The sequence below is a fragment of the Balaenoptera ricei genome, chromosome 11 (assembly GCF_028023285.1).
Source record: "Balaenoptera ricei isolate mBalRic1 chromosome 11, mBalRic1.hap2, whole genome shotgun sequence".
NCBI classification, from domain to species: domain Eukaryota; kingdom Metazoa; phylum Chordata; class Mammalia; order Artiodactyla; family Balaenopteridae; genus Balaenoptera; species Balaenoptera ricei.
The window spans coordinates 55,088,514-55,160,602 of NC_082649.1; positions in this window are offsets into that span (position 1 = coordinate 55,088,514).

Consider the following 72,089-nt stretch of genomic DNA (forward strand, 5'->3'; position numbering starts at 1 on the left):
TAGAATGTCCGAGCACTGAGGATTCATGTTGTATGAAAAAAGACGAAAAGGGAATTTGAACCGTCTATGGAATACTCCTTCCCCTAAGAACAACAACAAAAACCAATAAAACAAAAGAACAGCAACAACAGAAAACTAAAAAAACACTGTCGCCAAAGTTCTGTGGGTACAGCCAAGAAGGTATGGGACTGGGGCATTGAGTTTTTCTGGATCTAGCTCATCAACTCCTGCAATCATGGTGAAGCAATTATGAAGTGAAGAAGATGTAATGACAGATTTTGAAAAATGGCAAAGATGCCGAAAACTTGAAGTGAATATCTATTGGAATAGATTTTAATTTCCTTGTAAAAGAATGGAGCAAATACCAGGAGAAAAGAAATCTGTAGTCATATGGAGGATAATGAAATCATCAGCAACAAGCAGTTGAGAGCTGTAAACAAAGAATCATGCCTGCAAAACCTGATAGCCTCTCACCGATGGAATTATAAAATTAGTGGGTAAAGGGAAAATGAATTTAATATATTTGAATTTTTGGTAATACATGAGAGAGAGAGGAAGAGAAAAGCCAGATTCATTGAATAGAACATTTCAGCAAAGTATCTGACACTAGGTTGGGATGGATTTTTCTTTTAAAAAGTTCCTAGAAAACAAACTTATGGGGACTTCCCTGGTGGTGCAGTGGTTAAGAATCCACCTGCCAATGCAGGGGACACGGGTTCGATCCCTGGTCTGGGAAGATCCCATGTGCCGCAGAGCAATTAAGCCCCTGCGCCACAACTACTGAGCCTGTGCTCTAGAGCCCGCGTGCCACAACTACTGAAGCCCACGCGCCTAGAGCCCATGCTCCACAACAAGAGAAGCCACTGCAATGAGAAGCCCATGCACCGCACTGAAGAGTAGCCCCTGCTTGCCTCAATTAGAGAAAGCCCGTACGCAGCAATGAAGACCCAATGCAGCCAAAAAACAAAAACCAAACCAACCAACCACCCAAACACACAAAAATTTATGGTTACCAGGGGATACGGGGTGAGGGGAGGGATAAATTGGGAGATTGGGATTGACATGTATACACTACTATATATAAAATAGATAACTAATAAAAACCTGCTGTATAGCACTGGGAGCTCTACTCAATACTCTGTAATGGCCTATATGGGAAAAGAAGCTAAAAAAGAGTGGATATGTGTATATTTATAACTGATTGACTTTTCTGTACAGCTGAAACTAACGACATTGTAAATCAACTACACTCCAATAAAAATTTAAAAAGTTACTTGAGTTCGACTAGATTTTGCTGGAATTGCTGTAAGTGTGCTTGCAGGTGGCTATTCCAACATATTTTGGATATCATAGAGCATCATGATATTAAAGAAGGACAAGCCAATCCCTCCCCCCTGCCCCTTGGGATTATTGCAAACTAAAAACAAAGTATTCCCTTTTTGGTTTGACCTCAAATGGATAGTTTCCTGCTTAAAAGATGTCGTATGTAAGACACCTTTATCTTTTAACTTTGCTCCTGTGATGATATGATAATGTATCCCTGTTCCCCTTTCCTGGGAAACACTCAAAGTTTCTATTAGTCTTACTAGGAAACCCACAGAAAGAGATGCATAGAGGTCTTTGATGGCACGTTTAGAACTTAGACTGCAGTTTTGAAACAAAATGGTGACTGATGAGTTTTCAAAAGCAGTTTTCATAGAATATCGCTGAATATTTATGTAAGTGGGGGTGACAGTCATAAATGAGTTAAATGTAAAACAATCTGTCCTGTTCTCTATCATAAATCAGAATGGAGAGTGTATCACATTGAGGGAGGAAAATAATCTTTGTTGAGTATTTAATATGTGATTGCTGCTTACAGAATCTTAGGGAAGCTTGTTAACCTTATGATGTTTGGCTATCATGGCAGAAGACTTGAGAGGCCTCAAACCCAATTCCAAGAAACACACTTTTTATTGTTATTATTTTATTGTGGTAAAGTATCCATAATGTAAAATTTACCATTTTAAACATTTTAAATGTACAATTCATTGGCATTAAGTACATTCACATCATTGTGCAACCATCCCCACTATCCATTTCCAGAACTTTTTCTTCATCCCAAACTGAAACTGTGTAACCATTTCCCTTTCCAGCCTCTGGTAACCACTATTGTACTTTATATCTATGACTATTCTATGTATCTCATAGTAGTGCAATTCTACAATGTTTGCCCTTTTGACTTATTTTACTTAGCATAATGTTTTCAGGGTTCATCCATGTTGTAGCATGTGCCAGAATTTCATTCCTTTTCTTTTTTAAAAAATTGTGGTAAAATATGCATAACACAAAATGTACTATCTTAAGTACTATTTTTAAGTGCACAGTTCAGCAGTGTTAAGTACATTTACATTGCTGTGCAGCCCATCTCCAGAACTTTTTTTTATTTGCAAAACTGAAACTCTATATCCATGAAACAGTAACTCCTCATACCGCCTGCCCCACCCCCTCCCCAACCCTGGCAACCACTATTTTATTTTCTGTCTCTATGGACTGACTTCTTTACATACCTCATATAAATGGAATCATACAGTATTTGTCTTTTTGTGACTGGTTTATTTCAGTTAGAAAAATGTTCTCAAGGTTCATCCATGTTGTAGAATGTGTCAGAATTTCCTTTTTTTAAGGCTAAATAATATCTTCCAGTGTATATATGCCCCACTTTGTTTATCTATTCATTCAGTGATGGACATTTAGGTTATTTCCATCTGTTGGCTATTGTGAATAATGCTGTTATGAACATTGGTGTACAAATATCTGTTTGAGTCCCGGCTTTCAAATCTTTTGGTGTATATTTATAAGTGGAATTTCTGGATCATATAGTAATTCTGTGTTTAATTTTTTGAGAGCTGCCATAGTGTTTTCTACAGTGGCTGTACCAGCAATGCACAAGGGTTTCAATTTCTCTACGTCTTCACCAACACTTATTATTTTTTGTTTTTTTTTAGTTTTAAAATTGTTATTATTTTTAATAATAGCCATCCTAATGGGTATAAGTAGTATCTCATTATGGTTTTGGTTTGCATTTCCCTCATGATTAGTGATATTGAACATCTTTTCCTGTGCTTATCGACCATTTGTATATCTTTTTTGAAAAAATGTCTATTCAAGTCCTTTATCCATTAAAAAACTTTGTTTGTTGTTGTTAGTTGTAGGAATTCTTTATATATTGTGAATAATAATCCCTTACTGGATATATAATTTGCAAATATTTTCTCCCTTTCTGTGAATTGCTTTTTCACTCTGTTGATAGTGCCTTTTAATGCAGTGGTCCCTAACCTTTTTGGCACCAGGGACCAGTTTTGTGGAAGACAATTTTTCCACGGACCAGGGATGGGGGGGATGGTTTGGGGATGATCAAGTGCATTACATTTATTGTGCACTTCTATTATTATTACATTGTAATATATAATGAAATAATTATAAAACTCGCCATAATGCAGAATCAGTGGGAGCCCTGAGCTTGTTTTACTTGCCACTCACTGATAGGGTTTTGATATAAGTCTGCAAGCAATTGATTTATTATGGTCTCTATGCAGTCAAACCTCTCTGCTAATGATAATCTGTATTTGCAGCCACTCCCCAGCGTTAGCATTGCTGCCTCGGCTCCACCTCCAATCATCAGGCATTAGATTCTCATAAGGAACGTGCAACCTAGATCCCTCAAATCCGCAGTTCACAGTAGGGTTCTCATCCCTTGCATGCACAGTTCACAGTAGGGTTCATGCTCCTATGAGAATCTAATGCCGCCACTGATCTGACAGGAGGCAGAGCTCAGGTGGTAATGTGAGTGATGGGGAGCGGCTGTAAATACAGATGAAACTTTGCTTGCTCGCCCTCCGCTCACCTCCTGCTGTGTGGCCCAGTTCCTAACAGACCACAGACCGGTACCAGTCCGTGGCCCAGGGGTTGGGGACCCCTGTTTAAATCCATAAAAGCTGAAAATTTTGATGAAGTCTAACTTATCTAATGTTTCTTTGTTGTCTGTGCTGTTTCCAGTGTCTTACCCAGGAAATAATTGCCAAGTCCAATGTCATGAAGATTTTCCCCTATGTTTTTTCCTAAGAATTTCATAGTTTTAGCTCTTACTTTTAAGTCTTTGATCCATTTTGAGTTAATTTTTATATATGGTGTAAGCTAAGAGTCCAATTTCATGCTTTTGCATGTGGGTATCCAGTTTTCCTCACACCATTTGTTGAAAAGACTGTCCTTTCTCCATTGAAATCTTGGCACCCTTGTCAAATATCATTTGAACATATATGTGAGTGTTTATTTCTGGCCTCTCTGTTCTATTCCATATGTCTTTCTTTATGCCAGGACCACACTGTTCTACAACGTTGTGGTAAGTTTTGAAATTAGGAAGTGCGAGACCTCCAACTTTGCTGTTGTTGTTTTTGTCATTCTCTTCCTTCTTTCTTATCGTGGAAAGAACATTTAACATGACATCTACCCTCTTAACAAAATTTTAACTGTTCAATATATTACCGTTGACTATAGGTATAATGTTGTACAGCAGATATTTAGAGTTTATTCATCTCATTGTTCTTCTTTTTCAAGATTGTTTTGGCTGTTGAGGTTCCCTTGAGATTCCATATGAATTTTACGATGGATTTTTCTGTTCCTGCAAAAAATGCCACTGGGATTTTGATAAGGATTGCATTGAACTTGTAGATCACTTTGGGTAGTATTGACATCTTAACAATGTTTAGTCTTCTAATTCATAAACATGGGGTATTTTTCCATTTATTTATGCATTTAATTTCTTTTGGCAGTTTTGTGTTTTCCAGTGTACAAGTCTTTTGCCTCCTTGGTTAAATTTATTATAAGTATTCATTATTTTTGATGCTATTATAAATGAAATTGTGTTTTAAATTTCCTGTTTTGGTTGCTTATTATGTGTATACAGAAACACAACTGATTTTTGTGTATTAGGGAACACACTTTGACCCAGGGCATCTCACCATCTTATTTCAGTTCATCCTCCACTCTCCTCATCCCCTATCAGCATAAAAATTCACCTCTCAATAGGAGCAGCAGGGATATTGTTAGGAATGATGGGAGGAATGAGCCTACAGAAGTATATTGAGAGATCTTTGTCCTTGTAGGTCTCATTAATGATCAAATCTTCATTGAACTCTTGGCACATTGCAGTTCATAACACTGAACACAGTGGTCAACTATGACCAGTGAGTTGCCATGACTTTGGCTGGTGAATTGCTTGTTATTGGGTATATTCAATTAGATACTGGTAACCACTTTTTAGAAGGACTGAAGAAAAGATTGTTTACCAGACAGAGGGCTGTGTTCAATGGAGTTTAGGGGTTTATCGTCCAAACTTCCAAATTTCAGGATCTTTAACTTTTCATATAATTTTGGAAAAAAACTGTCAGGTCTGGGAAGGCTGTATTTGGGTGATCAGACTTCATGAGACATTCAGAAAAAAGGGTCACCAAACCATTCCCTCAGTAACCATCGATGAACAATCAGTGTGGGCAAAGCACTGTGCTAGGCATGTGAGTTACACGGGATTGGATAACACACAGTCCAAGGAGCATTTTCCTATGTTGGACAAAGATGGGCTTAGTGTATTCCTTGTGTCTTACAAAGCTTCACACCTGCAGTGATACAACTTTTCTGCACCGGGGGCAAGTGACTCAAAAGTGTTTTCTTGGGTGATCTCTATGTCTGCAGGTGGAAAATGCAAAGGCAGGAACAGATGCTTTTGCACTGTCCAACCTTCCATCTTTTTGTGCCTCTCCTTGTGGTCGTGTAGAGCCAGCTTATTCCGGCTGGTGAGAGCTGATTGTGTGCATTTCTTCTCAACTTCTTGTTTGGTGACATCACATTGGTAGCTTCTAATTTGCCAAAATGAGAGTATTTACACCACGGAAGTCAGCAAATACTACAAATCAGAGCTTTCCCCGCCTCTCCTGACCTGGCTTACCAGCACCACACTAGATGAGAGTCACCCTAAGATTGAATGAAATTGAGGACCCAGTAGCTGGTTCCTCAATGAGAGGGGCTTTAGCTGATTTCTCAAGGCTGGTGCCGTGGCTTCCAGAACCCCTCAGGCAGCTTTCTAGATTTCTCAATGGAAGTTGTTCTCACTTCTCAGGGAAACCTTTTCACTATCTATGACCTCATTTGTCTCTTCTCTATTCCTTACAGCCACCCCAGCGGTCAGGGATCTGAGGCCCAAATAGCAATGATAAGCCTTTTCTTTACTCGAATTTGGACAACTCTTAGACTCTGGGATTTTCTTCATCGCATGTACATGAAAGCTGGTATCAAGATCATGTGGGAATCCATCAGAGCTATTTAAGGTATGGAGAATGACCCTTATAATGAAGTTTTTAGTTGACAAGGACAGTGCTTTTGCAGGAGGAATTTGGTGAGTATGTAAACAATAATAAAACTACTAAGCTAAACATTTCCTTCATCATTATTATCATCAACTTATATATGCATATGTAGTTTGGATAATATTTTTTTTTTCTCTGGAGGGCTATCTAGTAGAGGGCAGCCTGGTTAGGTAACTGTTTGTGTGGCCGCTTTTACATATGTGCGCGTATACACACACATACACACGCACACGCACACACAGGATGGGTGGTGGCAGAGACGCTGTATGGGTCCCAGAAGCAATATTACCTTAGTAATTTTCTGGGAAACACTCAGCTCACAGAAACCGAACTGCAGTTTACCAGAAGCTATCCATCTTCTTTAAAACAGTTCAGAAAAAGAATCCATTTTCTTGAATACAAATCCTCTTTGTCTTGTGATATATAAATCACCCCTTCGAAAGAAGCCTTTTGAGGTATCAATTCAAGGCATTCTCTCAAAATATCATCCCTCAGCACAGCCCTGCGATGGAAGCTAATCCTCTGTGACTGCCCAAAGGCAAATTCATCCCACTTTTCACCAAATTTCCCATAGAAAACCCTCTGCTGTCATCTTAGTGATTAGGATGGAATATCAGGGTCAGAATGACCTTAGCCAGCTGTGGTTATCTGGAGATGAAGAGAGCAGAGAGGAGAGTCAGTCTGACACAGTGATTTTGAATTAACGACTCTCTTTAATAAAGAACAAACTTACTGAGGATCTTTTTATAGGAGAGTGATGCTGTTGCACATAGCCTACGTCTGGGTCCCTTACTCATCCTCGTGTACTTCTTACTCATCCTCGTGTACTTCTTACTCATCCTCGTGTACTTGCCAATGGTCTCTCCTTAACCTCCATTCATTCTCCTAAGCCCAATTTAAATCCACTCACCAATACATCTTCCTTACTATATTCAACCCAAAGTGGTTTCTGAAGCCGCTAAACTCTTACCCAGTGAGGAGGTAAAGGAGGTGAAGGATAATGGTCAAGCCTCTCTATGTGTAGTCTGGTTTTTAGGACACAGCAGACAGTGATGCTGTCCTCTCCAGATTCCCTGGGTTCCATTTTTATCAGTTTGGTTTGCCCATCTCCAACTGCTAACCTGAGGATTGCTCTTGGATGAGTAGAGCCACCTCACCTGGAGATGCCTTGGAATTATACCCCCTCCCTTACTTTGGGGCAGCAAATAGTAAGGACTGACCATTGGGGTTGGGTGGGTGGGAGTTTACAAAACCCCTCTCTCTTGTCTCAATGTAGGGCAGACTCCAAGGTAGAATTTGTGTTCCAGAGCTCCCTGTGGGATGGAGTTAAGGATAGACTTCATCTGAAACCCTCATTTTTGCTTAGTTTCTGCCTCATCTTTATCCTCTTACTCCCTTGTATGTTTCTTCTGAGAGCACTTCCTCCATAAATCACTTGGACACAAATCCCTGTCTCGGTCTTTGCTTTTAGGAAACCCAACTTCACCAGGTCCATCTCAGGCTGATTCAATGACCTTGCAAGGAGTGATTTGTTCTCAGAGTGAAGGGGTTGTAGTTAATTCCACACTGTGCTAAAGTTCAGTTTAAATGTGTGCTTGAGGACAACTGCAACCTACCTCTCTGGTCTTGATGATTGTTAATTTAGTGCGTAATATACTTGAATGAAACTTTGGTCTAATAACTATGGTTGTCTGCATTAATTGTGAACTGGGTACTTCCAAGGAGTCTCTCATGGACATGCCTCTTTGACTCACTGTCTCTGTTCACTGGATGGCTGCCTTAAGCATAAGAAGGCATCTTGCCCTCAAGGAGCCTGCTGTCAAATTGGGCAATGGACATACACACCCAAATAAAGTAGTCTGCAGAAACAACCTGATGAAAACGTGCAGAGCATATACACTGAGTAAGAGTTTAGCGGCTTCAGAAACCACTTTGGGTTGAATATAGTAAGGAAGATGTATTGGTGAGTGGATTTAAATTGGGCTTAGGAGAATGAATGGAGGTTAAGGAGAGACCATTGGCTCAAGGCTGGAGAAGACTTTGACCCCTTCTGCCAGGAGCATTTACTACCACACTTGGGAGTAGTAAGGTGAAATTCAGCACCCCTTTCATTGTAGAGGACCCTCAAAGAAGGGCACATTGTACAACTGAACTTTCCCACTCCCTTTGAAGTTGACATAGCCATGTGACTTGTTTTGGCCAATGAAATGTAAGGGGACATGTGTCACTTCTGGGCACACATTTTCAGAGCCAGCGTATGGCTCTCCGTCTTCCTTTCTCTTGATGCTGTCATCTTGGAAACATATGACGGAGTCTCTGTTTGAAGCATGTCTCTCTTTTCAGAAAATAGTTTGCAAGCAAATATGTTATGTTCCTGAATAAGTTACTTGCCCTGTGACTTATGAAATGATATTATAATGTGATTACAAAATGATGGGAATTGGGCTGCAACTTTCAGATTCCTTCTAGCTTATCTGATTCTTTGAAGAAGGGCCCACATTAAAATTTAGTAAGACTTTTGTCTCTTCTTGGAAACCCAAAGAAATGGGGGCACAGAAACATCTTCTACAGAAAACACATAGTTCTTTGTAACATCAATGGACAAGAAATCTATCAGAAATAGGAAAAATAAAGTTAAATATCCTTTACTTCTGCTGTAAAACTCTGACATGTAGACCCTGACCACATAGAAATTTGTCCTCTCAAAAAACCGAAACCTTAATGGTCCCCAGGAACTGTGAAAAAGTTTAATTGATGAACATATTTGCAGCTCAGATGAATAGTTCAGGGAAGTCAAGGGTCTCGTTTATCCTAATGGGTGTAGTTGTGTGTTTGAGATTGTGTAAAGTTCAATTTCTTATTTTATTTTATTTTTTTGTGCAGAGGAACATCTGTTGTTGAGACTCATTTCTTTAGGGCTGTTGTGAACATACTTCGCCAAGCCTATTTTGCTTTCTGTCGTCCCAGATTCAGCCATCAATCTCTTTCTACTCTGTTTTGTGCATCATTATAAGTCACTTTGTGTGTAGAAGTGCTGCTTGTGTGTTGAGTTCTTGTTGCTTATGTGCCATACTTGTTGCCTCCTTCTCAGCCCAGCAGGAAATTACCTTCTGCTCAAATGATCTCCTTTCCTTCCCTTATCCCACCATCATTTTAGTATAATTTTCTCTTTCCAGATGATATGATGGGGTCCTTATGCTGACTGTTCATGGCAGGGTCTCATGTCTTCATAGAAACAGAATTCTCATCTTGAGTTAAAGAAAGGAATCTTAAGCCTTCTGAAATCATCTTCTATTTAATTATAGAGGACAGCCTTCTGTTACTCAGTTTATACCCAGGCTTTGTAGAATTTACACTTCTGTTAACAGGGTGTTAAAATAGGACTCTTTCTTTCTTAGTTTCAGTAGAGGCGGCAAAAATCTAATCATAAAAATAATAGACGCTACACCTACTTTCTAAAATGAGGTGCTAGACCACCTAGGTAGGGTTGTGAAGGAGGTAACTGGGAACCAGTGTTGTGATCCTTAATCAACCTCCAACTTGAGGATAAAATACAATTGAGCTTGAAAAGGCTAAGTGAGAGAATATCTTTGAAGAAAGGTGATGGAGTGCTCTGGCATTTCCCCACTATGTCTCCATGGGGGGAAGGGAGAAGATGCTTATGTGTAGTGAGAGGTAATTGAAGGAGACCTCTTGGAGCCTTGATATGTATTCTTTGGAGTTTAGGGGCCCCAGTAGACTGGTGGCTGACTCATGCCTGAAAGGGCAACAAAAGAGAGCTAGGTGGAACAGCCCGCTTGGCATTGGAGGAAGGAAAGGTGGTGGTATTGGGAAATAGCAACCTTTCCACAAATGGTAATTAAAGTCAATGGTAATTAAAGGTGCCTTGATATGGGAGTGGAACTTTGGATTTCACTCAAGAGGATGAATAGGTTCATGGATGGGCTGTGGAAGCTTGGGCAGGTTGTGGGCAGACTGCCTGATGCCCAGGGGTGGAGGAAGGAGTCACAAGCAACTAGGAGGAGAAGGGGTATTGCTTGCACTAAGGGAGGTGCAATCAAATGTCCTAGTGGGGAAACCTCCTTGAAACCCATAGAAGAACCCCACGTGAGAGTCATTTCTGAACATTAGTCAGCCACTCGGCACCCTTCCCTCCCCACTAGAGGAACAACTCACCTTTGAGTGACTTTAAAGGGAGGCAAGGAAGAAAGAAGAAAGTTGCTTTCTGCATGCACGTTGAATCTGGTTATATCTATGTAGCGCTATTGCTTCTATTGAGAGTTTTCCTGCATGTTGATAATACACTTATTATCATGAATTATTCATTACAGTCTTTTTGTCTTTTGGAGTATATACTTTTCCGTATGGAAACTCCACTTACTGAGCTCGACCCAATGGTCTGTATCCTCAGAGCTTCACCCGGTAGAAGCACGGAAAAACATAGGTGGGGCTTTGAAATTTATCTTTCCATTTTCATCCAGCCTTGGCTTTTGTAAGTGACATGGAATAGAACAAATGCTTAATTCCTTATTTTACAAAAAATGCAGCTCTCTTTCCTACTGGAAGGCAAAATTGGCTCCAGTCAGTTTAGACATCATAGAACAATTTCCTTACCCTTCTGTCAGCTGGAAGCAGTGTGATGAGGAGTTTGGGTAGGTGAGCTGGGACCAGACCATGAGGACCACGTGAAGGGGTTCAGATCCCTGTTTTCCACCTGAATAATTTATGATACGCCCTGACTTTATCTTTTTGGGTAAAAAATTCTCAGAATCTCTTAGTGTCGACTTAAATGATTTCACTATAATTTTACCTAAATACATACAACCCTAAAACCAGGCTTAGAGTCATATTTATACCTCTTACACAACTATGAAACCAAAGCAAATTTGTAAATTGTATTCAAATAAAACTGCAAACTAAACAGAAAGGGAAATGAAAAATGAATTCGGTGTGTCACATCAAGTTGTTTTGGGGAAGCAAAATTTCCACTCTTAATGTGACAATGATGCTGCCATCAGGTAGAGTGTTTTGAATTTGACCTACTTGTACTGTTTGTTAGAAATGACTCAAGTGCTCACCATCTTTCTCTACTTAGACACTGCAGAAGCTTAATTTGGGCAGGGATGTGAAGTACTTCAAACTTCATTTGGCCCCGAGGCATCATTTATTCACTGTTTGTTTCTGGACTTTCCCTCATTAGCCTGGGGAAATTAAAATCCTACTACCTGGAACCCATGTAGTTGTTAACAAATGCAAATGTGGGCACTAAAATTTCAAGGTAGTACTTGGTTTTAAAGTGGAAATCCAGATGATCCAGTATATAATTATATTAAAAATTTTAGATATCAGTGAAATGAAAAGAGGAAAACTATTCTTACAGAGATTTTGAAGTCCTTCCTTAATATGTCTGAAGACCTCCACAGTCTCCAGCTGGGAACTCAAACGTTCTTCCAAAGATGAGTTAGGTATTTAGGATGCTTCAAGTGACAAGACTGGAAGGTCACCAGGGGAGGGGCCCAGACAGAAGGCAGAGAAGAGCGAGGAGTCTGAGACAAGGCACCCTAAAGGCCAACAGGGACAGCGCTCAGGTTGGCATGGATGGATGGCGTTATTACAGGGGCTACTATGGTGCTCCACCTGGTCCCTCTTTAGGCCGACACAGATGCTAGGATTATCTGGTGTCCACGGCTACTGCTGTGTCCTCTGGGAATTACCCTCAGTGACAGAGAACTGCTTTGCCCAAGGTGACACCCCTTCCTAGGCATCCACTCACGGCTAGGCAGATGTGGGGATACAAAGTCTTCAATTTAGGACAACATTGAAGGACCATCCGAGCTCCAGAGCCCTGTGTAGAATCAGCTGAGGCCTCACTTCAACTTGATTGGGCGTCAGCCTCTCTCTCTCTGCCCAATCCTGTCATCTTCCCTCCTTTTAGGTGTATCTCCTGAGACTTCTCCCCAGTGGAATGTCTGCATGCAATTCCTTATCTAAGAATCTGATTCTACAGGGCCCAATCTAAGGCAGATATCAATGGGACCTGTGGACAGAACCAGTGGGCGTGTTCACTGCTGCACTCCCAGCGCCCAGCACAGTCCCTGGCACGTGATAGGTGACCCCTAAATACTTGAGTGAATGAATGAATGAATGAATGAATGATGGATTTGACAAAATCAAGGATGATGACCATGATTCTGGCTTTGAATATTGATCAGATGATGGATCACTGTGGGAAATAGGATGACTTTAGATATTACAGGTTCTCTGATTTGCATTTATTGCCTCATCCTATGCTTTCTTCTTGGGCCTGATTCAGTGCCCTGTTCCCTATCCCCCAAGTACATGTTGTATGGTTTTCTGGAGGTTAGCGTTTCAGGGCATTTCAAATGAATTATGAGGCGGTGTCAGTGAGGATGAGATCTGTTGACTACTCCCTGACATCCTCGTCTAATCACCTAGAGTTGAGATTCCAGGTTTTTTGTTTGCCTGCAGTTGTCCGCAAAGTGTTGCACACACTCAGGAGTGATGAGTCTGAATTTAATGGCCTTGTTGCACATCAATACATAAAATGACAGTAATGAGATTGGATGAGGGGAGGAAATGCTAGGTTCTTTGATTGTTCCAAATTTCATTTCTGGAGGTATCTAGGGAGCACTTTCATGGTGGAGACAGGAGCATTACCATTTTAACGAGCCCAGTCTCCCTGTAGTTTATGGCTTCCTTTCACCCACGGCAAATCTGATGGGCAATTGCTCTCCCTCTTAAGGTGGCCTTTCTGGGATCCAAGATTAGGTCAGACACTCCTTCCCACTGTCAAGCAGCCTCATAAAGCTCCTTCCTTTAATTGGAATTCCAGGCCATTAAGTAGTGGCCTAATTTGTTGTGTTGGACTGTTTCTCAAATTAACTTTGCCAAAGGTAAGAAGCAAACCAGATTTGGGTATGGGTCTTCTCCTATGTCATGTTTCTTAAAGGGTCAGATTTGCATTTCTAGAAGAGAGAGGAGTTGAATATACTTTGAGGGGGAGAAGCATAGGGAGTGCTCCATAATTCTGTTTTATTTATACTTCAATAAAACAATTACGGAAATGTGGAGGTGGCTGGGCCCTTGTAGAGAATCAGGTAGCCTCTGTTCTGCACTTTTTACATTACAATCCAGCGAGGGGGGTTTGCAAATCTAAAATTACAGAGGTGATTTAGGGCAGGGAATTGAGCAGAATCTGGGCCAACTGGGGTTACCAAATAGTAAGGTTTTGTAGGAGTTGTGAGGTTTCCCTTATCAGAACAGACTCGGTTTCCCTTGGCAGTAGAACAGTTGGGCAAGGGACCAAGGGAAAAAGTTAAGCTCTTGGTGCAGGTTCCCTATTTCTGATGTATGGATCACTTGACTAGGACTGTCACCTTTCCCATACTGAGAGATGTCAGTGAATTGCATCTGCCAAACAAAATCTTAATCAGGAAGTAAACTTCCAGGGTTATCAGGACTAGTTTGAGAAATGTCTTAGGCCAATGGAATTGGAGTTTCTGATCACATGCTGGATGAATGCTAAGCGTTTCAAACACGAGGAGCTCACAGAGGACCCAGCCTACTATAACCTATTATTGTAGTCGTTATTGATGTTCAGGCTTCCTGCTGTAGGCTTGTCCCTGGAGTCTGCTTTTAAGATAGCAAGAGCTCTAGATGGCATTTGGTACCAGCCACTGCCCGCGGACTGTCACTCTGCGTAAATCCCTTAGTCCTGCTGGATCCCTCGAACAAAGGTAATCTGCCATCTGACACCTGGGCTTGCCACCTTTAATTCCAGGCTTCTGAGCAGCTGTCTGCAAGGAAATAAAGGGAAGGATTTCTTTTCTGCTCTCACTGTTATTCCAATCGTGGGGTTCTGCCCCAAGGGGCACGCAGCTGCCCCCTACTCTTCTGTTTAACTGTGTAAAGCCATTCCTGAGTTTCTGTCCTGCCCATTTTGCAGTTTGAACTTTTGGGGTGAAAGAATCCTGTGGCAACAAAACAGCTCCTTTTTAGAAGCTGTTTCTGTTAGGAAGTTTATGAACAAAGAGAGACATTGAAAAAGCAGCTGTTTCTTCATGGTGGAATTTCAGGTATTGGCAAGGGTTGTAGGGGAAGTATTTTGAGGCAGAGGACCTGTTTCCAAGGTGCCCTCAACCTGTACCTTCACCCTCACATACTGAGCCTGGAGAGGGTTGGTTTGTTCTATCCTTCCCTCAGCCTTTCAGTGATTGGGCAGATGGGTTGGCTGCGTGATTGACCCAGTTTGTACAGGGAAAATAGTTATAGGATGGGGCCAGGGCAGAGTAGGTCTGTAAACTAGAGGATTCTTTGGGGGCCTTGGGGTACTTTGGTCCAGAGTTTAAGCAATAAACTAAGACATGTTACACAACAGAGAAAGGAAAAGATGTATGAATATAAATATATATATATACTCTTATATGTATACATATATGTATATTACATCTATATTACATGTAATATATATATGTTATATATATATAAGTATATATTTTGCAGTAGAGTAATCTCACCCACAACTGGTGCTGGAGGAGAGTAAGGGAACATGGAATAGGTGGTGTAGGAAATAAGTTGAAAGTCCCTCTCTGGCTTCATGACCAGTGGCAGAAACAAGGATTATAGTAGCTTCTCAAATTTTCTTTCTTGCTCTGTTTTGTATATATATTTATATGTGTTTACTTTTTAACCATTTTCTTTCCTTTACTATTTTAAGATGTCTTGTTGGTGGTGAACTGCACAATTTAATCCTTAGATTACAGTTTAATCCAAGGTGGGAATGTGACAGAACTAGAAGGATGGTTGAAGATCACTCAGTGACAGACAGGACTTTGGCTCCCTCCTTTTGGGGGGAGGTGAGATGCTTCTATTTGTATGAGAGGTAGTTGCTTGTATTGGACATTGTTGCTGTTGGAAGCTTACATATGTGTCGGGTGTATTTGGATGATGAGTGCTGAAGATATGGGCTATGGTCGGTAGGGTGGATTGGTTCTCTCAACCGCCGTTTTACTTTCTTTCCAGATGTAGAGGTTGGAAAGGTCATACCCCCCATTCCTAAGACTCTTCTGCAGTCCGTGTTCTGTGAACCAATTAGGTTCTGCTGATTAGATGCAGTCACGCAAAACTAGAAGGTGGAAGTGATTCAGAGTCCATTTTCCTACTGGTGTTGCTCCTGGCAAGTGAGGTCATAAATTGCGCATGTCTAGAGGCACTTGTGGCAGCTGAACTCAGTGGTCCGGTGTCTAGTCCTCAGCTTCCTGGATCCCTCAGGCTGTTGTGGCAGAAGCAGTGAGGGTAGCAGCTTCCTGACCCCTGGGTTGCACTTCAGTGATGTGTCACTGAACTCAGCAGGCTTGCATCTTCTGTTTCCCCAGCACTTCTGATATTTGGTAAGCACCCAATACTTAATATATTAAATGCCTTTTATTTTTATTTATTTATGTTTCAATATAGTTGATTTACAATGTTGTGTTAGTTTCAGGGGTACAGCACAGTGATTTGGTTATATATCTATATATATATATCTACACACACACACACATGGATATATATATATATCCTTTTTCAGATCCTTCTCCCTTATAGGTTATTACAAAATATTGAGTAGAGTTCCCTGTGCTATATACAGTAGGTCCTTGTTGGTTATCTGTTTTATATATAGTAGTAGTATATATTAATCACAAACTCCCAATTTATCCCTCCCCTTTGGTAACCATAAGTTGGTGTTCTATGTCTGTGGGTCTATTTCTGTTTTGTATATCAGTTCATTTGTATCATTTTTTAAAGATTCCACCTATAGGTGATATCATATGATATTTGTCTTTGTCTGACTTACTACGCTTAGTATGATAATCTCTAGGTCCATCCATGTTGCTGCAAATGGCATTATTTCATTCTTTTTTTATGGCTGAGTAGTATTCCATTGTATATATGTACCACATCTTCTTTATCCATTCATCTGAGTATGGAAATTTTGGTTGCTTCCATGTCTTGGCTATTGTAAATAGTGCTGCAATGAACACTGGGGTGCATGTATCTTTTTGCATTATGGTTTTCTTGGGATAAATGGCCAGGAGTGGGATTGCAGGATCATACGGTAGCTCTATTTTTAGTTTTTAAAGGAAATTTTATATTGTTCTCTAAATACCTTTTAGTTTTAGAAAACTAGAGTTGTTTCTGTTTCTTATATTGTACTCTGGCTTTTAGGTGTAGCTTGGAGAGTCCTTTCTATGGAGGAATGGAGAACAGGATAATTAACTAATCTCTGTCTTTACGAGCTGGGGTCTAGGATTCTGCTTCCTTCTCAAAATTTGCTTCACCAAGCCCAGGTCTACTCACTTTACACATTCCCAACATAGTCGTGATTTGTTTTCATGGGGTGCAATTCAAAGAACACTAACCTGGGAGTCAGAGAAACTCAGTTAGATCATTATATCTCTCTAACTAGCTGCATGGCCTTGGGCAAGTTGGATAACTTTCCTGGGCTTCAAATTCATTATCTGTAACATGATGACTGAAATCATCCCTCCTTGACTCATCACAGGGTTGCTCTAAGAAACCAGCATCAATAACAGTAACCATCATTTATTTAACAAATACTTACTAAGAAATGCCAAAGTTCTCAGCTCCGTGTCAAGCACTAGAAACCAACAGAGAGGCTGGTAAGCCAGCTTTCCAAAAAGAAAAGCCCTGATTTGTAGCATTAGCCAATTTCTGTGGTGTAAATACTCCCACCGTGGCTGATTTCAAGTGACCTCCCTGAATGCTCTACAGTGAGCTCTTGTGAGTTGACACCAGCACACAAGTGACATGCAGCCTTGCCAGCCCAGGGTGGGGGAGTGGGTGGGCGGGGCAGAGTCAGTCCTCAAACACATAGTCACCCGGTTACAGGCTTGAGCAAGTGCTATAAAGGCAAAGAACAGGACATCATGCAAAAGTGATGTTGGTGAGGTTAATTCAGCTGGCTGGTCAGGGAAGATGTGACAGTTAAGCTAAGACCCAAAAATTGAAGAGGAGTTACTCAGGTAATGAGGGGGTGGAAGAGGAAGCAGGAAGAGCATCCCAGGAGGAGGAAACAGCAGGTGTGAAGGCCCTGTGACCAGAAGGAGCTTGGCTGTTTAAAGGAGCGTAGTGAGTCCAGTGTGATTTGTGGGTGGATGAGATTGCAGACGGAAGTGGAGGCCAGATCATGGCAATCCCCGCAGGCAGGGGAGGGTCTTGGGTTTAAACCAAAGCGCACTGGGAAGTCTTTGAAAGCTTCAAGCCTGGAAGTGACCTGAAATCTCTAGTTGCAGCAGGGAGAATGGGCAATAGGAGCAAACATGGAAGGAGGGATACTATGTAGAAGTCCAGGAGAGAGATGCTGCTTGTAATGGAGACGGAGGGAAGTGGACCCGTTCAAGATAAAATTTGCAGGTAGAATGATCATTTATGGAACCTACCAAGTGTTATTTATCTTTTCCTTTTAATTAAAAAATTTTAAATTAGCATACAATAAAATTGACTTTTGTAGGGTGTCCAGGTCTAGGAATTTTAATACCTATAGATTCATGTAACTAGCCCCACACTCAGGATTCAGAACAGTTTCATCACCCCTCACAAAAATCTCCTTGTGCTGTTCTTTTGTAGTCACACCCTCCCCCTCCATGCCTGATGGAGCTGGAAGGGTGGGAAACTGAACCCAGACAGAACAGTTATCCACTTGGATCCCAGTTGTGTTACTGATAGTCCTTCTGTACTCAGGAGCATCTAACAAGGCCCAGCCTTTCCCAGCGGTTTATTTCAACCTCTTGGCCCTTCACAGGATTCCTACAGAATGCCCAGTCCCTGTCATAGGCACAGAAGATGCAGAGAAAGCCTTAGGAGCCACTTGAGCTCACCAAAAATTTCCACATCCTGAGATATATCCACAAAGTCAGTAATGGGGGAAGGCAATCTATTTTTAGGCACGTAAATAATTTAGGTCAGAATATTCCAGGTAGCATTGCATTATAGCTGAAAACAAACCTCAGTTTGGATGGTTATAAAATGATTTCAGTAAGCATCATTGCTAAAAGCATAAGCATTTTAATTATCTCATCTGTAACTCTGCAGGGCCTGCTGAGATATAAATATACATATATATTTGTTTTTTTTTTTTTTTTTTATTTATTTTATTTTATTTTTGGCTGTGTTGGGTCTTCGGTTCATGCGAGGGCTTTCTCTAGTTGAGGCAAGTGGGGGCCACTCTTCATCGCGGTGCAGGGACCGCTCTTCATCGCGGTGCGCGGGCCTTTTACTATCGCGGCCCCTCCCGTCGCGGGGCACAGGCTCCAGACGCGCAGGCTCAGTAGTTGTGGCTCACGGGCCCAGCTGCTCCGTGGCATGTGGGATCTTCCCAGGCCAGGGCTCGAACCCGTGTCCCCTGCATTAGCAGGCAGATTCTCAACCACTGCGCCACCAGGGAAGCCCCATATATATTTGTAATATAGATTGTTGTGAATATATCTGTTATTAGTTGCATCTCTCCCTCCTCCTTTCCCATTATTGTTATGTCACAAAATATCTTCTGTCTTTTGAGTGAAAGGAGAGTTCTGTTTACTAGTATTCTGGGGTCATGGAAAATGGACATGATTATTTTTTCTTGAAAGGGGAGAGGGTCCAGGATGGCTCACCTTTTCTCAATTCACAAATGAACTTCAAATATTGCTTGATCTGAAGTTGCAGTTTCCTTGTAAGGAAGCAGATGAGTTGATAGAGCCTTGTCCTGGTAGAGGCACTAGAGGGCAGGGAAACGTGGGCATGCACCTATCAGGCCTCCACAGGCATCATGCTTGCCCCATTGGACAAAGGTAGTCATGTGGCCAAATTCAGAGGTAATGTGGTAGGGGGCTACCCGAAGACATAAATACTGGGAGGTGTGGTTCTTTGGGGGCCACCAAAGTGGTAGCAACAGTAACAGTCTCCTGCCATCTCTAAGAACCTGCTCTGCAACCACTGTCCACAAAACACTGTCCACAGCTCAGCCCTGTCTGAAGCCTCAATCTCCACCACAACTTCCTTGCCAAAGTCTCTTGGAATGTTCCTTCTGATGCTGACTCATCATTGGCCTCCCAGTTTTACCTGTTGGTCTTGGTTCCCTTTGTGCAGGACACTGCCAGGTATTAATGAGCAATATAGAAGAAAAAGGAGCTCTGTTCCTGTCTTCAGAAGACAGCTGTCCAAATGGGGAGATAAAGGGAGGGATAGAAATTCAGAGAAGGAAGAGATAAGTGAAGGCTGGAGGAGATGGAGGGGGCTGCTTTTCTCCCTCTTACCCTCCTTCCCTCCCTCCTTTCCCTCTTTCCCTGTCCTCCATTATATTCTCATAGTCTATATCCAACCTCTTCTCATCCTCTACTCCTCTCAGGCGTAGGATCTTCCCAAGGTGAGAGTGAGTCAGGGTCACTACTGTATTAGTTAGCTAGTTCTGTGTAACAAATTATTCTCAAACATTGTGGCTTAAAACAATAAGAAATATTTCTTACCTTTCATGATTTCTATGGGTCAGGAATGGACGAGTGGCCAAGCTGGGCAGTTCTGGATCAGGATCTCTCACAAGAAAGCGTCAGGATGTCATCTGGGGTCACCTAAAGGCTTGACTAGGGCTGGAGGATCCCCTTCCAAGGCGGCTTGTCACAGGGCTGGCAAGTTGGTGCCGACTGTTGTGGGGGAGGCCACATCCTCCCCAGGAGGGCCTTGTACAGGGTCCTCATGGTATGGCAGCTGGTTTCTCCGAGAGCAAGAAAGCCAAGACAGTGAGAGCCAGTGGAAGTTATCTTTTTTACCCTCAGAAGTCACATAGCATCACTTCCTCCTCATGCTGTTCCTTAGAAGTGAACCTCCAGCTGTGACCTGCTTTCAAGTGGGGGAGAATTAGCTTTCACCTTCTTAAAGGAGTAGTGTCAAGGGATTAACAGACACGTTAGAACCACCATATCTCTAGTTCAAGGGTTCCTCCTGAGGTCACTCAGCAGTCTCTCCCCCTTCAGTAATTTCTGAGGCAGGAACAGTTCCCATCATGGATAAACAACTCCAGGGAATGCCGTGAAAAATGATTTCTCAGTAACCAAGTCCCTGTTCCCCTGTGTAAGAAAGTTCTCTTCTCACACAGGCTATAGCTGATGCTAACCCTAGAGAGGCTGAAGGATGGCTGGTGCAGCTCAGAGACCTTCTCTGGACCACACTTGACTTGTCCTTAGAATGAAGAGGAGATGACTGCTTTTCTAACTCTAGGTCCTCTGCTTCCAGATGTTTCTTCCATCAGCAGCAATCCTGAGCAAGAATCCTAAGGGATTACTTGGGCAGTGCCAAACTTTGGTGAGAGAACACACTTAGCATGGTCCTGGTGGTGCTGTGGACTCTTGTTTCCTGAAGGGGGCTGTCAAGATGGTGAGATAGAGCCTGATTTTCGGTCAGGAGATCTGTAGTTTGAGAATGAGCCAAATTTGGGCACTCAAGGGGGGGCCATTGAATTAAAAACATTTTTTAATTGAAGTATAGTTGATTTACAATGTTGTGTTTCTGGTGTACAGCAAAGTGATTCAGTTATATATATATAATATATATATTCTTTTTCATATTCTTTTCCGTTATGGTTTATTACAAGATATTGAATGTAGTTCCCTGTGCTATACACTAGAACCTTGTTGTTTATCTGTTTTATATATAGTAGCTTGTATCTGCTAATCCCAAACTCCTAATTTATCCCTCCCCAACTCCCTTTCCCCTTTGGTAATTGTAAGTTTGTTTTCTATGTCTGAGTCTCTCTCTGTTTTATAAGTAAATTTATTTGTATCATTTTTTTTAGATTCCACATATAAGTGATATCATATTTATCTTTCTCTGTCTGACTTACTTCACTTAGTATGAAAATCTCTAGGTCCATCCATGTTGCTGCAAATGGCATTATTTCATTCTTTTTTATGACCGAGTAATATTCCATTCTATATTTGTACCACATCTTCTTTATCCATTCATCTGCGTATGGACATTTTGGTTGCTTCCATGTCTTGGCTATTGTAAATAGTGCTGCAACGAACATTGGGGTGCATGTATCTTTTTTTTTTTTAATTTTTATTTATTTATTTATTTTATTTTTAGCTGTGTTGGGTCTTCGTTTCTGCGCGAGGGCTTTCTCTACTTGCGGCAAGCGGGGGCCACTCTTCATCGCGGTGCACGGGCCTCTCATTATCGCGGCCTCTCTTGCTGTGGAGCACAGGCTCCAGACGCGCAGGCTCAGTAATTGTGGCTCACGGGCCTGGTTGCTCCGCGGCATGTGGGATCTTCCCAGACCAGGGCTCGAACCCGTGTCCCCTGCATTGGCAGGCAGATTCTCAACCACTGCGCCACCAGGGAAGCCCCATGTATCTTTTTGAATTACGGTTTTCTCCAGATATATGCCCAGGAGTGGGTTTGCTGGATCATATGTTAGCTCTAATTTTATTTTTTTAAGGAACCTCCATACTATTTTCCATAGTGGTTGTATCAATTTACATTTCCACCAGCAGTGTAGGTGGGTTCCCTTTTCTCCGCACCCTCTCCAGCAATTACTATTTGTAGACTTTTTTTATGATGGCCATTCTGACGAGTGTGAGGTGATACTTCATTGTAGTTTTGATTTGCATTTCTCTAATAATTAGTGATGTTGAGCATCTTTTCATGTGTGTATTGGCCATCTGTATTTCTCCTTCGGAGAAATGTCTATCTAGGTCTTCTGAAGCTGCTATTGATTTTTGAGTCTTTTAGAATCAGAGGCAATGTTATAGATACTATAGATAGAAGGAGCACAACTCCTTCATTTTTCTCATGAGCTCTAGAGAGGTGAAATGAACAATAATTTAGCAAATTAATAGTTAAACTCAGACTGGCCACTTTTAATTGAGCGTTTTCTCCTGTAATAGGTCTATGCTTTCCAGGAAAAAAAAAAACAAACAACAAATCAAAGTTCTAGAGATTTCCAATGCTAATATTGAGTAGGAGGTTGTCAGAGGTGAGGCCTAGCATGGTGCCTATCACATAGCAGGTGCTCAGTAAAAACTAGTCAAAGAAATGAATGTGTGAAGTTCTATGAGATGTTACCAGCTCTTTCAGTAGTAAGGTCTAAGATTTGTCTTGTGGATACCAAGTTAGCAACAATTCTTCCACATCAAATTCCTCATCCCCTATGCCCTCTCTTTTGAACCTCTTTCTGTAAATATCTCAGAGATATTTTCCTTTTATTTATTTTGTGGACCATATTCTTATCTCGGTTCCATTATCTTATAATGACAAGACCTAGATACATGGATATTACAGCTCATGTGAAAAAACTGGGTCACTTTCAAACTGATTTATGGGACTGGTCCAAGTGCAGGTGTATGTAAAATCATGATTCAGGATTTAAAAAGAAATGTGCAAGTAAAAAAATTATACATCTTTATTGATTTAGGAAACTGCAGTGTCAAAAGTTATTTGTAAAAGTTTCACTCCCTTTATATTCCTAAAAACTAATTTTCACTGTTATTAATTCACTGCTTGTGTTCTAAATAAGGATATTACAAATTTAATTGATTTTGAACTCACTGATTTTGAAGTTAATGAAATTGTTTATTTCAGTAACTTCACTTTCGTTTCTTTTCTTCACCATTAAACTTGATGATATAAATCCCAAACTGATTTGCCTAACAGCAGAAGGGGCTAAAAAATAAGAGATCTCAGTTCTCTGGAAGTTTTCCAATTTTATATCCTGGGCAATATACGAGTTCAAGAAGTCATTCTGGGAGGGACCTTCAAGATGGAGGAGGAGTAAGACGTGGAGATCACCTTCCTCCCCACAGATACATCAAAAATACATCTACACGTGGAAGAACTCCTACAGAACACCTACTGAACGCTGGCAGAAGACCTCAGACCTCCCAAAATGCAAGAAACTCCCCACGTACCTGGGTAGGGCAAAAGAAAAAAGAAAAAACAGAGACAAAAGAATAGGGAGAGGACCTGTACCTCTGAGAGGGAGCTGTGAAGGAGGAAAAGTTTCCACACACTAGGAAGCCCTTTCAATGGCGGAGACGGGGGGTGGTGGTGAGGAACCTTCGGAGCCATGGAGGAGAGTGCAGCAACAGGGGTGCAGAGGGCAAAGTGGAGAGATTCCCGCACAGAGGATTGGTACCGACCAGCACTCAGCAGCCTGAGAGGCTTGTCTGCTCACCCGCCAGGGCAAGTGGGGGCTGGGAGCTGAGGCTCAGGCTTCGGAGGTCAGACCCCAGGGAGAGGACTGGGGTTGGCTGGGTGAACACAGCCTGAAGGGGGCTAGTGTGCCACAGCTAGCCGGGAAGGAGTCTGGGAAAAAGCCTGGAACTGCCTAAGAGTTAAGAGACCATTGTTTTGGGGTGTGCGAGGAGAGGGGATTCCTTCCCTGTCTGCCCACAGAAGGCAGAGCACTGCCTAAACAAGCTCCAGAGATGGGCACGAGCCGTGGCTATCAGCGTGGATGCCAGAGATGGGCAGGAAATGCTAATGCTGCTGCTGTAGCCACCAAGAATCCTGTGTGCAAGCACAGGTCACTATCCACACCTCCCCTCCCAGGAGTCTATGCAGCCCGCCACTGCCAGGGTCCCGTGATCCAGGGACAACTTCCCTGGGAGAACACATGGTGCCCCTCAGGCTGTTGCAACGTCATGTTGGCCTCTGCCGCTGCAGGCTCACCCTGCATTCCCCCTGGCCTGAGTGAGCCAGAGCCCCCTAATCAGCCTCTCCTTTAACCCCCTCTTCTCTGGGCGAAGAACAGATGCCACAGTGTGACCTACACGCAGAAGTGGGGCCAAATCCAAAGCTGAACCCCTGGAGCTGTGCAAACAAAGAAGAAAATGGGAAATTTCTCCATGCAGCCTCAGGAGCAGTGGATTAAATCTCCACAGTCAACTTGATATACCCTGCATCTGTGGAATACCTGAATAGACAACGAATCATCCCAAAATTGAGGCGGTGGACTTTGGGAGCAACTGTAGACTTGGGGTTTTCTGTATATGACTGACTAGTTTCAGATTTATATGTTTATCTTAGTATAGGTTTTAGCACTTGTTATCATTGGCGGATTTGTTTACTGGTTTGGTTGCTCTCTGTTTTTTAAAAATTACTTTTAAAATTTTTTATTTTAATAATATTAACATTCTTTTTCTTATTTTAATAACTTTATTTTATTTACCTTTTCTTTCTTTCATTTATTCCTCCCCTTTCTTCTGAGCTGTGTGGCTGACAGGGTCTTGCTGCTCTGGCCAGGTGTCAGGCCTGAGCCTCTGAGGTGGGAGAGCCAAATTCAGGACATTAGACCACCAGAGACCTCCTGGCCACATGTAATATCAATTGGCGAGAGCTCTCTCAGAGATCTCCGTCTCAACGCTAAGACCCAGCTCCACTCAACGACCAGCAAGCTCCAGTGCTGGACACTGCATGCCAAACAACTAGCAAGACAGGAACACAACCCCACCCATTAGCAGAGGGCTGCATAAAATCAATAAGTTCATAGACACCCCAAAACACACCACTGGATGCTTTCCTGCCCACCAGAAAGACAAGATCCAGCCTCATCCACCACCACACAGGCACCAGTCCTCTCCACCAGGAAGCCTACACAGCCCACTGAACCAACCTTACCCACTGGGGGCAGACACCAAAAACAACGGGAACTACAAACCTGCAGCCTGTGAAAAGGAGACCCCAAACACAGTAAGTTAGGCAAAATGAGAAGACAGAGAAATATGCAGCAGATGAAGGAGCAAAGTAAAAACCCACCAGACCAAACAAAGAGGAAATAGGCAGTCTACCTGAAAAGGAATTCAGAGTAATGATAGTAAAGATGGTCCAAAATGTTGGAAATAGAATGGAGAAAATGCAAGAAACGTTTAACAAGGACCTAGATGAATTGGAGAGCAAACAAACAGTGATAAACAACACAATAAATGAAATTAAAATTCTCAGGAAGGAATCAATGGCAGAATAACTGAGGCAGAAGAACGGATAAGTGACATGGAAGATAAAATAGTGGAAATAACTACCACAGATCAGAATAAAGAAAAAAGAATGGAAAGACTTGAGGACAATCTCAGAGACCTCTGGGACAACACTAAACACAGCAACATTCGAATTAATAGGGGTCGCAGAAGAAGAGGAGAAAAAGAAAGGGACTGAGAAAATATTTGGAGAGATTATAGTTGAAAACTTCCCTGATATGGGAAAGGAAATAGTCAACCAAGTCCAGGAAGTGCAGAGAGTCCCATACAGGATAAAACCAAGGAGAAACACTCCAAGACACATATTAATCAAACTATCAAAAATTAAATACAAAGAAAAAATATTAAAAGCAGCAAGGGAAAAGCAACAAATAACATACAACAGAATCCCCATAAGGTTAACAGCTGATCTTTCAGCAGAAACTCTTCAAGCCAGAAGGGAGTGCCAGGACATATTTAAGTGATGAAAGGGAAAAACCTACAACCAAGATTACTCTACCCAGCAAGGATCTCATTCAGATTTGATGCAGAAATTAAAACCTTTACAGACAAGCAAAAGCTAAGAGAATTCAGCACCACCAAACCAGCTTTAAAGCAAATGCTAAAGGAACTTCTCTAGGCAGGAAACACAAGAGAAGGAAAAGACCTACAATAACAAACCCAAAACAATTAAGAAAATGGTAATAGGAACATATATATCGATAATTACCTTAAATGTAAATGGATTAAATGCTGCCACCAAAAGACATAGATTGGCTGAATGGATACAAAAACAAGACCCAAATATATGCTGTCTACAAGAGACCCACTTCAGCCTAGGGACACATATAGACTGAAAGTGAGGGGATGGAAAAAGATATTCCATGCAAATGGAAATCAAAAGAAAGCTGGAGTAGCAATTCTCATATCAGACAAAATAGACGTTAAAATAAAGATTATTAGAAGAGACAAAGAAGGACACTATATAATAATCAAGGGATTGATCCAAAAAGAAGATATAACAATTGTAAATATTTATGGACCCAACATAGGAGCACCTCAATACATAACGCAAAGGCTAATAGCCATAAGGGGAAATCGACAGTAACACAATCAAAGGAGGGACGTTAACACCCCACTTTCACCAATGGACAGATCATCCAAAATGAATATAAATAAGGAAACAAAACCTTTAAATGATACATTAAACAAGATGGACTTAATTGATATTTATAGGACATTCCATCCAAAAACAACAGAATACATTTTCTTCTCAAGTGCTCATGGAACATTCTCCAGGATACATCATGTCTTGGATCACAAATCAAGCCTTGGTAAATTTAAGAATATTGAAATCGTATCAAGTATGTTTTCTGACCACAATGCCATGAGACTGGATATCAATTACAGGAAAATATCTGTAAAAAAAAAAAAACACATGGAAGCTAAACAATCACTATTAAATAACCAAGAGAACACTGAAGAAATCAAAGTGGAAATCAAATAATACCTAGAAACAAATGACAATGAAAGCACAGTGGCCCAGAATCAGTGGGATGCAGCAAAAGCAGTTCTAAGAGGAAAGTTTATAGCAATACAAGCCTACCTCAAGAAACAAGAAACATCTTAAATAAACAACCTAACCTTACACCTAAAGCAATTAGAGAAAGAAGAAGAAAAAAACCCCAAAGTTAGCAGAGGAAAGAAATCATAAAGATCAGATCAGAAATAAATGAAAAAGAAGTGAAGGAAATGATAACAAAGATCAATAAAACTAAAAGCTGGTTCTTTGAGAAGATAAACAAAATTGATAAACCAGTAACCAGACTCATTAAGAAAAAAAGGGAGAAGACTCAAATCAACAGTATTAGAAATGAAAAAGAGGAAGTAACAAGTGACACTGCAGAAATACAAAGGATCAAGAGAGATTACTGCAAGCAAGTATATGCCAATAAAATGGACAACCTGGAAGAAATGGACAAATTCTTAGAAAAGCACAACCTTCCCAGGCTGAACCAGGAAGAAATAGAAAAAGTAAACAGACCAGTCACAAGCACTGAAATTGAAACTGTGATTAGAAATCTTCCAACAAACAAAAGCCCAGGACCACATGGCTTCACAGGTGAATTCTGTCAAACATTTAGAGAAGAGCTAACACCTATCCTTCTCAAACTCTTCCAAAATATAACAGAGGGAGGAGCACTGCCAAACTCATTCTACGAGGCCACCATCACTCTGATACCAAAACCAGACAATGATGTCACACACAAAAAAACCTGCAGGCCAATGTCACTGATGAACATAGATGCAAAAATCCTCAACAAAATACTAGCAAACAGAATCCAGCAGCACATTAGAAGGATCATAAACCATGATCAAGTGGGGTTTATCCAAGGAATGAAGGATTCTTCAGTATAGGCAAATCAATCAATGTGATACACCATATTAACAAATTGAAGAATAAAAATCATATGATCATCTCAATATATGCAGAAAAAGCTTTTGACAAAATTCAACACCCATTCATTTTCAACACTCTCCCGAAAGTAGGCATGGGGGGAATTTACCTCAACATAATAAAGGCCATATATGACAAACCCACAGCCAACAGCGTGCTCAATGGTGAAAAACTGAAACCATTTCCTCTAAGATCAGGAACAAGACAATGTTGCCCACTCTCACCACTGTTATTCAACATAGTTTCGGAAGTTTTAGCCACAGCAATCAGAGAAGAAAAAGAAATAAAAGGAATCCAAATCGGAAAAGAAGAAGTAAAGCTGTCACTGTTTGCAGAAGACATGATACTATACATAGAGAATCCTAAAGATGCTACCAGAAAACTACTAGGGCTAATCAGTGAGTTTGGTAAAGTAGCAGGGTACAAAATCAATGCACAGAAATCTCTTGCATTCCTATACACTAATGATGAAAAATGTGAATGAGAAGTTAAGGAAACACTCCCATTTACTATTGCAGCAAAAAGAATAAAATACCTAGGAATAAACCTACGTAAGGAGACAAGAGACCTGTATGCAGAAAACTGTAAGACACTGATGAAAGAAATTAAAGATGATACAAACAGATGGAGAGATATACCATGTTCTTGGACTGGAAGAATCAACACTGTAAAAATGACTATACTACACAAAGCAATCTACAGATTCAATGCAATCCTTATCAAACTACCAATGGCATTTTTCACAGAACTAGAACAAAAAACTTCACAATTTGTATGGAAACACAAAGACCTGAATAGCCAAAGCAATCTTGAGAAAAAAAAACAGAGCTGGAGTAATCAGGCTCCCTATCTTCAGAGTATACTATAAAGCTACAGTAATCAAGACAGTATGGTACTGGCACAGAAACAGAAATATAGATCAATGGAACAGGGTAGAAAGCCCAGAGATAAAGCCACGCACATATGGGCACGTTATCTTTGATAAAGGAGGCAAGAATATACAATGGAGAAAGACAGCGTGTTCAATAAGTGGTGCTAGGAAAACTGGACAGCTACATGTAAAAGAATGAAATCAGAACACTCCCTAACATCATACACAAAAATAAACTCAAAATGAATTAAAGACCTAAATGTAAGGCTAGGCACTATAAAACTCTTAGAGGAAAACATAGGCAGAACACTCTATGACATAAATCACAGCAAGGTCTGTTTTGACCCACCTCCTAGAAACATGGAAATAAAAACAAAAATAAACAAGTGGGACCTAATGAAACTTAAAAGCTTTTGCACAGCAAAGAAAACCATAAACAACATGAAAAGACAATCCTCTGAATGGGGGAAGATATTTGCAAAGGAAACAACTGACAAAGGATTAATCTCCAAAATTTACAAGCAGCTCATGCAGCTCAATATTAAAAAAACAAAGAATCCAATCCAAAAATGGTCAGAAGATCTAACTAGGCATTTCTCCAAAGAAGATATACAGATTGCCAACAAACACATGAAAGGATGCTCAACATCACTAATCAACAGAGAAATGCGGGCTTCCCTGGTGGCTCAGTGGTTAGGAATCCGCCTGCCAATGCAGGGGACACAGGTTCGTGCCCCGGTCCGGGAAGATCCCATATGCCGTGGAGCAGCTAGGCCCGTGAGCCACAGCTACTGAGCCTGCGCATCTGGAGCCTGTGTTCCGCAACGGGAGAGGCCGCGACAGCGAGAGGCCCGTGCACCGCGATGAAGAGTGGCCCCCGCTCGCCGCAACTGGAGAAAGCCCTTGCACAGAAAACGAAGACCCAACACAGCCAAAAATAAATAAATAAATAAATTAAAACCACAATAAATTTATATAAAAAAATAGAGAAATGCAAATCAAAACTATAATGAAGTATTGCCTCACACTGGTCAGAATGGCCACCATCAAAAAATCTACAAACAATAAATGCTGGAGAGGGTGTGGAGAAAAGGGAACCCTCTTGCACTGTTGGTGGGAATGTAAATTGATACAGCCACTATGGAGAACAGTATGGAGGTTCCTTAAAAAACTAAAAATAGAACTACCATATGACCCAGCAATCCCACTACTGGGCATATACCCTGAGAAAACCATAATTCAAAAAGACTCATGTACTGCAATGTTCATTGCAGCTCTATTTACAATAGCCAGGACATTGAAGCAAACTAAGTGTCCATCAATGGATGAATGAAGAAGATGTGGCACATATATGCAATGGAATATTAATCAGCCATAAAAAGAAATGAAACTGAGTTATGTGTAGTGAGGTGGATGGACCTAGAGTCTGTTATACAGAGTGAAGTAAGTCAGAAAGAGAAAAACAAATACCGTATGCTAACACATATATATGGAATGTAAAAAAATAATAATAATAATGGTTCTGAAGAACCTAGGGGCAGGACCAGAATAAATACGCAGTTGTAGAGAATAGACCTGAGGACATGGGGAGTGGAAGGGTAAGCTGGGACGAAGTGAGAGAGTGGCATGGACATATATACACTACCAAATGTAAAACAGATAGCTAGTGGGAAGCAGCCGCATAGCACAGGGAGATCAGCTCGGTGCTTTGTGTCCACCTAGAGGGGTGGGATAGGGAGGGTGGGAGGGAGACGCAAGAGGGAGCGGATATGGGGATATTTGTATACGTATAGCTGATTCACTTTGTTATACAGCAGAAACTAACACAACAATGTAAAGCAATTATACTCCAATAAAGATGTTAAAAAAAAAGTCATTCTGGCTCTTTCTCTTGAAAGATATTTTCATTATGACTTCATATCTGTCTTATTATTTAATGAGAAATCGAGTCCTTAGTTTTCTTTTTTTTTTTAATTTATTTATGTTATTTATTTATTTTGGCTGTGTTGGGTCTTCGTTGCAGTGCACAGGCTTCTCATTGTGGTGTCTTCTCTTGTTGCAGAGCACAGGCTCTAGGCACACGGGCTTCAGTAGTTGTGGCATGCGGGCTCAGTAGTTGTGGCTTGTGGGCTCTAGAGCACAGGCTCAGTAGTTGTGACGCACGGGCTTAGTTGCTCTGCGGCCTGTGGGATTTTCCCGGACTTGGGCTCCAACCCATGTCCCCTGCACTGGCAGGCGGTTTCTTAACCACTGCGCCACCAGGGAAGCCCCCTTAGTTTTCTTAAAGAACATTTTATGCCTTCTCATTGTCCCCATGAGAATCCCCAAATAGTATGGGATTCTCAGTTTCTGATGATCTAGCTGGAAATCTATCTCCTTTCCACATCCCTTCTTGTTGCTCCTTGCTGTACAGTGTTTCCTACTTGTCCCTCAAGTACACCAGAAACTTTCAGAGCAATAGTGTCATACTTATCTGTTGCTGTGTAAGGAGTTACACCAAAGCTTTAGGCGTTATTCCATGGTTTCTGTAGGTCAGGAATCTGGGTGTGGCTTAGCTGGGTCTCTCCTCTCACAAGGCTGCAGTCAAGGTATCGGCTGGGACTACGATCTCCTCAAGGTTCAGCTGGACCAGGATCTGCTTCCAGGCTCATTCACTTGGTCATTGTCAGGATCCGTTTCCTCTTGGACTTGGCTCTTTGTTGGCTGTTGGCCTGAGATCACCTTCCATTCGTTGCCAAGTGGGCCTTTCATCAAAGAGACTGAGAGCAAGGGAGAGAATATCAACAGCGTGCAAGTCATAGTCTTTGGTAATCTAATCCCATCACGTTTTGCTGTTTCTGTTGGTTAGAAGCAAGTCACTAGGATCAGCATACTCCGTAGGAGAGAGGGTTACACAAGGTCGTGGACACCAGGAGGTGGGGCTCACTGGGGGCCATGTTAGAAGCTGCTGACCACACATGGTATTTATGGTTAACATGTATGGAATACGTACTATGCAGCAGGCATTCTGCTAAGACCTTTCCCATACGATCCTCACAAATGATTCTTTTGAGTTGACAATGTTTTCATCTTCATTCTGAGGCTCAGAAAGTTTAAGTTGCTAGAGGCACAGAAGGGTTAAGTCACTAGCAAGTGGCAAGGGCAGGGTTTGAGCCCTGGTTGTCAGGCTCCTAGGCCTTGGGACAGGCGCCAGCTTCCTCATTTCTCCATTCTTAGAGCTCAGCAAAGGCTTTCCTCCTACCAGAGGAGCCTGGTAGGTACTGAGTAACAGCTAAATGAATGAATGAGTGAATCTAGATCTGGGTCACACTGTAACTGCTTCTGTCCAAACTCTGGTCCTAGTCCTTGATCCAGTCTAAATAATAAGTAAATTACCATGTGGTTAGATAAAGCTGAATTATATTTAATTATTGAGGAGAGCTCTGAATTTCAGGTGCAGGGTCCAAGAGAGGAGATGGGGTTTTGTAAATTGTTCTCATGTGGCACAAAGCAGACTTCATTACTACTGAGAACTTCCAAAGGATATTCCGGAAATTAGAACACTATGACCCAGGATCAGAGATTATGGAGTTATAGGAGAGACTGCCACAAATTCAAGAGGAGTATTAGAGCAGAATTTGGAAGGTGGAATTAGCAGCTAATTGTTGGTAGGGTTTTTAATCATACTTCCTTTCCTTAAAGAAGAATGGGATTAAAGCTAGCCGGCACATGATTAGCTGAACCGGAGATAAACTGGTGGTGTGTCTGTGGCAGAATGGATTAAAGGGGCGTGGGCAAGCAGGGTCTGGGGACAGAGAGATGGCTCTTCCTGTGTCCAGCAGACCTTGACTCAACAACTCCTTTTTGTAGTTCTACACTTTCAGGATTCATTGAGGTGTTTGGGCTCCTGTAGGAACAAGTCAGATGCATCCAGATGTCCTGGCTGATGGATAAACCTGGCCTTACACTGGCCCCATGACACTCAACATTTGAGAATGTCTATGCAGTACCCAGCACTGGGAAGTGTATAAAGTGCTTCCTCTTGGGGTCTTATTCATGCCTTATAATGACTCTCTAGAGTGAAATTGAAGAAGACTATACAGACCTATCACCCAACTAGCCCCTTCTCTCCCTAAGAGGAAACCATGTAGTAATCAATTCACCATAAGTTTCCCTGCTGAGAATGGACCCCAATTTCAGGGTTTAATGGCATTGGACTAATAGCTGAGCAGCCACTGGGTTGGTGGACTCTTAGGGCCAGGGTCTCCCGGTCTTGGGATATGGGCTATCAACTGTTGTCTCTCTGAAGCTCCCTTTTCTGGATTCCAAGTGGAGTGCCTCCTGCCCCCTGCCTTCAGACACTTCTTTTTGTTGATGTGATTGTTTGTGTTCTGAATTAAGACCATGGATACAAATGAAGCTAATTTGTTTCTCTCTTTGCAGCTGGCACAGGAAACATTTAGTCTCTGAGGTGCCATTTGCAACTGACCTCATACATTATTTATTGGTTTTATAATTTAGCCCAGCCTTTCAGATGCCTGCAGGATGTCACCTGCTCATGGGTATTATTATCTCCAGTTTATAAATGAGGAAACCAGGCCTAAGAAGTGGGGACAGGGGTTTTCTAGGGTCACACAGTCAGTCAAGGGGACACTCAGAGGCGGGTTTTCTGACTCCAAAGTCCAGGTTCTTTTCGCTCCCACGCCTGCCCCATGCACATTTCCCCACAGAGTCACACTCAGGGCTCTCACTATACTGTTCTTTATATAGTGCAGTCACATCTGGGATGTGCTCTGTTGTTTAGTGAGGTTGGGCCGTGAGGAAAGGGGAAGCTTAGGAGCCAAATAAAGAAGACGTAAACTTAAAGAAAGAAGGAAGCAAACAAAGCAGGAGAGTAGAGGGGTTGTGTACCCTTCTCCCATCGTGAGAGAAGATGAGCAATTTAGGAACACGGGGGACTCGCTGCACAGCTGCAAAAACGGACGAGGCCACGCCCAGTCCCACGCCCTGGCTCCATTCCCAGGCTAGGTTGGCCACATCTTTGTCCGTCATCTTTTCTTCACTGGAGCATCTCTCTAATGAATGGCTGCTTGGCTGAGTGACAGAGGCTGCTGTTCCGCCATCAACAGCACTGAGAGGTGAGGGGCTTGGCAGGAGGCAGCTGCTGCCCCTAGAGGTCTGGAACTCAAGCAGGAGCAGCCCCTGCAGTGGCATGCACCCTGATCATGTTCAACCTGAAGATCAAGTTTGATCAACAGAATAAAAAATGTGATCAGGAATAGTGTGTGTGCCATTCAGACAGAACATCCGCTGGCACGCTCTCTCTCTTGTCTCTTTGCCTCCTTGGAGTCCCCAGCCTCCTACAGATGGCCTCTTTGGACCCCAGGAGCCTTGCTCCACTGGAGTGTTCATCGTTAACCTGCCTTGGCCCTGGCAAGTCTCCTCCTCTCCCGCGAGCAGGAAAGCGAGTGAGTTAGTGTGTGCCTCAGACCACATCTCGTCTCCAAGGAGCAGGGGGAGAGAGGAATCGTCTCATACCCGCTTTGGGTCCGGCTAGCTCACTCTGGCTGAGCCACACATTCAGTGCAACCACCCCAAAAGATGAAATTAACTCTGCAGGGCCAAGACCCATATTTGTAACACACATTTGGCAAATTTTCACTGAACCCGTACCCTGCTCAGGCTCTTGGATGGGGCAGGTGCCATGGGGGAATAAAAGGATGACGTCAACACTCAAGCCCTGTGCCTGGACCCAAGCAGCTCCAGAGGGGACCAGTTTCCTCCCTCCCTGGTTCTGAGGCCAGGTCACGGCTGCATGGCCTGGTGGTGGTGATGTGATGTGAACTGTCAAGTGTCCTGAGCAGAGGTGCTGGGAAAGGAGTGGGGAAAGTTCCCTAGGGCAGTGTGGGCAATGGAGCAATGACCACGCTGCCTGCTGGACCGCACACCAGCCTTCAGAATGCACACGATGCTCTGCTGCCTTTCTCTAGAAGGAGTGCCTCACTGCTTTCCCAGGGAACCACGAGTCCTCCACCCTCGGTGCTTACTTTGTGTTCCAGCATCTCCATTCCACACTGCACCTCACTGATGGCATTGCTTCATTTTTCCTGAGGGCCCCTGTGTGGCCATTGAGAGCCTGTCCACAAAGAGGAAGCTCTTCCAGCCTTTGTCTCCAGGATCTAACTACATTCTACTGGCCCATCAATTAGGAAAGCTGGGTGGCTTTTGATTTCCACTTTGATGGGAGAGGGAGTAGGAAGTGTTACCAGAGGGACTGGCTTGATGCCCAGAGATCAGGAGAACCAGAGGACCCATGAGGACAGCTTGCACCAACTTGGCTTCTTTCATGATTCCATGTGCTCACCCAAAGATGGAGATGGGACCCATTATGAAGGAACCTGGCAAGTCAAAATCTCTCTAAAGAGATTCTGAATAATATCTTTTTACAGATGATACTATAGAAAAACATCCAGAGAGAAATGACTCATTACTTCTTATTACATTTACAGGACTCTTTCTGGGGTTATAAATAAATTCTTCATCACTCACTTAAAGGTAATAAAGCTTGTAAATTTTCTGCTCTGAAGACTTATGTCCCCTCTTGCCTTTTTCTGCCATCCGGCTGTGTCTCACTTTACCTTACCCATCACCGGTTGGTGTGTGTTTAAGGAATGAAAAATAATTTTAATATTTGCCAAGGCAAAATATAATTAGGTTGGTAAATCTGCTGTTTAAAAGGGCATGAACAAAATCCCCAGACTAAATAGAAATTATTTCTGGATCGTCTTCTGTTTTCATTATTTCTATTATCTATTTCTTCTGTTACCATGGGTAATCAGAAATTGATCATATTTCCAAAAAAAACCAAGCCAAAACAGAACAAAGTAAACAAGAAACCCACAGCTAGGGGACAAGGTAGGAGGGAAAAAAAGTGAATGAGCCATGTAGGTGCTTTGTCCATCATCAGTCTCTTTATCCATCCATCCACCCATCCGTCTATCCATCCATCCATCCATCCATCCATCCATCCATCCATCCATCCATCCACCCAATGTTTAATGTGCCTACATGTTCAAGGCATGATTCTGAGAGCTGCATATCAGAGTAGAAATCCCACAAGCTTTAATGCCACACTGGACTGAGTTAGAATCCTAGCTACAAATTTATGCTGGTGTGTGATCTACAAAACTCAATCTTGGCAACCTCATGTTGCTCAGCTGTTAAGGTTTCCAAATCCCTTCCTCATAGGGCTCTTATGTACCTGGAACAATACCTGGTACCTAAGGGTTCCATAAATATTAGTTGTTTCCCTTGTTTCACTCTTCATTATCTAGTTCCTGATTAATTGAATCAGGAATTTTAAGGAAATTTTAAGAAAAGTCACTTTAAAATGGAGCTTGCCATGACCTCCCCATCCTGCCATTTTGTTAAGAGAAGTAATTAAAGAAAATTACCGTAGACAATATAGCAAATAAGAGGGCACAAGGCATCTTGAATGTTAATGATTTCCAAGGATTTCTCCGTTCCTCAGAAGACAACACTCAAGCATTTAGAGCCCGAGCATCCTGGGTCAAGGTGAATGTGCATGAGATGCCACCAGTGCATTCGGTTACACTGAGCTGGTCTTGGGGAGCTTCTGCCCAGAATCTCCATCATGCTGTATGGAGATTCCTTGGGGAGCTGCCATCACATTAGATATGTGGATTCAACTTCACCAACCGGTGTGGTTTCCCATTCCCATCCCAGAACCTATCAGGACTCGTCTCATCATGCCACCCAACCTGGTTTGCCTCAGTAACTGCTAAATGCCTAAGTTCCCTGGCATTCTCTCAACTGGACTTTCATCTCTTCTGGCTCTGTTTATCCTCTATTCCTGGGTTTTGCAACCCAGCGTTTCTGGCACTATTGGCATTTTGGGTTGGATAGCTCTTTGTTATGGAGGGCAGTTTTGTGCATGTCAGCAGCATCCCTGGCCTCTACCCACTGGGTATCGGTGATACCCCCTCAGTATGACAACCAAAAATGTCTCTAGACGTTTCCAAATGTTCCTAGCAGGCAAAATTGCACTTGGTTGAGAACTGCTGCTCTTATATAACCTACACCTCCCATTGTGCTCTCTGGAAATGTCATCAGGAACCTCATCTTTACCTTTTTCTCTGGATTTTCCTGCCTCCTTTCTCTGTTTGAAACTTGGTTAGCCCTTGGTTGTCTCAAAGGGGGACTGTTTCTTCTCCTACATCTTACCTACCCAAAGGCCAGGAGGTGAAGTAGTGGTCCTCCTTGCTTCCCATTGCTGCACTGAAACAGGCATTTTCTATCCTGCCCACAAAAATCTGATCCTTTGAAACTCATTCCATCTGGTAATGCTCTTCTTTCTTAACTTCTTGATGCATCATCCACTGACTGCTCCATCTTTCTCCCTCATTCATGGGAGAATTCAGTACCTGGCTGACCCTCTTATTCCTCTCCTGAACACTGTCCTCATTCTCAGTGTCTTTAACATCCATATTGATGAGTCATCCAACGCCATGGCCTCTCAGTTCCTGATCTCATCTTCATTGACCTTTTAATTTTCCTGATAAATTATGGAACACTGATGACTTGCCAGGCACTATTCTAGATCCAAAGGCTACAGGAGTAATGGGGTAGACGTAATCTCTGCCCTCATGGAATTTACATTGTAAGGGTGGAGAGGTGCAAGTAATAAGCAAACAAGAAAATCTCATTTTGCCAGTTGCTATTAAAGGAATAAACAGGATATTGTGGATAGGGAACAATAGGGTTGAAGGGATGAGTTTGCATAGAAGGGTGCAGGACATCCTGTCTGAGATGGTGAAATGCTGAGTTGAGACTTGAAAGATGAAAAGGGGTGGATTATGCAAAGAGCCAGGGGAGGAACGATTCAGGAAGAAGAAACCAGAAGTCCAAAAAGGCTTTGGAGTGGTAATGAGCATGGGATGTTCAAGGAACAGAAAGTTGGCATAAGTGTCTGGAGCAGTGAGTGAAGAGGGTGGCACCGGACGAGATAAATTTGTGAGGTAGATGTGTGTGCCTTTGTTGATTTGATTATTTGTATCTTAGGTGCACAAAATTAAATTGATCATTCTCCTCAGTTTATTATACCCTATCATTGCTGGTTTGTGGCTGCTCTCTTTTACATTTTAAAATATATTTAATTAATATATCTTAATTAATATATCTTTAATTTCCAATCCAATTCCCCTGCCTCTTATATACTTCCATTTTTGTGTATTTATCTTTTGTATATATTCTTCCATTCTACTTTCCACACATCTATTTACATACATGGTTCATGTTTTGTTGTATTTTAATTTTATTTATTTATTTATTTACTTATGGCTGTGTTGGGTCTTCGTTTCTGTGCGAGGGCTTTCTCCAGTTGCGGCAAGCGGGGGCCACTCTTCATCGCGGTGCGTGGGCCTCTCACTGTCGCGGCCTCTCTTATTGCGGAGCACAGGCTCCAGATGCGCAGGCTCGGTAATTGTGGCTCACGGGCCCAGCTGCTCCGTGGCATGTGGGATCTTCCCGGACCAGGGCTCGAACCCGTGTCCCCTGCATTGGCAGGCAGATTCTCAACCGCTGCGCCACCAGGGAAGCCTCTGTATTTTAAGGTATTTTAATTAATGGTATTGTCCAATAGATCTTGCTCTGTTCTTTGATTTTTTAAAATTGAAGTGTAGTTGATTTACAATATTGTGTTAGTTTCAGGTATACAGCAAAGTGATTCAGTTATATATATATTCTTTTTCAGATTCTTTTCCATTATAGGTTATTACAAGATACTGAATATAGTTCTCTGTGCTATACAGTAAATCCTTGTTGTTTATTTTATGTATAGTAGTTTGTATCTGTTAATCCCAAACTCCTAATTTATCCCTCCCTCCCTTTTCACTTTGGTAAACATAAGTTTGTTTTCTAAGTCTGTGAGTCTGTTTCTGTTTTGTATATATATATGAAATGTATGTATATATACATTCTTTTTCATATTCTTTTCCATTATGGTTTGTCACAGAATATTGAATATAGTTCCCTGTGCTATACAGTAGGACCTTGTTTATCCATCCTATATATGTAGTTTGCCTCTGCTAATCTCAAACTCCCATTCCTTCCCTCCCTTACCCACCTCCCCCTTGGCCACCACAAGTATGTGCTCTATATCTGTGACTCTGTTTTTGTTTCATAGATGTGTTGATTTGTACCATATTTTGATTCTACATATAAGTGATATCATATGGTATTTGTCTTTCTCTGTCTGGCTTACTTCACTTAGTATGATAATCTCTGGGTCCATCCATGTTGCTGCAAATGGCATTATTTCATTCTTTTTGATGGCTGAGTAATATTCCATTGTATTTATATACCACATCTTCTTTATCCGTTCATCTGTTGATGGACATTTAGGTTGCTTCCATGTCTTGGTTATTGTAAATAATGCTGCTGTGAACATTGGGGTGCATATATCTTTTCAAATTATAGTTTTGACTTGGTATATGCCCATGAGTGGGATTGCTGGATCAGATGGTTGCTCTGTTTTTTTAAATTTTTCATTCAACTTAAGTTTTTGAGGTCTCTCCCTATTGCTATATATCTAGTTAATTTCATTTGCTTGCTGCATAACATTCCATCATATGTATCTACACCTTTCAATTATCCATATCGCTATTGGTGGCTACCTAAGTTGGCTCAAGTTATTTACCACAATAAACAACACTGTACATGTGCTTTCCAGTAAGAGATACTCTTGGATGTGTTCCCAAAAGTGGGAATGTTGACTCATAAAATATAAGCATTGTTTAGTTTCACTAAATACTGCTAGTTTGATATCCCAAATTCTATACCTCTATTCACTCTCATTAGCAGTGCATAGTTTTCTATGTATTTGCCACCAGTTCAACTTAAACTTCTCCTACAGTGTGTGACTTTATTCTTAGAGTGCTCAGAAACATTAGCCATTCTATCAGTTTTCTCTTCCTAAAGAAATATCTTCAAATTTTTGTCCTGCTCCAAACTGAACTAGTTGTTCTCCAGGGATGCTATGCATCAGTCATCTGAGATCTCCCTTCACCATCATCCTGGGGAGTTCCTTTCCTTCTTTCTTGCCTTCTGGGTTTTTATCTCTTACTCTTTCTCCGCATGCTCTCTTGTTTTTGTGGAGCACATCCTCCAGTAGCTTTCTGAGAAATGATAGAAATTTTACTGTGAGTATTCCATGTCTGAAAATGGACAGACCTTATAGTACCTTCACATTAAAAAATTTTTTTTAATTTAAGTCTAATTGATTTACAATGTTGTGTTAGTTTTAGGTGTATAGCAAAATGATTCAGACATATATATGTATGTATATATATATATATAATTATTATATTATTAATTATATTATTAATTTCAGCAGTTGCAAGGAAGCTGAGTTGATCTCTTGACAGTCACATGATGACAGACTCAGAGTGTATCTGGACCCAGGCGTCCACCTCCTCTTCTGGCGCCTCAGCAGAAAGTGTGCATGCTTTGTCCCTGGCAGGATTTTGAAGGATGTAGCTCTAGGGTTGTCTTTGTGTCGGGATGTCACGGAACCAGCACCAGAAGCAAGCAGACAGAGAATTCCTACATTCTCTTCTCCTCCTTACTCTCTGAACCAAATATCGATAATCTTCATAGGCAAGCAGAGAAAAACGTCCTTGGAGGTGCCAAGCCAGGAAGAGGTGACGGGAAGGAATGTGGCATTGTGTTCTGAACGGTTCTTGAGGCAGTATTTTGTACCCCTCGGTCAGTCAGCCATTGGCTGTAGGTTGTCTCTGTGGGGAGCTAAGGCTGTAAACCCCCAGACAGGGCAGATCCTTTGACCCAGAGCAAGTCTCTGGAGGAGGGGTGGCTGTGAGCATTTAGCAGCCAGTATTCACAGCAGCAGGGACATGGGTGCATCCGTGTAGAAAAAAAGGATCTGGGTGAAGCACCAGCACATCCATGAGGGCTCCTGTCCCTGGAGAGGATGTCCCTCAGGCCAGTCCCACCTTTCCTTCTTGTGTGAAGGCTTTCTGGGCCATCCAGCTTGAGTTGGTCACTCCCTCCCTTTAGTCCTTTGGCTGTCTCACTGCCATCCCATTGTCATTGACTTTTTTTTTATACACATTTAAAAAAAATTGAAGTATAGTTGATTTACAATGTTGTGCTGATTTCTGCTGTACAGCACAGTGACTTAGTTATACACATATATACATTCTTTTTAATATTCTTCTCCATTATGGTTTATCCCAGGATATTGAATATAGTTCTCTGTGCTATACAGTAGGACCTTGTTGTTTATCCATTCTATCAATAAATGTAATAGTTTGCATCTACCAACCCCAAACTCCCAGTCCATCCTTCTCCCTCCCTGCCCCCCTTGGCAACCACGAGTCTTTTCTCTATGTCTACCATTGTCATTGACTCTTTACTTGCCTGTCTCCCCCACCTGCTCCTTGAGGCAGGAAACTGGCCTTGCCCATCTGTTGTCCCTCTCAGCCCCAGAGGCTGGCACTGTCTTTGGCACGGAGGAGATAAGTGCAACATTCCCCAGTGTCCTGGGTCCCCTGCCTCAGTGATTCTCCTTGTCTGTGCTCACTCCATGGACTCAAGTCAAGATCATTGACTAAAGAATGACCTTAGGAGACTTTGATGAGCCCCATGTGAAAATCAGGCAATCATCAGCAGAAGGGAGAGTCTTCAGCAACGCCCCCCCCCAACCTTTTTTTGGTTATATATGCCTTTAAAAAATTTATTTAAAACAAATTATATGGCAATAATTTGTTTATTGCCTACCTCCCAAATGGCTCAGTGGAAGACAGTTTTGCTGTGCCCCTCTTGGAGAGAGAGAGAAATGAGATCTTAAGGCTGAGTTATTTCCATCAGCAGGAAATCAGTACTCTTTGTGTGAACTGAGCAGGTACTGGGAGAGTCTGACTGTTTAATTTCCTTGAAATGCCATTTGCATGCATTCGATGTTGGGAGGATCACTTTGGGAGTTAGGGACTGAAAGAAAGGTCAGTGGAGAAAAAGGAGAGAAGTGGCAGCGTCTCGGAAGGCTGGGGAATGGGTGATACTTGAGAGGTTCCAGTGTTTATTGGCAACTGCTCCCCCTCCCCACTAGGCTCTGAGCCACGGAGAAGCCGGCAAGACCCAGGATGCGTCAGCCTTTTGGGGACACGCTGTGATCGCTTCCTGTGGTGAGTGATGGTTGAGTCACAGCCTCCCCAGGTGAACATCTCCTCTTGTCTGTAAGACAGGCAACTTGGGGACCTGCATAAACTTCTCCTGGCTGCTTCTCAGGGCTCTGCAGCTGCAAGGTGGTAAATGAATGAGTACGCCCAGTAAACAGCCAAACGAGGGTCTGGGGAATCTGAGGGACCACGTGTCATTCATCTTATATAAGGGACACTCAGGGTAAGTAGGGAGGAGCTAAAATGAGTCCTGCAGGGGCTTCTGGACTCCCCTGTGTTCTTCTTTCTTTGTCAATGCCCGTAGGGGTCTTCCGTCTACACTCAATCCCTTCATCTTTTTTTGTTTTTGAAGTAGAGTTGATTTATAATGTTTCAGGTGTATAGCAAAGTGATTCAGATATATATGTGTATATATATATATACACACACATACATACATATATATATATTCTTATTCAGATTCTTTTCCATTATAGGTTATTACTAGCTATTGAATATAGTTCCCTGTGCTTCATTCCCTCCATCTTAAAGATTGTTCCTACAGTAGGATTCAGTTTTAAAATGAAGTTCAGATGTGTGAAGCACCTCTGTGTGCGAGGTCCCTGGCTAATTGCTGGAGACTCAGGGATCACAGTTTTATAAAGGAGACAGGCCCGTTAAGAGCAGATGTGGGCATGTGACACCAGATATCAAGGAGGAAGGTGCTTTCCAGGGTTGGTCAGGAGAGTCTGGTGAGTTTGACAGGCAAACAGGTCAGGCAAAGGCTTTCTAGCAGAGGGAACGGTCTGTACAAAGGCTAGGAACATCAGGTTCAGGGCTGTCTGAGCATTTTGATATGCTAGAGAGTGAAGTCAGGGTGTAGGGACTTGGCTTGAGGTCAGGGATGTGGCTGAGGAGACTCTGCCATATAGGCCTTAAGAAGATCAGCCATATGAAGGGTGAAGGCACAATGATATATAAGTGTTACGTTTCTCAATCGTAATCGTAATTGTAATTTCTGGGAGTGGCGATGACTAGTGAATTAAAACACCCAATGATGGGATTGCAGGAGTCAAAGCACCGGCTGGTGAGTTTTCTCTTGGGCAGGGAAGTTTCCCCAGCTCCTGCTTTCGGCTCTTCTGAGCTAGCTGTGGAATATACCCACTTTGACTAGTCACTGTATATTTACTGAGCAACTACTATATGCTCAGAACAATATGTATGGCTGAGAAATACCATGGTGCCCTAGCTCATGGACTTCTGTGGCTCCACTGGGTCAGAGCTTCTCTGAGCTCTGTTCATTGCCGGGACTAACTGCCCACCACACCCAGCTCCACACAAGCTGAATTCATTCCTGAATCCCTCGTGCTCCAGGAATCCCAGGGCACATGCTCCATAAAGGTTTGATGACTGAATGACTTGTACACATCAAATCATTTGTGAACACAGGTTGGGTGAAAGTCATTTATGGGTCTGACATTAATAACTGTATCTTCTGGAATTTGGGGGATGTGGAGGATTGACCTAGGGTGAGAAAAATAGATCTGATCTTGCTTCTTCCCTGAATTGTTTTGTGACCTTAGACTGTCCTTGGCTGAAATAAGCCTCTTTTCAGCATGTGTAAGATAAGAGGTTTGGATCAGCACTTCCTGAATGTCCCTTCTAGTTCAAATATACTAATATTTTAAGTCTATAAATAGGAATCTCCAGAACTCTGGATCGAAAGACATAAAAAAGTGTGAGCCCTGAGGGTTGTCGCAAGATGCAAAGACACAAAATGGGTACCTGGTGCTGGCACTGGCTTCTGCCTTGCTTAGGAAGTGCTGGTTTTTATTCCTTGTAAGATACAGGCAGGAAATCCTACCATCTACTCTGGGGTGCTATGGCAATTAATTCGTTCATGTTTCTGAAGAACAAAAGGAACAAAAAGTGCTGCCTGTAAAAAGTCATATAAATGCTAAGTGTTATTGTTTTCCATCTGATTCTCCTCCAATCGATTTCAGCTTCCTATCAGAGTAGTCATAACAGCATCAGTTGGGGCTCTTCTGGCTAATTGTGCTGCCAATAAAGGGGGAAAATTCCCTTAAAAATTTCCATTTTAATTTCTCTCTGTGACCCCCCTCCTCCTTTTTCTCTAGTGCGTTTATTGTTCAGAGTTGCTCACTGCTCAGGGGTCACTACAAGTCAGCACCTTCTGTTTTCTCTCTGTACTCATTCTAGTCTCCATAAGTTGGCAAACGGTGTCTCCGGGCTTACCTGAAAAAGCTCTGGAGGATACACAAGGAAACACCCCAGGTGGGTCTCCACCCTCCAGGGGCTCCTATCTGTGCAGGAAGGGTAGAGACCATCCCCTTCCCCGCCACAGGCGACCACTGTTCAGGGCAGAGTGTGACAGGCTTGGCGAGCGCAAGGATGTGGGGTTCTTGATGAGCCATATAATAAACGGGAATCCAAATGCAGGTTCCTCTGTGTATCAGTTATTTACTGCCATGATAATGCCATGGAACAAACCAAGCCAAAACTTGGTGGCTTAAAATAATGGCGTTTATTTGAAGAGGCTGCAGGTTGGTGATCCAGACCTGGCTGGGCTGGGTAGTTCCTCGGCCCCGGCTGGGTGTGTCCTCATGTCTGAGGTGAGCTGCTCCTGAACAACGTAGGCTGTCCTTGGAAGGGACGGCTGGAGGGACTTAGCTCGGCCCACTGTCTCTCGTCCTCCAGGTGGCTTGCCTGGTGGTGTCATTAGGACACTGCAGAGATGCAAGAATGAGAGAGAAATCTACACGGCATCCTGGGGCCTGGGTGCAGAAGTGGCTCATCCTCACTTCTGTCTATTCTATTGACCAAAGAAAGTCACATGGCTGAGCCCAGATTTAGAGGGGCTGGCAGGATACAGACTTTTCTTCTTTGGTGGGGGGACTGCAAAGTCACACAGCAAAGGGCAGGATACCAGAAGGGGTAAAGAATTGGGGCTGCTAATGCCATCCATCTAGCACAGAGTGCCTCAGCCCTAGACTTTCTCAATCTCTGGGGGTCAGGACATCGGCATTTTTAAGCAGTTCCCAGGATGTTCTGATGCTCAGTGAAGTTTGAAAACAACTGGACACATAAGCAAAGAGCAGCAGAACAGTGGGAGCTTGGAGAAGACATGAAGTTACCGGCTCCCTGGGCTGGCCTTGCCCCAAATGCTCCTCATCTTGCCTACTTTCCATTTTCTCATGTCCAGAGGGACTGAGTCGAGCCTCTTCAGCTGTCAGTGAAGCTGTGTGTTCTGCGACTCCTGGGGAGAAGGGATCCATGTGACTGGGACGGGAGAAGGAGGTGGGGAATGGCGAGAACAAAAAGCTCAAAGCGAGGAGCTAAAGGGATGTTGGAGTGCAGTGGGGTGTGGCTGGAGGAGGGGCTATGGGAGAGAAGTCTGGAAAGGTGAATCAAACCCAGATTGTGGTGTGCCTCCAGCAGCTGGGATGTGGGGAAGCTGGGGGTTAGCTAACGTGGAGTCCTCTCCTGGGGAAGTGTGTTAATAGGATTGGTGTTGAGGGTGGAAAGGAAAGTGCCATGAACTAAAATAGGGCTTCCATGGTAAGCTTCCTGACTCTTCTGGTCATTCTTGGATAGTAGAAGGTCCTTTGGTTAGCAATGCAATGTCCATTTCCTATGTGGGAGTCAAAACTTTGAACTTGGTTTAATGCGATCTCTTTTCCACTTTGCATTTTCCGTTCTGCCAGCTAAGGGCTGCTGAAAACAAGAAAGCTGGAAGTCAGCTGTGGCTTTCCAATTCTTGATTCCCGTGGCTTCCGCAACTACTTTCCCTACCCCAACTCGTTAATCACAGTTCCCACAGGTCTGGGGTGTAGAGGAGGTAGAAGAGGTAAGGGGTACAGGAGCATCTTACTTGGCTGTGAAAAAATAAAGAATGTTGCCCACTATCCAGTTCTGTAAGAATCAAGTCATTAGGCCACTGCAGTTACTGACCTACAACACATCGTGAAAGGAATTCAAGGTGAAGGTCAAATTGAGGCAATCTGTACTCTGGGAAAACAGGCAAAACAGGCCCTTTAGACAGTTAGAAATATTTAAGGAGAAATTTTATATGAACCTGGATTCATCTTTCTATACTTAGAAAACCACTAAAATCATTAACTGAGGCATCTGTTCCTTGTGACTAGCAGCGACTTCTACCCAGATGCGTGCTTGAGTGCACGTACCCCTTTGCCAAAATCACATATATACTGGCCTGCCTGCCCACCCCTTGGGAGCAGGTCCTCAGAGCAGCTGAGCGGCTGTCTCCCAGGCTACAGTCCTCAGTAAGTCCCCAAATGAAACTGAAACTCACAGCTCTTGTGTTGTGCATTTTTATTTCTGTTGACAGCTGGTTCAGGTGTGGACGGGCTGGCGTCCTTTCTGACTCTTTCTCTTGGGGCTCTGCAGGGACGTGCTGTCTTAAGTTGGGTGCACGGCACTGAGGGGGAGTGGGATGGGGAGGGGCGAGGGAGCCAAGGGAAGGTGTGACTTCAGGTGAAAACCCATAGAGAATTGTGTACATTGATCACAAGGGGCCGCTCAGGAGTGCAAAGCAGGAATCCAGAAGAGGCACCCTGCAAACATCTTCTGAATGAATGAACGAAAGGAGTTGGGTCTTCTGAAGTGAGTATGAGTTTTTGTTCTTTGAGGTCAAGATATTAAAAGAAGAAAGTTCCAGTGTCCTTACCGAGCAGTCCCAGAGGAGTCCCAGAGATGTGTCTGTATCTCTCGTTTCTGGTGGATTTACGATGTCCGTGTGTGTCATCAGAAAGGAAACGGGAGGGTCCATCAGCACAACCTGCACCCACAGCGGGGCTCATCCCAGCTGAGGATCGCAGAGGGAGGAGAGCAAGACAGCACAGTGGGGTGGAGGTGGGCTTGCCGGGCTTTGACAGGTACACCATCCATTGTCCAAGGGACCCTGAGCGTGATTACGCGGGGCACCCCCCTCACCCAGGGGAGAGTTCCCAGCCTCTCGGGGAGACCCCAGCCTGGGCACTAGGAATAGGAGCTCTAATGGCTTCTGGCCTAAGTTAGTGGAGCTGCATAGCTTCTCTATCTGGCTCCCTTTTCTCCCTGAAACCTGGGGAATGATGTGAGTCAATGTGAATGGTCCTTACCAGGACACAGAGTTTAGTATCTAGAATTACGAGCCTACTGAATCCCCCCAGGTTTTGAGTAGCGTCGCCGACTGGGCGGCTTCACGGGGGCCTCTCCACCCTGATCTCCACTCAGCACCCAGGCAGTGGACACCCACTGTGTGCCGGCCCATGGCTGGAGCTCTGTGCAGGGAGGTAGATGGACTCGCTGCTCAGACCTGGTCAGCTGCCTCGGGCATGGGCGAGGGTCTCGGCGGAGTGGTGACTCACTGAGAACAGGCTTCATTGCGCTGGATGTCCTTTCCCCATGCTTAGTATCGCAGGAAGCTTTTGCTGGATCATTGCATCTTGACCAAGCTCAGTATTTTTTTTTTTTTTTTTTTTTACGTTTTTATTGGACTATAGTTGATTTACAATGTTGTGTTAGTTTCAGGTGTACAGCAAAGTGAATCAGTTATACGTATATGTATATCTACTCTTCTTTTTTTTTTTTTAAGATTCTTTTCCCATATAGGCCATTACAGAGTATTTTATTTTATTTTATTTTATTTTATTATTATTAACATCTTTATTTGAGTATAATTGCTTTACAATGGTGTGTTAGTTTCTGCTTTATAACAAAGTGAATCAGCTATACGTATACATAGATCCCCATATCCCTTCCCTCTTGCATTTCCCTCCCACCATCCCTATCCCACCCCCTAGGTGGTCACAAAGCACCGAGCTAATCTTCCTGTGCTATGCAGCTGCTTCCCACTAGCTACCTATTTTACGTTTGGTAGTGTATATATGTCCATGCCACTCTCTCACTTTGTCCCAGCCTACGCTTCCTACTCCTCGTGTCCTTAAGTCCATTCTCTAGTAGGTCTGCATCTTTATTCCCGTCTTGCCCCTAGGTTCTTCATGACGATTTTTTTTTTTTTTTTTAGATTCCATATATATGTGTTAGCATACGGTATTTGTTTTTCTCTTTCTGACTTACTTCACTCTGTATGACAGAGTCTAGGTCAATCCACCTCACTACAAATAACCCAGTTTCATTCTTGTTTATGGCTGAGTAATATTCCATTGTATATATGTGCCACATCTTCTTTATCCATTCATCTGTTGATGGACACTTAGGTTGCTTCCATGTCCTGGCTATTGTAAGTAGAGCTGCAATGAACATTTTGGTACAAGACTCTTTTTGAATTATGGTTTTCTCAGGGTATATGCCCAGTAGTGGGATTGCTGGGTCGTATGGTAGTTCTACTTCTAGTTTTTTAAGGAACCTCCATACTGTCCTCCATAGTGGCTGTATCAATTTACATTCCGACCAACAGTGCAAGAGGGTTCCCTTTTCTCCACACCCTCTCCAGCATTTATTGTTTGTAGATTTTTTGCTGATGGCCATTCTGACTGGTGTGAGGTGATATCTCATTGTAGTTTTGATTTGCATTTCTCTAATGATTAAAGATGTTGAACATTCTTTCATGAGTTTGTTGGCAATCTGTATATCTTCTTTGGAGAAATGTCTATTTAGGTCTTCTGCCCATTTTTGGATTGGGTTGTTTGGTTTTTTTTTGTTTTTTGTTTTTAAACATCTTTATTGAAGTATAATTGCCTTACAATGGTGTGTTAGCTTCTGCTTTATAACAAAGTGAATCAGTTATACATATACAATATGTTCCCATTTCTCTTCCCTCTTGCATCTCCCTCCCTCCCACCCTCCCCATCCCACCCCTCTAGGTGGTCACAAAGCACCGAGCTGATCTCCCTGTGCTATGCGGCTGCTTCCCACTAGTTATCTATTTTACATTTGGTAGTGTATATATGTCCATGACACTCTCTTACCCTGTCACATCTCACCCCACCCCCTCCCCATATCCTCAAGTCCATTCTCTAGTAGGTCTGTGTCTTTATTCCCGTCTTGCCACTAGGTTCTTCATGGCCTTTTTTTTTTTTTCCTTAGATTCCGTATATATGTGTTAGCATACTGTATTTGTTTTTCTCTTTCTGACTTACTTCACTCTGTATGACAGACTCTAACTCCATCCACCTCATTACAAATACCTCCATTTCATTTCTTTTTATGGCTGAGTAATATTCCATTGTATATATGTGCCACATCTTCTTTATCCATTCATCTGTCGATGGACATTTAGGTTGCTTCCATGTCCTGGCTATTGTAAATAGAGCTGCAATGAACATTTTGGTACATGACTCTTTTTGACCTATGGTTTTCTCAGGGTATATGCCCAGTAGTGGGATTGCTGGGTCGTATGGTAGTTCTATTTGTAGTTTTTTAAGGAACCTCCATACTGTTCTCCATAGTGGCTGTATCAATTTACATTCCCACCAACAGTGCAAGAGTGTTCCCTTTCCTCCACACCCTCTCCAGCATTTATTGTTTCTAGATTTTTTGATGATGGCCATTCTGACCGGTGTGAGATGATATCTCATTGTAGTTTTGATTTGCATTTCTCTAATGATTAATGATGTTGAGCATTCTTTCATGTGTCTGTAGGCCATCTGTATATCTTCTTTGGAGAAATGTCTATTTAGGTCTTCTGCCCATTTTTGGATTGGGTTGTTCGTTTTTTTGTTATTGAGCTGCATGAGCTGCTTGTAAATCTTGGAGATTAATCCTTTGTCAGTTGCTTCATTTGCAAATATTTTCTCCCATTCTGAGGGTTGTCTTTTCGTCTTGTTTATGGTTTCCTTTACTGTGCAAAAGCTTTTAAGTTTCATTAGGTTCCATTTGTTTATTTTTGTTTTTATTTCCATTTCTCTAGGAGGTGGGTCAAAAAGGATCTTGCTGTGATTTATGTCATAGAGTGTTCTGCCTATGTTTTCCTCTAAGAGTTTGATGGTGTCTGGCCTTACATTTAGGTCCTTAATCCATTTTGAGTTTATTTTTGTGTATGGTGTCAGGGAGTGTTCTACTTTCATTCTTTTACATGGAGCTATCCAGTTTTCCCAGCACCACTTATTGAAGAGGCTGTCTTTTCTCCATTGTATATTCTTGCCTCCTTTATCAAAGATAAGGTGACCATATGTGTGTGGGTTTATCTCTGGGCTTTCTATCCTGTTCCATTGACCTATATTTCTGTTTGTGTGCCAGTACCATACTGTCTTGATTACTGTAGCTTTGTAGTATAGTGTGAAGTCAGGGAGCCTGATTCCTCCAGCTCCGTTTTTCTTTCTCAAGATTGCTTTGGCTCTTTAGGGTCTTTGGTGTTTCCATACAAATTGTGGATTTTTTTGTTCTAGTTCTGTGAGAACTGCCATTGGTAGTTTGATAGGGATTGCATTGAATCTGTAGATTGCTTTGGGTAATAGAGCTATTTTCACAATGTTGATTCTTCCAACCCAAGAACGTGGTATATCTCTCTATCTATTTGTATCATATTTAATTTCTTTCATCAGTGTCTTATAATTTTCTGCATACAGGTCTTTTGTCTCCTTAGGTAGGTTTTTTTTTTTTTCCATATAATGTCTGAAACATTTATATTAACATATTTCCATACATATTTCCATACAAATACAAATATAAGATTTTTAGAAATTTCATGTAATGTCTGAAACATTTATATTAACATATTTCCATACAAATAACCCAATGAAAGTTTAGTATTAGTTGTTTTGTTTGTTTGTTTTTTTATACTGCAGGTTCTTATTAGGCATCAATTTTATACACATCAGTGTATACATGTCAATCCCAATCGCCCAATTCAGCACACCACCATCCCCAACCCACCGCAGTTTTCCCCCCTTGGTGTCCATATGTCCATTCTCTCTCTTAGGTAGGTTTATTCCTAGATATTTTATTCTTTTTGTTGCAGTGGTAAATGGGAGTGTTTTCTTAATTTCTCTTTCAGATTTTTCATCATTAGTGTATAGGAATGCAAGAGATTCCTGTGCATTAATTTTGTATCCTGCTACTTTACCAAATTCATTGATTAGCTCTAGTAGTTTTCTGGTACCATCTTTAGGATTCTCTATGTATAGTATCATGTCATCTGCAAACAGTGTCAGCTTTACTTCTTCTTTTCTGATTTGGATTCCTTTTATTTCTTTTTCTTCTCTGATTGCTGTGGCTAAAACTTCCAAAACTATGTTGAATAATAGTGGTGAGAGTGGGCAACCTTGTCTTGTTCCTGATCTTAGTGGAAATGGATTCAGTTTTTCACCATTGAGGATGATGTTGGCTGTGGGTTTGTCATATATGGTGTTTATTTTGTTGAGGAAATTTCCCTCTATGCCTGCTTTTTGGAGGGTTTTTATCATAAATGGGTGTTGAATTTTGTCAAAAGCTTTTTCTGCATCTATTGAGATGATCATATGGTTTTTCTCCTTCAATTTGTTAATATGGTGTATCACGTTGATTGATCTGCGTATATTGAAGAATCCTTGCATTCCTGGGATAAACCCCACTTGATCATAGTGTATGATCCTTTTAATGTGCTGTTGGATTCTGTTTGCTAGTATTTTGTTGAGGATTTTTGCATCTATGTTCATCAGTGATATTAGCCTGTAGTTTTCTTTCTTTGTGACATCTTCGTCTGCTTTTGGTATCAGAGTGATGGTGGCCTTAGAGAAAGAGTTTGGGAGTGTTCCTCCCTCTGCTGTATTTTGGAAGAGTTTGAGAAGGATAGGTGTTAGCTCTTCTCTAAATGTTTGATAGAATTTGCCTGTGAAGCCATCTGGTCCTGGGCTTTTGTTTGTTGGAAGATTTTTAATCACAGTTTCAGTTTCAGTGCTTGTGATTGGTCTGTTCATATTTTCTGTTTCTTCCTGGTTCAGTCTCAGAAGGTTGTGCTTTTCTAAGAATTTGTCCATTTATTCCAGGTTGTCCATTTTATTGGCATAGAGTTGATTGCAGTAATCTCTCATGATTGTTTGTATTTCTGCAGTGTCAGTTGTTACTTCTTCTTTTTCATTTCTAATTCTGTTGATTTGAGTGTTCTTCTTTTTTTTCTTGATAAGTCTGGCTAATGGTTATCAATTTTGTTTATCTTCTCAAAGAACCAGCTTTTAGTTTTATTGATCTTTGCTATCATTTCCTTCATTTCTTTTCATTTATTTCTGATCTGATCTTTATGATTTCTTTCCTTCTGCTAACTTTGGGGTTTTTTTCTTCTTCTTTCTCTAATTGCTTTAGGTGTAAGGTTAGGTTATTTGAGATGTTTCTTGTTTCTTAAGGTAGGATTGTATTGCTTTAAACTTGCCTCTTAGAACTGCTTTTGCTGCATCCCATAGGTTTTGGGTCATCGTGTTTTCATTGTCATTTGTTTCTAGGTACTTTTTGATTTCCTCTTTGATTTCTTCAGTGATCTCTTGGTTATTAAGTAGTGTGTTGTTTAGCCTCCATGTGTTTGTATTTCTTACAGATTTTTTCCTGTAATTGATATCTAGTCTCATAGCATTGTGGTCGGAAAAGATACTTGATACGATTTCAGTTTTCTTAAGTTTACCAAGGCTTGATTTGTGACCCAAGATATGATCTATCCTGGAGAATGTTCCATGAGCAGTTGAGAAGAATGTGTATTCTGTTGTTTTTGTATGGAATGTCCTAGAAATATCAATTAAGTCCATCTTGTTTAATGTATCATTTAAAGCTTGTGTTTCCTTATTTATTTTCATTTTGGATGATCTGTCCATTGGTGAAAGTGGGGTGTTAAATTCCCCACTATGATTGTGTTACTGTCCATTTCCCCTTTTATGGCTGTTAGCATTTACCTTATGTATTTAGGTGCTCCGATGTTGGGTGCATAAATATTTACAATTGTTATATCTTTTTCTTGGATTGATCCCTTGATCATTATGTAGTGTCCTTCTTTGTCTCTTGTAATAGTCTTTGTTTTAAAGTCTATTTTGTCCAATATGAGAATTGCTACTCCAGCTTTCTTTTGATTTCCATTTGCATGGAATATCTTTTTCCATCCCCTCACTTTCAGTCTATATTTGTCCCTAGGGCTGAAGTGGGTCTCTTGTAGACAGCACATATACGGGTCTTGTTTTTGTATCCATTCAGCCAATCTATGTCTTTTGGTTGGAGCATTTAATCCATTTACATTTAAGGTAATTATAAATATGTATGTTCCTATTTCCATTTTCTTAATTGTTTTGGGTTTGTTTTTGTAGGTCTTTTCCTTGTCTTGTGTTTCCTGCTTGGAGAAGTTCCTTTAGCATTTGTTGTAAAGCTGGTTTGGTGGTGCTGAATTCTCTTAGCTTTTGCTTGTGTGTAAAGTTTTTAATTTCTCTGTCAAATCTGAATGAGATCCTTGCTGGGTAGAGTAATATTGGTTGTAGGTTTTTCCCTGTCGTCACTTTAAATATGTCCTGCCACCCGCTTCTGGCTTGCAGAGTTTCTGCTGAAAGATCAGCTGTTAACCTTATGGGGATTCCCTTATGTGTTATTTGTTGTTTTTCCCTTGCTGCTTTTAATATTTGTTCTTTGTATTTAATTTTTGATAGTTTGATTAATATGTGTCTTGGGGTGGTTTTCTTTGGATTTATCCTGTATGGGACTCTATGAGTTTCCTGGACTTGATTAACTATTTCCTTTCCCATATTAGGGAAGTTTTCAACTATAATCCCTTCAAATATTTTCTCAGTCCCTTTCTTTTTTGGGACTCCTATAATTCGAATGTTGGTTCATTTAATGTTGTCCCAGAGGTCTCTGAGATTGTCCTCAGTTCTTTTCATTTTTTTTTCTTTATTCTGCTCTGCAATAGTTATTTCCACTGTTTTATCTTGCAGTTCACTTATCTGTTCTTCTTCCTCAGTTATTCTGTTGTGGATCCCTTCTAGAGAATTTTTAATTTCATTTATTGTGTTGTTCATCACTGTTTGTTTGCTCTTTCGTTCTTCTAGGTCCTTGTTAAACGTTTCTTGTATTTTCTCCATTCTATTTCCAAGATTTTGGATCATCTTTACAATCATTATTCTGAATTCTTTTTCAGGTAGACTGCCTATTTCCTCTTCATTTGTTAGGTCTGGTGGGTTTTTGCCTTGCTCCTTCGTTTGCTGTGTGTTTCCTGACTTCTGATTTTGCTTAACTTATGGTGTTTGTGGTCTCCTTTTCACAGGCTGCAGGTTCGTAGTTCCCATTGTTTTTGGTGTCTGTCCCCAGTGGCTAAGGTTGGTTCATTGGGTTGTGTAGGCTTCCTGGTTGAGGGGACTAGTGCCTGTGTTCTGGTGGATGAGGCTGGATCTTGTCTTTCTGGTGGGCAGGTCCATGTCTGGTGGTGTGTTTTGGGGTGTCTGTGGCCTTATTATGATTTTAGGCAGCCTCTGTGCTAATGGATGGGATTGTTTTCCTGTCTTGCTAGTTGTTTGGCATAGGGTGTCAAGCACTGTAGCTTGCTGGTTGTTGAGTGGCGCTGGGTCTTGGTGTTGAGATGGAGATCTCTGGGAGATTTTCACCATTTGATATTACGTGGAGCTGGGAGGTCTCTTGTGCACCAGTGTCCTGAACTTGGCTCTCCCACCTCAGAGGCACAGCCCTGATGCCTGGCTGGAGCACCAAGAGCCTGTCCTCCACACGGCTCAGAATAAAAGGGAGAAAAAAAATAAAGAAAGAAGAAGATAAAATAAAATTAAAATAAAATAAAATAAAGTTATTAAAATAAAAAATAATTATTAAGAAAAAAAATTTTTAAGTAAAAAGAAAAAAACAAAAAATGGACAGACAGAACCCTAGACCAAATGGTAAAAGCAAAGCTATACAGACAGAATCACACGGAGAAGCATACATATACACACTCACAGAAAGAGAAGAAGGGAAAAAAATATATATATCGTTGCTCCCAAAGTCCACCTCCTCAGTTTGGGATGATTCATTGTCTATTCCGGTATTCCACAGATGCAGAGTACATCAAGTTGATTGTGGAGAATTAATCCGCTGCTTCTGAGGCTGCTGGGAGAAATTTCCCTTTCTCTTCTTTGTTCGCACAGCTCCCGGGGTTCAGCTTTCGATTTGGACCCGCCTTTGCGTGTAGGTCACCTGAGGGCGTCTGTTCTTCGCTCACACAGGATGGGGTTAAAGGAGCAGCTGCTTCGGGGGCTCTGGCTCACTCAGGCCGGGGGGAGGGAGGGGTACGGAGTGCGGGGCGAGCCTGCGGCGGCCGAGGCCTTTGTGACGTTGCACCAGCCTGATGTGCGCTGTGTGTTCTCCTGGGGAAGTTGTCCCTGGATCACGGGACCCTGGCAGTGGCGGGCTGCACAGACTCCCGGGAGGGGCGGTGTAGATAGTGACCTGTGCTCGCACACAGGCTTCTTGGTGGCGGCAGCAGCAGCCTTAGTGCTTCATGCCCGTCTCTGGGGTCCGCGCTGATAGCCGCAGCTCATGCCCGTCTCTGGAGCTCCTTTAAGAGGCGCTCTTAACCCCCTCTCGCGCACCAGGAAACAAAAAGGCAGGAAAAAATCTCTTGCCTGTTCGGCAGCTCCAGACTTTTTCCCGGACTCCCTCCCGGCCAGCTGTGGCGCACTAGCCCCTTCAGGCTGTGTTCACGCCGCCAACCCCAGTCCTCTCCCTGCGATCCGACCCAAGCCCGAGCCTCAGCTCCCAGCCCCCGCCCGCCCCGGCGGGTGAGCAGACAAGCCTCTCGGGCTGGTGTGTGCTGCTTGGTGCTGATCCTTTGTGCGGGAATCTCTCCGCTTTGCCCTCCGCACCCCTGTTGCTGCGCTCTTCTCCGTGGCTCCGAAGCTTCCCCCCTCTGCCACCCGCAGTCTCCGCCCGCGAAGCGGCTTCCTAGTGTGTGGAAACCTTTCTTCCTTCCCAGCTCCCTCCCACTGGTGCAGGTCCCGTCCCTATTCTTTTGTCTCTGTTTTTCCTTTTTTCTTTTGCCCTACCCAGGTAACGTGGGGAGTTTCTTGCCTTTTGGGAGGTCTGAGGTCTTCTGCCAGCGTCCAGTGGGTGTTCTGTAGGAGTTGTTCCACGTGTAGATGTATTTCTGATGTATCTGTGGGGAGGAAGGTGATCTCCGCGTCTTACTCCTCCGCCATCTTGAAGCTCCTCCCAGGCTCAGTATTGCAGGAAGCTTTAGCTGGATCATTGCATCCTTGCGCAGGAGGCAGTTAGGAAAGGTGGGAGGCGAGTGACACGGATGGGCTGCAGTGATGCTACAGAAATGGCGAGGAGAGGCAGCTCCAAGATAAATCAGAAGAGAAAAAAAAATCCAGATTTCACATGACTTGTTGGGGTGGGGTGGGGGGGGGGTGCAGAGGAGAGGGAGGAGCAAGATGAGACCCTGGGAGGAACCCGGAGGCAGAGGTGCAGTTATTAAGGTCGAAATAACATGCAAATAGCTTTGTGGCTTTTTCTTAAAACCATATTTTATTTGAAACTGATTGTTTCCTTGGTTATATTTGTCCTTGCTGAGAAATTTTGCAGAACAGACTAAGTTCTCCAGTAATGCTGTTTCTCAGTTGCTGCGATCTTGACCCTCAAGGTATCAAGTAGGCAGCTCACTCAGGGTGCTGGTGACCGTTGGGCTTCTCAAAACTGAGGAAATTTAAGAGTGTGGACTTCAGCAAAACATTATTGCTGCACACGTGAGTGCGATTCTTTCTTCTTAGTCCAAGGTCCTTGGTTTCTCCCTCCCCGCCCTTCCTCATTTATTCCTCAAACATTTATTGACCATCTACTATGCAGCAGCTGGGATACACAGGTAAACAAGACAGATATGGTCCATATCTGCCCAGGGTCGATATGGTGGGAGCTGAGAAGTTCCTCATTCATTTATTTGTTCAATAAACATTCCCATGCCTTTGCGCAGTTTATAATCTGGGTGGGGAGAGATGTCAAGCAATGAAGTTCATAAAATAAAAATATAATGACCTAGTCTGGAGGATGCTTAGTGGTCCAGTGAACACAGGTATCTTTCCTCATTGCTTCAGGTTTCATGGATATGTTCAACCTGGAACTGTGGAAATGTACATTTATGTGTTAGAATAGTTGTGTGTATAACAGTTGTGTATGTTTCCTTCTTCATTCTTTCGCAAGAGAGGGCGGCTCCCTTGGGAAACACAGATCTCAAGTTAAGGTCTTGCACCCTTGTTGGCTGCTTTTCCTTGTCACCAAGGAGACCCAAGGGGTCAGTGGTGGAGGGTGGGGGCAGATTTAACGTGCTGTGTAAGAGGGGCTCTCCAGAGTTGTGTTGTTGGAAAACCAAAGGCCAGCTGGGGACAGCGAATTGTAGCCACAGTTGGGACTCCTGCTCTCATTGCTTTCAGTGGTCTTGTCACATTCCCAAGTCCTTGCCTTGAAACCTGAGACCTACTCCTGCTAGGCTGAGGTTCTGACATTTTATGTCTGAAATAAGGTAGGAAGAGCCACAGACATCACTTATTCTTCAGTGTCTTTGTTATGGTGATTGAACCTGTACCTGCAGGAGGTGATATGTGCAGCTCTTCCCAATGTCCTGTAGTAACAAAGGAAAGGCCTCTAGGACCCCATGCCCCTGCTCACCTGCCACTGTCCCAGCGCAGCAGACAGAGCCACTGGGAGCCCCAAAGACCCTTCTGGCTGTGAGCTCTTTAGACAGGCCTCTTCTCCTCTATTCCTCTGTAAACTGTGCTGATCTCACAGGGTTTTATGAGCATTTAATGATACATGCCTCATAAAAAGTACTTTATAATCATTAGGCCACTGGAATGATTGCTGCTGTTGGTTATCGTTGTAATGATGTCCTTGATTCTCACATTCTGCACATACAGGGCACTTAGGGGGTTTATAGCAGATTATGTCCTCCGAAGAAGGCATAACACCCCTCCCACCTCACGTGTGACCTTACCACTCCCCTCTCAAGAAGTGTGGCCTATTTCTCCATCCCCTTGATCTGGGTTGACCCCATGACTCCTTTGGCTGCTTTGGCCAGTGGAATATGGCAGAGTGACACTGTGTCAGTGCTGGGTGTAGCCAGCCTGCGAAGTCTGCCCTTGCCTCTTGGAGCCAGCTGCCAGGTAAGAGGTGTGACTGTCCTGAGACTGCCAGGCGATGTTCCCCCTGGAGAGAAAGAAAGGCCAAGAGCAGAAGGGTATACTAGTCATCCTGTGAAGAAGCCAGCTTGGAGATGGATTTTTCCAGACCAGTCTCCTGAATTCCCAACTCAATTCCTGAATTTCCAATCCACTGAATTGTGAAAAAAATAGTAGTTGTGTTAAGATATGCAGTGTTGGGGGTAGTTGATGACCCAGCAGTAGAAAATGAAACAGTCCTTTGTTCCTCTTCCAGGTTTGTGTGTCTTTTCTCCAAAGCCTTGCTAATTGTGTTGAACTGAGAAAAGCAGAGGCTTTTCCAGCCCAGGTGGTCTGCTGTGTGAATCTTGACTCAGCCACCTATTAGCTGTGTGTTCATGTAACGCTTTGAACTTCAGCTTTCTGACCTAATACAGGGCCTCCCAGAGTTCTGGTGAGACTGCAATGATCCCATTCAATTGCAGGTGGCTTGCAGTGTGTCTGGCCCTTATTGTGTGCCAGGCATTAGTTGGGAATCAAGGAACCTTCTGAGGCTCTGTGGGACACCTGCTGGTCAATCCTGCAGCCCTGGTGGGGTTAGCTCCCAGGAGTACTGGAGGTTGATGTATTCTGGGGCCGGCTTTCAGGATGGGGAGGGGAAAGACGGCATAGTGCGGAGGCTTCAAATGCAGCTTGTGGCTCCTTAGTACCTACTATGTGTGCCAAACCTCTCTGTAACCTCTGTGTTATTCCCTTAATCCTAATCTCCATTTTACAGATGGGGAAACTGAGGCTCAGAGAACTGGTGTGGCTCACCTAAGGACCTATGCTAGCAGTGATGGAGCTAGAGTAAGAAATCAGGTTCCTGGACACCAAGTCCAATGTGATTTGAGGCAATCACTTAGAATTTTTGACCTCAGCACAAGGTGGGGAAGATAACAGAGTATTCAAGAGGCATATCATTTTAATCTTAAAGCACTGCAATGTAGTGACTCTTTGAACAACATGAAAAATATTGAATTCTTTTAAAGCTGCAAACACCAGAAGTTTACTCCTTCCAATTGATGGTTCTTGGCAAAAATAGGCTTAAATAGCATCTTATTCCTCCTGTTTTCCTTCTGTTTTGAGCATGTGTGTTCTTCTGTTCTGGAAGTTTTTCTTGACAGAAGCAGAGAGGTTTTTGACAAACAACTTTAATATTTTTTTGTGTCTGCTGGCTCTAATAATCCTGCAAGCTTACAAGGTCACTGTTAAGATTAAATGAGTCATTGGAGGCAGATGTTGACACATCATTATTTAAATCTGGAGCTGCAGGAGGACTCTCAGCCCCCGAGCTATGATTCACTCTCCAAACAAACACCCCAAATTCCACACGGCCTGCTGAGCGGACAACAGTCCGCTACTGCTGTCCCTACTCTGGACAACAGTAGGGAAACAAGCTTGCTTTGCTGTTGCCTTGCTCTGTGTGATGAGAAAGCCCTGCTTTCTGTTGGTGTGGAGAGAATGAGAGTGGTCCAGGAGACCTGGGCTCCTATCTTGTCTCTAGCACTGGCTGTGGGCTCTGTCTTTTCACCTGTTCTTCAGAGCCCTTCCTGTAATTGGTGCTGACACATTTATTTATGCAGTAAAATGGATTATCTGGAGTGTCCAGCTTGATGAAATTTTACAAATATATACTCCAAGTGAGCATCAGTCAGATCAAGACGTGGAACGTTTTCCCCACCTCAGAAGGCCCCCTTGTGCCCCTTCCCAATCAGTAACCCCTATTCTGACTTCTGACCCCATGAATTAGTTGTGTCTGTTCTAGAATTTCACATAAAAGGAATCAAATGACATGTACACTTTTGTGTCTGGCTCTTTTGCTCAGCAAAATGCCTGTGAGGTTTATCCATGGTGTCATGTTATCAGTAATTTTTTCTGTTTCATTACTGAGTAGTATTCCATTGTATGGATATGCCATGATTTGTTTATCCATTCTCCTTTTCACGGACACCTGGGCTGTTTCCAAACTTTGGCTCTTATGAGTATAGTTGCTATAGCTACTCTTTTTTCAAAATTTAAATTTATAATTGAAAATTTTAATTATTTTTTAAATTAAAAAGTATAGTTGATTTATAGTATTGTGTTAGTTTCAGGTATACAGCAAAGTGATTCAGTTTTATATGTATATATATATTTATTTTTTCAGATTCTTTTCCATTATAGGTTATCACAAGATGTTGAATATTTTTCCCTGTGTTATACAGTAAACCTTGTTGCTTATCTATTTTATGTATAGTAAGTTGTATTTGTTAAGCCCATACTCCTAATTTGTCCCTCCCTCCCTCCCTCCCTCTCCCCTTTGGTAGCCATAGTTTGTTTTCTATGTCTGTCAGTCTGTTTCTGTTTTGCACATAGATTCATTTGTATTATTTTTTAGATTCCACATATAAGTAATATCAAGTAATATTTATCTTTCTCTGTCTGACTTGCTTTGCTTAGTATGAGAATCTCTAGGTCCATCCATGTTGCTGCAAATGGCAATATTTCATTTTTTTTTACGGTCGAGTAATATTCCATTGTGTATATGTACCATGTCTTCTTAAACCAATCATCTGTTTATGGACACTTAGGTTGTTTCCGTGTCTTGGCCAGTGTAAAAAGTGGCTATATCTATTCTGGTACACATTGTTTTGTAGATTTAAGTTTTCATTTCTCTTGAGTCAGTACTTAGAAATGGGATTGTGGAGTCATAGGGCAGGCATATCTTCAATTTTATCAGAAACTGCCCAACAGTTCAAATGCATCTCTATGGCAATAAGAGCTCCTTGGTGTTTCCAGGAAGGGGAAGGCTGGGGAGCTCAGGAACTGGGCCGGTAGTGACGTGTTCTTCAGTTGAAATAACTCGGTCCTGCTGACCCGTTATTCTAAGTCACCAAGAATGGAGGGGAAAATGAGCCTCAGGGCTCTTCAGATGTCTCTCATTGGGAGAGTCCTTGAATCTCTCTGAATCTCTATTTTCCCATCTGTAAGATGGAAATAACAGTACCTATTTTGAAGAATGATGGGGAAGATGAGAAGTAATCATGTAAAATACCAAGCGCTGTGCCTATGATCTAGTAAGACCCCAACAAATATCAGTTTTCTTCATCTCAAGGGAAGAAAATAAAATACTTGTTACCAATGTGGAGTCTTGGTGCATATGGGCAACGTGGCTGTGTCACTGGTGACAGCTCTGTGCCTGGCAGAGTCATTTACTCTCCCTGGCCATTAACGCTTCCTTATCTAAAACCTGGAAGAAGGTTCTTACGATGACGGCCTCTGGGGATTGTAATTAGTGTGTGGTGAGGGCAAGATGCATTCCTCACTTGCCCTTATTTGCTGTGTAGTGTTCATGTGATCGACACTTTTTTTTTTAAAAAATTAATTAATTAATTAATTAATTTTTGGCTGTGTTGGGTCTTCGTTTCTGTGCGAGGGCTTTCTCCAGTTGCGGCAAGCGGGGGCCACTCTCCATCGCGGTGCGCGGGCCTCCCACTGTCGCGGCCTCTCCCGTTGCGGAGCACAGGCTCCAGACACGCAGGCTCAGCAGTTGTGGCTCACGGGCCTAGTTGCTCCGCGGCATGTGGGATCCTCCCGGCCCGGGGCACGAACCCGTGTCCCCTGCATTGGCAGGCGGATTCCCAACCGCTGCGCCACCAGGGAAGCCCCCGATCGACACTTCTGATGTGTAGTTGCCGGATGTTGGCAGAGGGTGAAATTGAATTGAAGTTGTATATTCCAGCACCAAAATACTGCACTCTTGGCTACACGTAGAGCTCATATAGCCTCATTCGTGGAGGTGTACCTTACAAAATACCAGATTTTCATAATGGAAAAATAAGAATATTAGAGAAAAACATCAAAAGCTTCCTTTTTATAATTCTCTTAATAAAAGCTGATTGTTTGTTATCTGGGCTGTGGGTTGCTATGGCGACATGAGGGTGCTGAATGAGAAGAGGATTGAAGTGGATATTCTCATATGGACAGGAATAGCTTATACACACTTAGAAAAAAAAATACTGCGTTTTAGAAACAGGCTTGACATGTTGTGGAGAGTGTTTTATGGTATCGATAAAATTTCCTGAGTTTCTGTGTCAGACTGGCCTCTGTTTGCTAGGTTACCCATTTAATCCCCATTGTATTTTATTTCTCAGTCATAGTCGAGATAGTTTATTTGTTCATTCATTCATCCATTCGTCAGTAAGTAGCTTTTGGTAGCATATGTGTCCACATTCTGAGGGATATTCAAAGAAGTAAAGCATGTGGTCTCTCAGGGTGATTTCATCAGCGCGGGGGCACATCCTTGCTACTGGCTGACTTTCCTCTCTGAATTAGTCTACATTCAATCACTGTATTCAGTGATTTCAACACTGGGGAAATTTAATGTAAAGAATTTTAAAGCTATGATAAGATAGTATGTGTAAAGATGGGAAAAGAACTCTAAAAGGTACCCATGGAATGACAGATGTGGAAGGGGGTGTCCAGTCCTCACTGGAGGAGGTCTGGTTGCAGCACCCTGGACGATGGGAGAGTTTGCTGGGCTATAGGAGCCCTAGTTCATGGTAACTGGGCAAACAGCAACAACCCTATGGGGTGTGGGTGAGCTGAGGCTGGGAGTTCGGAATGCAGAGGGAGTTGGGGAGGTGTCACTGTGGGGTGGCAGCTGGGAGCTTTCAGTGTCTGCAACCAGAGGGCTACAGCAAGGCGGTCTCTGGGCCTTGGTGGGGAAGGCGAGGTCGCTGGGGGACGGCTTACTTTGGGCATGCATCCGGGGCAGAGTGCCTTTGGTTGTCCCACCTTGCACGGCTGACAGAACGTGCAGGTGGAGCTAGGAAAAGCAAAACAGAGCAAGATGAATCAGGAAGTCCCCGCCTCCTGTGATGTCCCGCCAGCGCCCTCTACTGACAAACCTAATATTGTGCTCACCGTGAAGGAGAAATGCTTCTGTTATCACAGGGCAGGTATTGAAGGGTAAATTTGGAGCTGAGAAGCAGTAAATCAATAACTGGCCCACCATCCGGGTTCTGGTTTATCTTGTAAAATCACTGAAAATATTTAACTTTCACAACCATCCCCAAAGAGGCTTCATGGGCTGCGAAGCTGGAAAGTTTAACAAAGGGTTCATTCAAAGCAAATCCTTTAGAGAGAATGACTCCCTTGTCAGCCCTTCCAAGAGGAAGCCCTGGGATGCACGCTTGGGTTGGTAGCAATCGTTTGTACTCAGTCCTTCTCTGCTGAAAGGGAGTTTATATCCATTTGGTTTTCAGACTTGGAATCACGAGGACACGGGCTTGAGCCCCAGCTCTGCCACTCACCAGCTGTATGATTTGGACACTCTGCAATGATGTCCTTGGTAGTTCAGATACCAGTGTGTGCCTAACGGTACCCCAAAGTTACAGCTTTCCCATCATTTCAGAGCCTCAGCCACCATTTCCTAAAGCAGAGGTCAACACATTTTTCCTGGAATGGTCAGGTAGTAAATATTTTAGGCTTTGCTGGTCATGATGTCTCGTTGCAACTATCCAATATGGTCTTTGTAGAGCAAAAGCATCCACAGACAACAGGCACATGAATGGGCATGGCTCTTTGTGGGGAGGGATGTCCAGGATTGGATCTAACTGTGCTGGGACCAGTGTGTCCCCAGTCACGCTCTGGCTCTTGTGTTACGCTGACCTCTCCCTTCCCAGACAAAATTTTCTCTCAGATCTATTGACTTGCCCTGCTATAGGTCTTGGTTGGAGCCCCTGAACATATCCTAATGAATTGTCCTATCTTTGTATCTGGAGCATCAGGGGTTCGGGTCTTGGTTGCTTCCTACCTAGAATGCCCCAGTCTTATTTAAACTTGGTCTTTAGGATCCAGCTCTGCAAACCCAGTAAGGTGGCAGCTTTTGCTAAGTTACTCAAAAAATAAGATGTTGTTAATCTACAAACAATAAATGCTGGAGAGGATGGGGAGAAAAGGGAACCCTCCTACACTGTTGGTGGGAATGTAAATTGTTATAGACACTATGGAGAACAGTATGGAGGTTCCTTAAAAAACTTAAAATAGAACTACCATATGATCTTGCAATCCCACTCCTGGGCATATATCTGGAGAAAACCATAATCTTAAAGGATACATGCACCCCAATGTTCATTGCAGCACTATTTCCAACAGCAAGGACATGGAAGCAACCTGAATGTCCATCAACAGATGAATGGATAAAGAAGAGTGGTACATATATACAATGGAATATTACTCAGCCATAAAAAAGAATGAAATAATGCCATTTGCAGCTACATGGATGGACCTAGAGATGATCATACTAAGTGAAGACAAATATCATGTGATATCACTCACATGTAGAATCTAAAGATACAAATGAACTTATTTACAAAACAGAAACAGACTTACTTACGGATATCAAAAACAAACTTATGAGGGAAACGTGGTGGGGAGGGATAAATCAGGGGCTTGGGATGAACATACACACGCTACTATGTATAAAATAGATAACCAACAAGGACCTACTGTATAGCACAGGGAACTCTACAGTATTCTGTGATAAACTATATGAGAAAAGAATATAAAAAAGAATGAGTATATGTACATGTATAACGGAATCACGTTGCTGTACATCTGAAACTAACACAACATTGTAAATCAACTGTAGTCCAATAAAATTAAAATATTAAAAAAAAAGAGAAAAAACCCCACAGAATGTTGTCAGACAGCCCTTTCAGTGATGCACTGTGGAGCAAAGAAGATCCACTTCCCTGTTGAAGGAGCAGCCATGACAGTACAACATACCTGGCTCTGTTGTTTATTGTTGCTATAGCTACTAAATGTAAAAAGTTGTCACTGTAGGCAAAAGATCATCTGTTATTGTCACCTGTGGATTTTCTTGGCCAGAGAAGTTATGGTAAATTTGAATATAACAGGTAATGAATTTTAAGGAAAAGTAGGGGCCAATAGAGTAAAACATTAAAATGATTGCCCTGGTGGTAGGGGGGGGTGAATCTCCCCAGACAGACATCTGTCGATATGCCTGTATCCTGGGTTGGTCTTTGAGCCCAGCTGCTGACCCCACCCCACCAGCTCATATGATAAGGTAACCACCGCACCCTGGCATTTTCCTTGCCTTTTTTTTTTTTTTAAGCTCTATTTAAATTCTGGGGCAGAAGGGTTGATACTGAGATATTTACGCCCTTTTAATAACTGCTGCTTAAGCTGCTTCTTTGACAGACAAATTCTAATTAAACAATATTATAAGTTGCAGAAACACAACGGCTCTCGGTGCTTTTTCTATGGCATGTCACATCTGAAAAAGCCACATCCTGTAACTTGCAGATACATTTTTAGGAACTGAATCCATGAAGTTGCACTGGTTGTTTCTCCAGAGATGTAGGTTAGGCTAACACCCTCTTCTTTTTTTTTTTTTTTAACTTTTTAGAGGAAACTATTTTTAGGCAGTAAATTAATGGTAGGGAAGTTAAGGTCAAAGAGATTTGTATTTCTTTGCAGAAAATTCTGCCCTTGGCTTAGGAATGTTACAACAGCCCCTTAAGTGACTGAGCTGGGATTTGAACCTGGGTCTTCCTGGCACCATACATTCCGGGAAATAAAAGGAAAATGAAAAACAACAACACAGCAACAACAATAACAAAACAAAAACAAAGGTGCTTGATTTTTGGATATATTGATTTGACTTGGATTTGAGGAATGGAGGGTAATTTGAGTAATGATATTCTACTGAACTGGAAGTGTAGACCTGGAACTTGCATGACAAGTGCAGAGTAGAGATTTAATTGTGAGAGTCTCCTGTTTGCAGCTTCATTTTTTAAATCCAATGCTCTGTGTTTAACCTCATTAACTGGCATTTTTATTGGTCGCAGTGGAAGAAGCACTAAAAGGGAGTCAAGAAAAGCTTCCTATACTGAGTGCTGCTTTTATTTAAACTTGCTGTGTGCCTTTGGGCAAGTCACTTAACCTCTCTGATTCTGGAAATTGAGTCACCAAATCTGAGTTTGGTGGAAGTGGTAGGCATTCAGGCTAAACTGGGCTTGTTCACATGGCAGGCATAGGGTTCCATGACAGTGAGTGGAAGCAGCCAGGTCTTAATGCCTCTTCTGTCACTTTCCATTGGTGAAAGCAAATCACAAGGCCGGCCCAACGCCAGGAGCTGCGAAATAACATTGTGAAGACATAAGGAAACAGAGAGGAGAATTATCACAAGCAATCTACACTGGGTTAGTTTTCATTCTGGGATCTTTAAGGAAGATAAGTGATTAATAATGTGGTGATTTGGGTGTGATCTGCCTGTGTTATGACTTTAGCCAAGAGGAAAGACAGGTGCAAACAGCAGAGAGAACACTACACAAGGAATCACAACTTGCTCGCTGTGTGACCTTGGATGAAATACTTACCCTGTCAGAACCTCAGTTTTTTATCCCAAGATTCCCCAGAAACTTTATTAAGTCTGTTCTATTCTGGGCACTAGAGTCACAGATGCAAAAAAACGAGGTGACCCTTGTGAGTTTCTGCAGTTGCGTATATCAGTGATTGGTGAGGGAGGGACCCTAGTACCAGCCACTTCCATCAGTAAAAGTGTTGTCTGGTTTGCTCGCGTGCTGTCCAGGGCAGCTTTGAGCCTGGACCCTTGCTTCCCTGAAAGAGCCGAGGACCGGCAGGCAGACAGTGTTCCCTGCACCGAGGCAGGCACTTCCCCGTGGGAAATGTCCCTTTAACTCAGCTTTTGAATTTCTTGACCCCTTTGGGGGCCATGGGTTGGTAAAGGCTTCAAGCGCATCTATATTCTGCTCACTTGTCCTGGTTGATTTTCAACTTTGTTTTCCAACTGTGAAAAACATCTATACGGACGGCAGTAATTGGGAATTTAATAATTTTTTGATGTCTCTTGTGGTGCTTGGGAACCCCTCTGAGAATGACCTATGTATTTTCAGGGTTTCCCCATTCTGTGCTAAAACTCTGTGCTAAAACTATACGTGAATTTTATTCTCTCTTTTTCTTTCTTTCTTTTTTTAAAGCACAAAGCAGGCTAACTTTGAAGTCAAGTTTCCTTTTTAGTCAAGTGTCTGTATCAGGTCCTTATTTTTTCCTTTTGTTTTTATTGCTATAGTGTTCTTTATTACTTTTTCCCAAGTCACTTTAGAAATAAAAAAGATGTGGGAATAAAACCACCGGAGTCAGAGCTTCAGACAATCTGAACGTTGTCTCCCCATGAGAATTACTCTTGTGGCTGGAACAGGATGCTAGTGTTTTTTTTTTTTTACTTGATGTTATTTGATTACTGGATCATCAAAACTTTATCAGCTCTATTGCATTGACTCCCAAAAGCTTGAGAGTAACAGAGGAATTGCAAGTAGGGCTCTTATCATATCACAGGACCTCCAACTTCATCGTCAAAGCAAGCAATGCAAAGGAGTGGAACATTTTTTGGAAGGAGCGTGAAAGCATTTGGACGCAAGGCCCAGTTCTACAACTAAGGCGCTGGGTGACCTTGGAAAACCTGCTTCACCTCTCTTGCTCCCTTTACCTTAAAGAGGAAGCTGCTTCCTGAAGTTACCTGTAAAATGTTTCCATTTCAGACCTAAAAAGAATCTCTCACTTCATGGATCTTAGGTTAAGAATTATTAAGGGTTCTGTGGGGTCTTACCATAAATAAATACCATTGATATAGAGATTTTGATAATGTTGAAAGTCATACATGTCTTCTCCACCCCATGAAGCCCACTTCCTCCTTGGATGAACTCTAGGTACTGAGATCCCGGACTGGGAACCGTTGAGGTCTTGCTGGACCCTCACTTATCTAACAAAGGATGAGTCTGATGGGTCTTACAGAACAAGCAGGAGATCCAGGGTGCAGGGGTTGGGGGAGGGGGAGAGAACAAAAGTCAAAGCTTTATGTGGGTCTGAATGTGTTTGTTGGCTATAGTAGTAGATTCGTTTTTCTTTTCTTTTTAAAGTAAATTTATTTATTTATTTTATTTTTGGCTGCGTTGGGTATTCGTTGCTGCGCGTGGGCTTTCTCTAGTTGTGGCGAGCAGGGGCTACTCTCTGTTGCGGTACGCGGGCTTCTCATTGTGGTGGCTTATCTTGTTGCGGAGCATGGGCTCTAGGCACACGGGCTTCAGTAGTTGTGGCACATGGGCTCAGTAATTGTGGCTCGCGGGCTCTAGAGCGCAGGCTCAGTAGTTGTGGTGCACGGGCTTAGTTGCTCCATGGCATGTGGGATCTTCCCGGACCAGTGTTCAAACCCGTGTCCCCTGCATTGGCAGGCGGACTCTTAACCACTGCACCACCAGGGAAGCCCAGATTCATTTTTCTTCGAGTCCAAATTCTCTGATGTGCATATTGATGGCACAAGTAGCATCACCTGTCGTTTAGGGATGCTCCCTGGGCGTTTTGGGGTGAGACCACTCATTTCCACTACTCAGTCTACTTTTTTTGGGCCCCAGTCCAAAACATGAGTGACAAGTGGAATCTATGCGGTATGGAACAGGGGAATCAGGCAATTAATTATAGTTTTTAAAATTTGTCTAGAGAGGGAGGAACACCATTAGCACACTTTCTGGGAGAATTCCAAAAGATGTTTGTGGGCAGGAATGCTCTTTGTGATTGGACCTCACACCCTCCTTACACTGTTGGGATGTCTTGGCCCGTCCATGGGTTACTATCCTGGATGGAGATTAGAACTTGTGCCCCAAAGTCCAGGAAACATAATGTCCCACGCTCTTGCCCTTTCTGCTGATACAACTCTAACTGTGCCTATTACCGTTAACCACCATTTGTTAAGTACTTGCTAGGGGGCAGGCAGGGTACATCTACATTTATCATCTCACTTAATATTGAAAACATCCCTTTACTATAGGTAGCATTATTGTCCTCATTTGGCTAATGTGGAAATTGAGGCACTGGGCTTCTTTTGTCTTCTTTACGCAGCTGGTCAGTAGCAGAGATGTGATTTGAAGTGAATCAGCTAGCCTCGAGAGTCTTCCTCTTAAATGTTGTGTTGTGCTGTGTCCACAAACACGTATGGCCATCTGTGTCTGACCACTAGGATCACAGGGATTAAAAGACTGACCACTGGTCCATATTTCTGCCACTAGTCTAAGCCCCTTTCAGTGGCTTGAGTCAGAGCTGTAGACGTGGTGGGTCACGAATGCTGCAGAAGCTTTGAGAGCAGAATCTTCGGAGGGCCCCTGAGAATATGCTGTTGGAGCAAGTATATTGTAGCAGTTTCTTCCTGTTACTCACGGGACCTCAGAGTCTGCTCCTGTCTGATCTCCACGTTAATTTCTTAACAATCTCCCCTTAGACTTTTAACTTCAGCAATGTCAAAAAATGTGTATTTCCTGAGGTCCCCATGCTCTCCTGCTGCCTGGGGTGCTGGCCTCCTTCCCCATCCTTCACCTGGCGATGTTCTCTGCCCCTCCAGACTGACCAGATGCCCTGCCTGGGCATTCTCTTGACATTCTTCTAGGTTTTTCCTGGTTCCCCAGAAGTCCTTACTCTCTGTCGAAAGTGACACCCACGGGGCGTTTACCATGGCAAATCCAAATGATTCGTTTCATGTCTGTTTCCTAAACTTCTCTAGGACTTGGACTGGATACTGTAAATCTAGCATCTCCTGAGTCTGGCTGGAAGAGCTCTGATATACGTTTGGCACATTGCCAGTGACAGACAAACCTGGATAATGTGCTCTTTTCCAAGTGAATAGTTAGCTTTCATTGCTTTTTTATTAGATTGAATCATACGAAATTGCTGTTTTCATAAGTGAAAATTGCTTGAATACCAGCATTTCAAATGTATATTTTTCTATTCCCGTGAGCATTTTCAATCTGTTCCTCTCCTGGGTTCCTTCCTTTCTGCTTTTACAAACCAAGGGTTTCCCCTACGTATCCTAAACACACCTTTTCCTTTTTCTGACACTGCCTTCCCTTGAGTCCTGAACTTCTGGAAAGAGCTGGCTATATTCACTGTTTCCACGTCCGCAGCACCCACTCGTGCTTCAGTCTTTTGCCATCTGATCCTCCCTCTCTCTACTCTCCTGAAGCTACTTCAGTTGTTTTTAGGCAGCCCTGGAATTGCTCCAGTCTCAGGCTGATCCTGTTCTTCACCTTCTTGGACTTTCTTGCAGCATGAAAACGCTGGGGTGACCCTCCTTTGAAACTCTCACCTTCGTGACTTCCATGGCGTGAGTTTTTTTCTTTTGAATCCTACTGATTTATTCCATATCCACTCCATTTAAAGTTGAAGTATAAAATGACAACCCATCTCTCCTTTCAGTTGCATACAACACAGAAGATATTACAAGAGAGCTCATGACACGTATCCTGGAAAAGTAAATGCAGTCAATCAATTCTATATAATTAATTGATAACTACATGGGTATTATTTTAAAACTAGAGAGAATATATGGAGAGCATTTAGAAATGAGCCCCAAAAGATTTTTTGGAGAATTCAAAGACAAGAATCTTTATAATCTCAGAGAGGGTATATGTAAACTTTACTTACATTTCTGGAACCAAATTAAAGAAGCCATAGAAATAGAGGGTTTTATAGAATCAAGACTTTAAGCAAATAAAACCATGCTATGGCACTTGTACCTCTATCCATCTACCCTCTTCAGTGGTGGGGAACTCTCCTGGCTCCACCTCTCCTGGCCACGTAATTGACTCTTCTTCCCATCCCTGCCTGAGTCCTGCCCATGGGCACCCTCCACCCTCCTCCTCCCCTTGGGAGCCTCGTGCATCTACCATTTGTGAACATCTGCACGTCCAGCTGTAACGTGTACTCCAGGCCGAATTTCGCTCTGGCTTTGGTGTATCAATAGGACTTAAACCAAGATTGTCATCTTTCTCCCCAAATTGCTTTCTCTTCCTGTTATTTCCCCCTTCAATGGTCCTCTTTAATGTTTTTGCCTCTGGGTCCACCTCTAGCACCTCTACCGTTCTTGTCACACTGTCTAAGCCCTCACCCTGGACTGTTTCTTCCAGCATCCTAACTTTTTTCCACCTGTCTGCCAGCTCCACACACTCACATGTTGAAAATAGTCCTTGGGGAGGCTGACTTAATCACATTTGCATTTCCCACAGCAACTAGCACTGTGCTCAGGTTAAATAGGTCTTCGATACATATATGTTGAGTTCAGAGAAATTAATCCTTTAAATCACAGGTACAGTCAGACTGCATTGTTGTAAGTTTTGAAAAATAGAAGAAAGGAAAAAAAAATCACAAATCTACCACCCCAGCACACTGTTCCAGTCACTTTGGTGTATTCTCTCATGAGTTTCCCTGTTCCTGTTTTTAGGTGAGGTTTACAAAGTTGTTATTGTTACCCCAGTGGTCCACCCAGAGCACAGGGTTTCTTAGCAAGGGCTGCATCCTAGCAATTAATGTTGCTCACCAAATTTTTCCAGCTCTCTGCCTTCCCAGTGGGATTGTACTTCCCAGCTCCCTGCAGTTAAATGAGGACGTATGACCAGAACTGGCCTATGATCAATTCATTGCTGACCCCTCAGAGCATTCTCTCCATGGCTCTTCCGTCAACTTTGGTCCTTGAGTGAGATCACAACACAGAGAAGCCCCCAAGTGACCCATGATGGCCATGAAGTGGGAGTGAGAAAAAAAGCTTTATTTTCAGCCCTTAACGTTTTGGGTCTGTTACTGCAGCAAACCTTAGCTCAGTTGGAGATGTAGATTTCTATTTCTGGGAGATTCTCTGATCTAACACCATCGTTTTACAAATAGAGAAACTGAGACTCAGACAAGGGAAATGGCCTAAGTCATACAGAGTCAGTCTTGGCACATGACTGGAACCCAGGTTCGCTGACTCCTTGGACACTTTCCCCAGCAGCACCCTGGGTCCTGCACGCGGCCAGCCTTGCATGATGCTGCCCTGCTTTTCCTCTCTGTTTTGTGGTAGTATTTCTGCTGCAGAATGTGTGAGACCAGGCTGTCCCTGGAGTATGGGTCGCTGACCTGCTCTAATTTTCTACCTTGACAGGTCATTTGAGAGAGCCCGGGGGTCCACTTTTGGAGCCCTCTGCAAAATGCCGTGATACAGGTGCCCACCTCAGCACTATGGCAG